A 71,677-nucleotide genomic window follows, 5' to 3' on the forward strand; every position below is an offset into this window, starting at 1 on the left:
TTTTTATAGTTAATTGGTTGTTTTGGATTTGACAAGGTGTATATGATTTTGTTTGGATATGAAAGTTTCTAAAACAAAATAAATTTTGCCAAATTTTTGTCCCGAACGACGTGGCCACATCACGGAATGAACTCCCCAACGATCTGATGGGATCGTTCGAGAGCCAAAATTCCAGGAGTAGCATGTTTGTGGTCTCAAACGATCTCACCGCATTGATGCTCTTTAGTTCCAAACGATGTGACCGTATCGATTCTCTTTAGTTCCAAACGATGTGACCACATCGATAAGCTTTAGTTCCAAACAATGTGACTACGTCGATGGGCTTTAGTTCCGAACGATGTGACCACATCGATGGGATTTAGATGGGTTTTAGTTTGAAATTTTGTTACTTTTTGAACAAATGAACTGATATTTGTGCCCATGACAATCCCGTCTATGATGATAACTTTTGGAAAAGTCTGAGCCAACTTAACACCCTCTGGATGTGGCCATAGCAACCCCGTTATCTCATCTGTATTCGTATCCTCTCTCACCTCCTCAAAATAATGGTTTTTTGCTAACATCTCATGCAATCTCTGCATTTGCGTGCGACCGTTCATATTCAACGTCCTCACCTTGTGCCTCACATTATAAACTTGATATATGCTGGATAGGTTTTCATGATACCTATTTCTGATGGACTTCAAAACTTCTTTAGGCTTAACTGAATTTTGAGTCATCTCTGACAAGTACTCGAATTGTGAAACGGTCAGCCGAGTAGCAAATGCATGTCCTTCAAGGGTCTTCGCCAGTGGATGGTTGTGAATACCATTAACAACAACAATTTTCCAACTATCCACAGTGCTGCGTTAGAAACAACATCTTAACTTAAATGGATATCCACATTTTACTGTTCCCGTATTTCTCTTATTAGCCTTATCTTGACCTACCTTTTTGTGTGAACGATATATACCCGAACTCTCACAAGTTAAATCCAGCCTTGGTACTCGGTTCCCGTTAGCATACTGTGACTTCCCAATTACCACAACCATATTACATTGTTTTCCCCGAGTAGTTGCCCAACCAATTATCTCATTATGTGTATGAAATACCTAAAGATATGAAAAAAACAACAATCAATACACTAATATAATTTCATTTAGAAAATTGATAAGCACCAAAACTGCATTATAAAAACCTGTAGAGACATAATATTTCAGTCAATTTTGTGCTTAATAATCATGAAATAATTGCATTTTCGTCTTTTTTGCAAGTTGGAGCAACTAATGTAAAAATTATGATAAAGCCAGCATTTAAGCACGGAATAGGGAGTATACACATGCCTTCCGATCAAGCCCATGTGAAGCCTAACAAATCCGGACTAAAGCCCAAAGACTCAAATAGTACATAATCGGTCGAAATGGGATTATGTGTAAAAGCGTCAAACTTCGAAGCTCATATATCTTGAACCGGGGACTCGAATGCGACGAGTGAGTCGCTCCGACGATTAGTCTAATTTAACTCTACGATAGCGTGGGAAGTTGTAAAAATGCCAAAAGACTAGGGATCCTTTGGATTACTACACGTGGACCCACTAGGCGGGCCCATAAGATTTGATGAGTCATCATGCAAGTAAAGACAAAGGTGCAAATAATTTGTGCAAATTTGACACCTTGCATGAAGTTAATGAGTTGGTTGGATTTAGGTGATGTTTATCTAAAAAAATGAAAGGTGTCAAATGGGGGTTAGTTGTGGATAAGTGAAAAATAAATGAGAGGAGAGTGTTTCACGTGGGAGAAGAAAAAAAGGCTCTCTTATGTAAAGGGGGGTTGATTTTGGGAGTGGGCTAGCTTTTACTTCCTTGACTTTTACTTTTCATTTACTTCCATGTCTTTACTTTTAGTTTTTAGTTTTAAGAAAAAAAGCTTGTAACTTGCTACACCTTCTAGTTCTTGAATAAAAACTTCTGTCTTCCTTAGGTAATTAGTTGGCTTTGTATTCATTTCTTCTTTCTATCTCTTTTTACTTATCTTACTTGTAGTTTTAATCAAATCCTATGATCATGAGCTAAAACTCTCCGAAGGGGAGGGTTAATGATGCTCATGTAAGGATCATGCTACAAATTTAGGATTCCAAATCACTACTTAAAAGACTTAGATTCTATTTTTCATCATGTCCCAAAATGACAGAGATTGACAAATATCTTATCAAATGTTGTAAAGTAGAACTAGGAGATGAAATATCATTTCAATTCCACATGCTAGGATGATATGTTTAGAGATAGGTATATTATATTAGGGATTTGAGATGGTAGTGACCTGTTTCTAAAAGACTTGTAGCTAGGCCTTACATGAGTAGGATTAATCCTTCCTTATCTTTCTCTCTCTTTCATTTAACTACAAAACAAACTTACAAATTTTAGATAACTTGTGTTAAAAAAAAAATCTATCTATCAAATCCTTCTCACTTAGTTCTCCAAGGTGTAGATTTCAGTTGTGATCATTTAGATTCTTGTCTTAGAAGTTGGAACGAAATCTCTACTCGAACTAGATTGGCATTCTAAAAGAAAAAACAGTGAGTAAGAAATTATTGAGTTTTAGCACGTAGTAAGTAAATTTATAAAAACACTTAAAAGTGCTAAGATCAAAAATAAAAACAAATAAAATCAATGCCTAATCTGTACCTCATCTGTAGTAAATATTTATATTGTATCAATTGAAAGCGGTTGAACATCATCCACGTCATTCAAGTTTTAAGGTTCTCGGAATCCCGCAAAGGATTCTGCATGAAGAATAATTGTTAAGTGATGTATTATACAAATGGTTTTTTATACAATTTTATTAGAATTGTAATTACGTACGATATCGATTTGGTGAAATTTCATTTCATTATGATAATTTTTTTGTCATTCGATGTGACTAGGTCGTTTGGGACTCACCCAATTCGATGTAGTCATATCGTTTAGACTGAAGTTAATCGATGTAGTTGGGTTGTTTGGGACTCATAGTTATCAATATGACCGGGTCGTTCGAGATGCCCAATTTTGATGTGGTGGGGTCATTGGGGATTCGGGTTACATGAAAAATCTAAAAATTTAGCTAGGTTTACTTTATGTCCCTCAGGATTTCTTCCCATCTTCGTATAATCTTCGGCTTCACTTCCCCATTGCAACTTCTTCACTTTGAATATTTTTCCTTATTTGGCCATTTTCCATTCCTCTCGTTTCTTCATTTTCTCTCATGTGTTCATTAAATGGTTCATCTTCGTGTTTTAAAAAGCTCGGGTATTCCATTTTATTGCTTTCAAAGTTCCTCCACTTAGAGTATAGTTTAGGAATTAAGAATGAGGGAGAAGAAAAAGAAATCCAGGTTACGATTTTTTTTGTGAATGACAAATTTGTAAAATAATAATAATTTGTTTTTGGGTCGGCCCATAGGCCACAGCGAGTACCTTTCAATTTCATCCATCTTCGTCTTCTATGGCATTTCCTTTCTCTTCATTTTGCTTGTGTATCTCGAAAATCATTTACAGCCCTATAGCAGAATCCTACTTAAACTAGAACTCGAAATGTTGGCATATGCCGACACAAGAAAGTCAAAACAGTGACCCAATCAAATTTCTTTCTACATTTGATTTTTAAATCCATGGATTCAATAATAACAGCAGCAGTAACAGAAATCTGTTCAAGAAACAAAAACGGACTAGTCCTCAAAGAGTTATGGGCAAGACTAGAACCCAAGATTACTACATCCGGTCTTAATCTTTGCCCTGGTGTTAAAACATCTATTTGGAATGCTCTACTTAACATTCCTAATCTTCAATTTACTTCCAAAAAGTCAACTTTTAGTCCTCAGGATTCTGCAATTAAGTTAGTTGAAGATTCTGAGAAGCTGGGCTTGAAAATTGTGGCTGGGGAAAGTCTTAGAGATTGTTTTCTTGGTATTTATGATACTACTTCTGGTGATTCCGGCATTTCTCCTCCTCAACGTGCCGTGCTTGAGCGTCTCGGGGGTTGTAGGTATGCCATTTTTGTTTTGTAATTGAATTTTATTAGACCCCATTGTTAATTGATATATTTAATTGTACAGAACAAATGGAATAACACAGAAACAACTTACGGACGAGTCAGGAATGAAAGCGAACAATATCTTTTATGTTTTAAGAAACCTTGAAGTTCGCGGGTTGATTGTTAGGCAGTCTACAATTGTAAGGACTAAAGAAAATGTTCATGAATTGGAAACTACTTCTATTGTGAATACAAATTTAATCCATTTGCATCGGTATGCAAAGCCTTTAAGTTCTCAACAAAGACTTGAGATTACCAAATCTGATACGTTAGAGACTTTGGGTGATACAACGATGATGAAAGATGACGTTCTTTTAAAGGATTATGTACCAGCAATGAAAGCTATTTGTGATAAACTTGAGGAAGCTGATGGCAAGGTGTGTGGTAATTGAATGTCTACCGGAAGCAGATAATATTGTGTGAAATATTCTCTGATACATTGTTTTGTTCTATCTTAAGGTCCTTGTTGTCTCAGATATTAAGCAGGATCTTGGTTATCGGGATCGTCAAGGGCATAGAGCGTGGAGACATGTGAGTAAACACTAGACGATTGCACTTCTCATTACAGATAATGTGCTTCTTTTGACTGCCACTCTGTGTTGTATTCTACCAGATCTGTAAAAGGTTGAAGGACGCTCATCTTGTTGAAGAGTTCCAAGCAAAAGTGAACAAGAAGGTCAGCTATTCATCTTTATTTCAGTCTAATGATATCTTCAAACATTTTTTTTTCTTGTGTACAAGTTCTCTTTTTGTTCTTACTGCCTAAAGAATAAGAACTTTTTAAGTTATGTCCAATATTTATAACTACACATTGTTATCATTTTTTATTTGTTTCTGTCAACTTGGTTGTGGTAAATGCTTTTTCATCTATAACAATCTGTATTCGACACATTGTAACATACATACTAATGACGAAGCACAGGAGCGACCGTGACTTCCAAATGGTTAGTTACATCAGTTTAAAAGTCAATGAGCTCAAATTTATATCTTGGATACGAGTTGGCCCTTTGGATTATCCTTGGCTAACTATGATCTTCCTTGTCAATAAATTTTGCGGCTTAAATCCTGGATTTTAAGGCTTCTAAACACTATGAAAGTATGAAGTAAGCTTGTGGTGGATTTTATGGGTACCCCTGATTCTTACTGGGTTTGAGTGTTTGATTAGAAGAGGGTAAAAAAGGATCTGAAAGCCATTTCTTTAGTATTTTGTCTTGAATGAGGAGAATTACTTTTTCAAGTGACATTACATGTTTATGAGAAAGATTCCCCTACGTATTTTTTTCCTTTCATTTAATTTCTCTTCATCTTTAGTTCTCCACTGGCCTTTGTACTTGTATTTTTTCACTCAACTCATTAATGTTTTCTTTTCACCAAAAGGTCGGTTGGGTCCTGCATAATGCAAATAGTTTTAAGCTTATTTTAAGGTTTACGTATAAAAAAAAATCAGCTTATGTTGTTTCTACAATTCTGCTCTACTTTTTTCGCCTTTTTGTGGTGTATTCAGGAAGCTGGTTCTTTTCCACTATTTAGCCACAAATGAGCTGAATTTATCTCTGTTCTTTTTTTCCCCGAATGGTACACAATTCCATTGTTCATAGGGTGGTATACAGTTCCATAACATGTTTCTTTTACCCTCGTTTTGTTACTGAAAATGTTTGAATATAGTTGGAATTAGCTATGTTTTTTTCTGTTTTCTAATGATTCCTTTTCTTTCCCTTAGAAAGAAGAGACTTCTGTTGGTTTGCCACGCTTAATTTCCTGACATATTTGCTCCTTTGGCAGGTTGTCAGCTGCTTGCGTTTACTTAAACATATTGGACTTGCTTCTGATGATTTTGACACAGATCAATCTGTAAAATGTGGAAAACGAGGCCAAATGATGAACCAGTATCTAGAGCTTCCCATTGAACATCAAATATATGATTTGGTTGATTCCAAAGGACCAAAGGGACTAACTGTCACTGAGGTCTGTTCATACCTTGATACTCTTGATTAAATTTCTTGACTGGTCAGGTTGCTATTATCATGGTTCAAAATCTGTAAGATATCAACTTGATACGGGAGCATTAATTGTTACGAGTCGTTCATGTTAATTAGAATTAGTTACTCTTTAGTTTTTTTTAGATATATCTATGTGTTTATTAGATTTATGAATGCTACATCAATTAGGATTATGAGTCTTTATTTTAATATATAAGTAGATATATCTAATCCCATTATATTTAGATTTGAATGACTCAGGAATTGAGTTTGTTAGGAAAATTTGTGGAATTTTCCTCTGCAATTGCTAGTAAATAAATTGGTATCATAACCAATTCACGATGCGTTTATCCCTTTACGTTCTTGGCTTGATCTGTCCTCGTCATATAGAAAAAAAAAAAAAAAAAAAAAAAAAAAAAAACTACGTTCCAAATACCCCGTTTACTTCACAATCTCGTCCTGTTATTGAATGAAGCCACTAAATTATCAAATCCTAAGAGCCTTGGCCCCTTGTAACTCAAATAAGAGGGTTGTTGTTAATTTTTTTGAGTTGTAAAAATATAGAATTGAAGTCCTTAATCTTATTTAAAAGATTCTCCAATTTTCTTACATTACAATTTACAATAGCTCTTGAAAGTGATCCACTACCCATTTTACCCTTGATTGAAGAAAATGAATAATAATAGCCCTACCAGGAGCCTCCTTAGTAGTGTTCGTCGGAGCCCAAGGCTTGCGTACTAACCAATAGATATTGGTGTAGGATATGACCTGCCTCCTCAATTCTGTCGTTACAAAGTGAGCATACATTGTGTGTATCCAGTGGCCTACTGACTAAGACTCGGGAGGTTGGGTCCAAGGTCTTAGGTTTGATACTTTGATCCCATCTTCAGGGGGGGAAGGGAATTAGGGAATTAAAGTTCTAACTACATATATATATTAAAAATAATAATAATAAAAAAAAAAGACATACACTACTAATATCCAAGCATTCTGAATCGAGCATATTTACTGACAGATGATCAAGGATTTCTCCTGTTTTGGAAAGTTTGGAAAGGGGTTTTGGGATGATCATTTAATCGTGAACTATCGTAGCAAACACCCCGACTTCTCAATTTCCAGCTGCGGTCAAAACAAAATCCAATTTCTTACCCCATCAGTGATTTACCTGAGATATCATGTCATCTAAAAGACTTGGCTCATGGGTCAGAACTTTATATACTGCTAAATATCAGTAAAAGAAAAGCCTGATTTTCATAATGAATCCGAGTTATTTACAACTGGCCAAAACTGTGATAAATTGTTAGTAGATTAGCGACTTATACAAGTTTGGAGGGTTCATTACTATTTCTAAACTTAAAAGGAAAAGCAGCTGAAACTGCCTCATGTGCACTGAGATCCAATAAGCTATTGAAATTGTTTACTGAGAGACTGGTATATTGGCTCTTAGCATTTTGAACATTGTATCGAACCGCATCTGATGTTCTATTAGTTTAAGTTAGAATTGACGGTCTGGAACAGGTACTATCTTACATATATAAGATCTTCTTTTGTAATTGTCAGATTAAATTGAATCCTAGCTAGAGAACTCCCACCAATTTTTTTTATGTTAATACATTGAAGGGTTTCAGTGAAACAAGTGTAGTTGGTGCATATCCCTCTGGTCTTGCATTTTCTGAATTTATTTGCCAATAAGTTGTGTCTCTATTGCTTCTGTGCTCTCTGACTTCTGATGTGTTGTGAATAATTCAATTTTTATCCATTGATGTGTGGTTACTTTAATTAGGTTTTCAAGCACCTTGGACTTAATAATAAGAGAAATTATAGTCGGCTTCTTGGTATGTGCTCAAGATTTGGAATGCACCTAGAGGCAGAAAGCCATAACAGGTCAAAGCAATATAGAATTTGGACATCGGGAAATTTCACTGACAACTCTGCTAATGTTCTTCCTGGTAAATCTGGAGATATGCTTTCTATGAGAAGTGTGAATGATATAGGTGAAAGAGAAGATCAAACAATCCACCTCTTAGAATCTCCAGCTTCCAAAGACGAATTTAGATCATCTGAAGAAACAGAATATGGACAAAGGGGATTAGAACTTAGCTACATTTCTCCTGGAGATGGTGCGAGCTGCCAATTATTAATTTGTGGAAGCAACCCACATGGTTTAGGTTGTGATGCTACAGATGGCAGTGAAGAGCATGATTTAGTGAATATGGTTACTGAATCAATTAGTGTTCCATCAGAAACACCAACCACCACTCCATCAAATCAATTAAAGCGTCAATCCTATCCAAGGCACCCGTGCCTCAGCTTGGCTACTGAGAGTTCTCAAAGGGAAAAGATGATACTTAAACGGCTTCAGGTCGTTTACCATTTACTCAAGTGGATGTCCTTAATTGTAGCTTGTATGTTATATCTTTATGCTGTGTTAATCTAATCATTTGGAACCTGTTTTTTTTTGTCTCTCTTTTGCTTTTCATGCAGGATGAAAAGTTCGTTCTAACAGTTGAACTTTATAAGTGGCTTGAAAGCCTTGAGAAGGAAAAGCACACAACCATGGCTAAAAAGACATTGACTCGTACTTTATCTAAGCTTCAACAAGAAGGACAATGTAGATGTATTCATGTTAGCGTTCCTCTTGTTACTAACTGTGGTCGTAGCCGAACGACTGAGGTGGTATTGCACAAGTCTCTTCAGAGTAGTTTACCACCAGAACTGTTGGGTCAAATTCACGAAAGGTTGAGATTTTTCGAGATGCAAAGCCGTGGGCAAGGCATAACTCGAGTGAAGAATGATACAAAAGTTCCTGTGCTGTCCAATATTGATAGAACCCTGAAGCATGGAGGTTCTGATTCCCAAGCTGTTAAAGCAGAAGCTATGCGTGCTAATGGATATGTTCCTGCAAAAATGGTTCGTGCAAAGCTTCTTCATAACTTCTTATGGGGATACCTACGCAATTCCCCTGATTGGGATGATGCTCAATACTCTAGGAGACCTGGGTATGATCTAAATAATCCTCACAGCAGTTGCAAATTATTCACACTGATTAGGGCTATAAAGGCAATGCCACTCGAGCTATTTTTACAAGTTGTGGGTTCCACAGAGAAGTTTGAGGATTTAGTTGAGAATTGCAAGCGTGGCTTGTCTCTTGTTGACCTTCCTCCTCAGGAATATACGTCTCTGATGGATAAGCAGGCAACTCAGCGGCTCTCATCAATTGTTCATTCATTATGCCGATTGAAGGTATTATTGTAAAAATCGCATTTTAGGCCTTTCTAGTGATAGGCAACTCAGATTAGGTAAGTTGCTTTTAGAGAACAAAGCACTGAACTATTAGGTTGAGAACCTGACATACTTCTGGTGAACATAACTTTTTCTCCTATTCTGAAGCAGTTCTTTTGATTTGTTTTATTTTTAACTAGAGCTTCTATTTCTGTCTTCCATATTCTTAGCCCAGAAGATAAATATAACTAAACATAAATAACTGAAATGGTTTCTGGCGTTTACTTTGTACCCGCTATGAAAATTTCCTGAAATCTGGCGACCTCATATCAATATTTACTTCTACCTAGGACTAGATGCTTTCTTTATTCTGCAACAATGGAAGTGTCACATTTCTTTATTTTCCACTTTTTTGGTGAATGAAGTTCTGCAAGTTCTAGACGAGAAATCCCTTCTTAATATGTATAACGACGTCTGGTATCATAGTCTGACAATGTTCTGAAAGGCGCTAGGCATAGGCGGCAAGAGATCATTTAGCGCCCAGGGTGTCTAGGCGCTGCCTAGTTGGGCTAAGCGATATTAAGATTTAATACATCACTGCATGAATGAAGAAAATAAACTTTACTTCTTTAAATTATGTAAGAGTTCTCCAATCCCAAAGCTTTCTTGTAATTCAAAGTTTCACAAATAAAATCACTTCTTCGAAAGGCACAAGACATCTGCAATCAAAATTTTCCCATAATTCAAAGTTCAAACTAGCTAGTCTACTTGTTATCTAACTCTTCTTCCCCATATATCTACAAGACTCTCTTTACATCAAACGCATACTCATACTGATCAAGAGCTGTCGGATGTGTTGTTTGATCAAGAATAGAGAGACAAAGGATGATGAAGTTACGAGCCGAGCGCTGTTGGTGCCCACTGAACCCACCTCGAGAGGAAGGGAGAAAAACTGCTGAAGTCATTGTTGCTTTTAGCTTTCAAGCCTTTGTGGACATTTAGTTTTAAATTTTTAAGCCCTTTTTGAGTTCTCTGTCTTTTTCGTTTTGAGATTACATCGTTTTTTGAGAAGAAATTTGTTGATTCAGCCTTGCCCAGCTTGTCGGCCTGCCCGATTTATTCACCAAGTAGAGGCCTAGGCCAGTCATCTGGGTATTGCCTAGGCCGATGTCTAGAACAGTGTAGTCCATTTATGTGCTTTTGTTTCCATGGAAGGTGTTCTTGTTCTCTATAGTCATTGATTTTTGTGTTCAATTTTTCTGCAAGTTTAATGAGAAATGTAGTGTTAGTGCGTCTGCATATAGCTTTTGAAACAAAAATTGCTCCAGTTAGTCCTTGGAAGTTTCCATGTTTGTCTCTGATACAAGTAACACATTCTGAGTGGTGGAGGTCCACTTTTAATGGCTACATAGAAGCTCGACTGCGATGATCAACTTCGTCTGATGATCATATCATCCATACATCTAGTTTATTATTTAATACAATGTGATATTGAGACTGGTCTCAGTAGGAAAGGTTAGGTACTAGAGGTTGTGTCCAGTTAATTGGTGTTCCACTCAGGCATCCTTTCTTTTGGCCCATATTAAGATTCATAGTCTCCTCAGGACCTGTGCTGTTTGTGTGGCCAAGGAACGGAGAGTAGCTGCTTACCACCTGCAAAGTCGTAGTTGTGGTCGCTTCTCCTCTATGTTACAACGACACTGACATTTGGTATTGGTATCCAACATAGATTGAAGTGTCCGACACACTGGTCTACATAAACCTGATACACAACTCCGATTATATGTGTTCTAGATTTGTGTATGGCACATTATCCAAATTGAAAGGTTTCTAGAAATTGGAGCGTCCTTACTATAATAAGTCACGATTAACACTTTGCCTACAGTACTACTCGATGACTTTATATCATTTATGTATTTTGGATATGTAACATATAATATTTAGCTAACTACTCAGTCTTTGACTTGCAGTTGATTCGACTGGTTACAGATGGGCATTTAGAAGATAGTGAAAGATATCCGCTTGCGATTCTTACGTATGGGATGGAGCTTAAACCCTACATTGAGGAACCTTTGTCTAGAGTTTCACTGTCATTTGGTGTCAGTTCTCCTGATCTACGTCCAAGGATTAGGCATGACTTTGTACTATCTAACAGGGAAGCTGTTGATATTTACTGGAAGAATTTGGAGTATTGCTATGCGACAGCTGATCCAAAGGCTGCCGTACATGCTTTTCCTGGATCTGCTGTTCAGGAGGTATGCAATGAATTTATTTGGTGATGTGCATTATAGGCTGTTCCTGTTATTTTGTCAATAAGCTGTACAATGAGTGTATTTACATATGGGCTTTTTTGTATGCGGTCGACAGATCAGACTATGCCGTTGGATATATGGTCATAACGTTTTTGTGTGTTTGATTGTCATGGAGTAACTCTGAAGGTATGGTGCAGGTTTTTCTTTACCGATCGTGGACCTCAGTTCGGGTTATGACTGCAGACCAGCGTGCTGAACTTCTCAAGTGTATAGTAAGGGATGACCTTGACAAAAAGATTTCTTTTGCAGACTCTGTGAAAATTGCTAGGGAGCTAAATCTTACCTTAGAGCAGGTCTGTGCCCTTATCACAAGGTTATGTTTTAGACTTCCATGCACTAAACATTTTTTTTTTTTTTTTTTTTTTTTGGTGCTTTGCAATACTCAGTAGCATCTGATGAGATATTTTTGTTGAGATTTATAATCCCATATCGGGTGTCTAAAGCCTTGCGTTCAAATATATAAATCCTAGGTGCCTCCACTTATCACCAATTGGTTATAACTTATAAGTTGGATGCCCATCTTCTACATGGTACCAGAGCAGGCTATTTCTTTGTCCCAAAGGACCCATTTACTCCGTGTCACCCATTTCAGAAATAATCCACGTGTTTGGCTAAAAAATACTCCACACGTGTGTGTGTGTGTGTGTGTGTGTGGGGTTGTTGAGATTTATAATGCCATATTGGGTGTCTAAAGCCATGCGTTCAAATATATAAATCCACAATGGGTTTTTCGTTGGAAGCTCATCTTCTACAGTACTCTATGTAAAGTACCTCTAATTGTCCACTTCGCCTCCCTGTAACAAATTACTAACATGTAAATTTAAATGTACAGGTGCTTCGTGTATCTAATGATAAGCGTCAGGCGCGTCTCAATAGATTTCAAAATTATTCGAATGCCAATAAGAACTCTCAACCTAGAAGAAGAAAGTTGATATCAGCTTCTCAGAAGAGAAAGAAATCTTTGAAAGCAGAGCCATCAAAGCGTTTAAGATCTGGTACTGAACATCTCTCTCTCTCTCTGGTGGACAGAGAATACCTATTATATGTAATAATGATTTCACATGTGCAGAAGAACGGAGTCTTTGCATGACTGATCTGGAAGATGATGACATACCTTTTCAAGCTTGTGATGAAGGCTTACAGGCAAGAACTGCAGAAGATTCGGGGCCAGATGAAGAACAAGAAGAAGATGAGGAGAATTATGATTTTATTAGTCGATGTGCATTATCAAGGCTAAAACCATCACGGCGCCCAAAATTTTCATGGACGGAAACATCTGAAAAGTAAGTGTTCTAAGCATACATGTTAACTTCTTATGTGATGTTCTCCAGTGGCCTACTGGTCAAGCTTTGGGAGGTTGGGCCCAAGGTCTTGGGATCAAATCCTACCATCACTGGGAAAACTGGAAAAGAAGGGGGTGGGGGGGAGAGATTTACGAGTTAGGGGAATAAAGTTGTAACTATATGAAGGGGGGAAAGAATAATATTCATTATGTTGCTTACAAAGGTCTGTTTACATATTCGCACCACATGTGTTCACATGCAAATTTGGTGGATGAACAGCAGATGATTTTGAATATTTTGTTGCTACCTTGTCCTAATCACCATAAAGGGGAGCTACACTTCCTTTATTAAGTAAAAGCTCCATTAATGAATTCATGAAGGTATACAACATACATGTTAGGAGGTAACTAGGCATATGCATGAAGCTAAGACTTCCCAAGTAGCTTACAGTGTTGTGCTTCTTTGCCTACTCATCCATTGCAATCCCTGCCCACCCCTCTTACAAAGAGATGTCTGCTTAGCAAGGGACTGTGCAGAGAACAAGGCGCCTATGTAATCCTAAAGGACAAGTTTTCCCTTTTACCAACTGATTACAGAAAGTAGATAGAAAAACCTTAATACTAAAGAGAAACAGTTCACATCTTATCAAAGTCAAATTTCTGTTGTCTGAGTTTGCATTGTGATATGCCTAAGCTATTTAAGGATATCCATCAAAGTTCAAGTAAATAACTTTTTGGTGAAGAGAAATTCAATTAACTGTTCTGTAAAGGTCCTTTAAATTGTTCGAGTATATTTAGTTTCTGCGTCTCACTGATAGATTTGTTCCTTACAGGCAGCTGGTGATACAGTATGTAAGACATCGTGCTGCTCTTGGAGCCAGATTTCATCGCACTGATTGGGTGTCACTTCCTGACCTTCCAGCCCTTCCAGATGCCTGCAGAAGAAGAATGCAATTGCTTAATCATAATCCAACTGTTAGAAGTGCAGTATTGAGGCTCTGTAACTTGCTTGGTGAACGATATACCCGTCACCTAGCCAAAACCCAACAAAAGCAACTACTGAGTCGTGATATATCTAGGCAAATTATTCTAGAATCTTCATCAGCAGTACCAATCAACAAAACTTTTTCCCATATTGCTGGGAGAATTCTAGAGTCGGATTTGAAGGAACATCAGTGGGATGATTTCGAGGATCCAAATATAAAAGTTGCTCTTAATGAGGTGCTTAGGTGCAAGCAGGTGGCCAAAGTGGAAGTCAGTAGGAGAAGTGGGCCTGCACCTCAAAAGGAATGGTCAGATAAATATATGGCTGCTCAAGCATGTGTAAGTATTCAATTATCTCTAACTTTTCCAGATAGATCAAGTTCACTTGAATTAGTAGTCAGTACCTAATACACCTATGAAAAGTAATCTCCAACTTTTCCAGATGGTTCAAGTTCACTCGGATTAGTAGTCAGTACCTAATACACCTATGAAAAGTAACGGCACTGACTTTGAATCAGTTTTCGCAATTGAACACCCTTTCTTTCTATATTTTCCCTGTTCGAGAAGAGAAACTTACATGTGAGTGCAACTGTGTCTTTTTTCTCAACTTTAAACAAATTTAGGTTGCTTGGGATTCTTCTTCATGTATATATAGCTTCTTGCATTTCGTCAATTTTCAGTATTGTAGCACCTGTTACATGGCGAAAGAAGATGTTTCTTTTTCCTTTATACAATGTCCATTGAGAAGAATGGCTTTGCATGCTTATAGGGAAGAAGGGTGATGTCAAATCAAATGTCCATTTCCATTTTAAGACTGTTGCAAGTGGCTGTATTATGTAGCTCTTAAGTTATTTTGTTCTTCCAGGATTCCCAGGAAGAAACTGAATCGACTACATTAATGGCTACTGGCGAGGAAGCTGAAGGCCATGATGGAAGTCGGCAACGTAGAGCACGTTGCCATCGCCTTCCTGGAAAATTTTTAAAGCTTCTTAATGAAGGTATCAGTGTCAGTAGACGAGCTTTTGAATCTTTGGCAGTTTCCAGTGCTGTAGAGCTCCTTAAGTTAGTATTTTTGAGCACCTCATCAGCACCGGAAGTGCCCAGTTTGTTGGCAGAGACTCTACGGCGTTATTCTGAGCATGATCTCTTTGCAGCCTTCAACTATCTCAGAGAAAAAAAATTCATGGTAAACAGTTCGACAATCGACACTTATGGCTTACTTTGTTTAAAAAAGTTTCAGATCACTTCCGTTACTTGTATTTGACTAAGGTCATGGGAAATGGAGATATAGCCAAGTAACATGGACACTTCATTTTCTTAAAATGATCCGTGTCGGACACACAGACCTTGTGTCTGACACACGGACACTTTGTTCATACCATCTCAAACTAAAGTTTCTTCTATACCCTAAAAGAATAAGAAAATAATCTATTAACATAGTTACAACTCTTATGCTACTTTCATATTTATTTATTTGTAAGGAGCCACTTTGTAAGGTCTTGAGCCCAATAATTAAGGGTGGAATTTGAGCTGAGTGGCTCGGGCTCGGGGCTCGGCTCGGAGCTCGGTTCGTTTAGCTCGGCTCGAACTCGTTCATTTAATAAATGAGCCAAGCTTGAGCCTATATTATAGCTCGTGTAACAAACGAGCTTGATGAAGCTCGGCTCGATAAGCAAACTACTCGGGCTCGTTCATATATTATATGAGTCAAACTTGAGCTTTTTTCAAAGCTCGCTTAATAAACGAGCCAAGCTTGAGAATAGTGAAGCTCGGCTTGATTAGTTCGAATTCCACCCTTACCAAGAATTAGTTGTGTAATTGAAGAATAGTAATAGTTTTATTTTTTATGTTGCCGTGTCCCCGTCTCCTACTTTACATAGGTCCTGTGTCAGTGTCGGACACCGACACGCGTATCCGTATCGATGTGACGTAGAAATATAGTAGTCTCTTTTCCAAAATATTTTTATATAGGATACCTTGTTGTGCCACACGCTATACGGTTCTTTTGTGCTTTACCATATAAATCTTTTGACTTTCCTGCAAGTATTTTGCTCAAACCATTTTCACTTCAATTTTACGTATGACATGAACTAAAGTCATGCAAAATTGTTTCTGGACATCTGGACTAAATGAGTCATAATAAACATATTAACCCAAAAGAGTGCCACGTAATTCACTTTTATTAGCTGTAGCGTAGGTTGACTACAGTTTGTGCCTTTGTTAAAGTAGTTACAAACTTTGCAAGAAACGCCTTACTCGATATTGTCATACTTTATTGTTTTGAGATAATATAGATCGCTATTGGAAAACTATGTAACATGGACACTTCATATTCTTAATCCGACACATGGACACTTGTGTTGTCCACGTTATGTGTAATAATTAGGGCTTCTTTTTTCTTAAAATACTAAAAACATATTTTTTTAACATAGTTACAACTCCATGATATGCCACTTTGATAGTAATTTGTCTGTAAGCAGACGCTTTTCATGGTCTTGAGCTCTTGTGTAACTAATGAATAGTTGTAGGTTTCTTTTTAATTGGCTGCACCCCATGTCCCACATCATATAGGTGGCCATTTCGGACACTCCGTGTTGGATACCGACATACGTACCTATGTCAATGTGACTTAGCCAGAAAACAGATTCTTAGTGAGGATAACTATGGAAGGTTAAAGATAAATCACATAAACAACATCTTAGCATGAGGTACTTCAGAAAGTAACAAATTGCGGATATGGTTTATAGATTCATCAAGAAACTTGTAATCAAGTCAGCTCAGAGCAAATCATAACCTGTATAGTTGAAACTTGAAAGATAATCTTCTAGCTGAACTTGTGACTAATTGCATATTTAAATTGTATTATCTTTTATTTGTTTTAATGTCTCAATATTTCGTCACCTCGACAGGTTGGTGGGAATGGAAGTCAGCCTTTTGTGCTTTCCCAACAATTCTTGCACAGTGTTTCATCTTCTCCTTTCCCAATCAACACTGGAAAGAGGGCTGCTAAGTTTGTTAGTTGGCTGAGAGAAAGAGAACAAGAATTAATGGAAGGCACAATAGATCTTAATGAGGAGTTACAATGTGGTGAAATTTTCCATTTGCTTGCTTTAGTTTCTTCAGGTGAATTAGTTATTACACCATCCTTGCCAGATGAAGGTATTGGAGAGGCTGATGAGAGTAGGAATGTAAAGCGTAAAGATCATAATGATGAAGTCTGCAGCATTAACAACGTCAAGAAGCTCAAGTCTTTAGTGGCAGATGATGGGGAGGTTGTATCTCGACGAGCAAAGGGTTTTCCTGGTATCAAGGTATCTGTTAACCGGATAACAATTTCAAAAGCTCATGCTGTTGATCTCATCCCAAATGCTGTCGATCTCATCCCAAATGGAAGTGCTCTAGGAAGTTCATGTATGGTTGCTGCAGATGATAGGATTAGCTCTCTAGATCTGGAGACAACTAGTAGCCTATCCCCTTCCAAAAACTTTGGTCGTAGTCTACCGCTTGAAATGAATGCTAATGGATCACCATGGGAAGCCATGAGTAGATATGGAGATAAGTTGTTGTCAAACTTTTCTGATAAGGAACTGCTGAGCCCATTGTATCCCGAGCTCTTCAAAACTGCTTACTCCATGATATATAAAGCTGGTGACCAAGGGCTGAGCTTGGAACAAATTTCCCAAGTTCTGGCCTTGCAGGGTATGTATGATATATACATGTCCTTTCAAAACTGGTTTTCCTATTTTTATCTTTATTTTCTTTTACCTTTTGGATTAGTGATAAGTAACACGTCTCAATAATTCTATCAAACGGATTCTCAAGCTTAGATTCTTATAAACTAATACAATTTTTGGATGCTCTTTTCAGGAGAGAAGTTGGTTGAACTTGTGGTTGATGTGCTTCACGTATTTGGCGTTGCTGTTAAGGTAAAGGTTTAGTTATTACGTTCAGATTTTTTAAAACAGATTTGTTTCTTATTTCTAATATGGTAACAAGCATCAGTTAATTACACATAACGAGCGGAATGCTCCTTGGGTTGCACCGTATTAGCTTATAGCCTTATACCAAACTGAAACTTTAACTCTGGTTTAAGGCATCTCCAGTGGGTTGGGGGAGAATTTACACCTCCAGATAGGCTCCACATGAGGTGCCATTAGGATTTTACGTTATTGATCGATGGCCAAAAATATACTCTACACTTCTGAAGCTTGGAAGAGATTTGGGTTTTATTTTATTGAACTTTCAAAACTATCCTGCAGTGGGTTTTGTTTAACTTGAGTTTGCTGGAATTAAAATTGCTTCCAGTGGTGGGTTGTGTTTTTTCAGCCATTTTTCAGCCATTTCTTTCACTCAATTCTTCTCTCCCACTTTTCCTCTCTATAGCTCATGGACAGACATAAGACACCTATCTTTCTCTCCGTTTCATTTTACTTCAAATTTTTATTGATATGTGCTCATCCAACAGCTGATAAAACACATGTAAAAGAACAAACAGAATAACTGACAGTTGTTAAGGCGTAATTAGTGAAAGTGGATTGAAACACCGGGCATGCGATAAAAAACACTGGAAATTTGTGGTCCCCAAATGTGATACTGAAATATGTAGCACGTCTCTGACAGCACAACAACCTGCTTGAGGGTCTCTTCAGATTAAGTGCCCTGTAATGCAGGCATAATGGAAGTTGAGTTCTTCCATCAATATGCATGTATAATATGCAGTCACCTCACCATCATGTATTTGGAATTTCATAGTTACTTTCCGTATATACTATTGATCTTCTTGTGCCTCCAGGCACTATCAATGATTGAAAAGTGGAATGTCCTTAGGATTTACATATTTCTCCTTGTCCAGATCACATCTCTTTGTAACTGATTTAAATATTTAAACTATGGTTTCTAACTATTTAACCCCAACTTGATTGTTATACTTTCAGAGATTCTAAGAATTATATTCAATTGATATTTTTAGGTCATTTTTTATACTTTTTTTAGGATTTCTTTAGCTTTCTACTTCAGTTAGAATTGAGTTTCTAAATGGTAGCCTTTTAAGCTTCTAAATACACTGACAAAGTTATAGGACTCTGGCCATGGTAGAGTTGATGACTAATCGGATTGTCTTTGTTTGAGACAAAAGCTCCCTCTGATTCTTGTGTGAAAAGTTGTGTTGTTCGTAATAAGCAAGGCTGTCGAACCTCTAGATTTTAGAATTAGGTTCAAAAGCCATATTTTTTATAGAGTGGTCATTTACTTGTTTTCTTGCTTATCTCTGCCTCCATCATCCGCCTTGCCGCTGCCCCAATTTGCCATCATGTCCACCATATCCCAATTGGCTATCATCAGAACTTAGTTCCTTCGAGTCCATTTATCCACAACAACCACTTTACACCAGTCCCACTCCAATTCAGTTTGTGCAGGTTACACTGGAAAGTCCAGAGTCGATCTGTGTCGACACGGATGTGGTGCTGCCTGTAGTCTGTGTTTTCCGGAAAAGGATGGTGACCTGGGGTTAGGACTATGAAGGAATATAATGTCACGGTCCTGGGTAGTCCGGTGGAAAAAGTGGTGAAATCTAGGTTCAGGGGAGTTTTGGGGTGGTCCGGTGAGCCTTCTGCACACGGTTCTGGAATTTGAAGAGTTATTCAGGGGGATTTTGAGGGGTTTAAGGATAGGGATTTTGTATAGCTTGGGGAGCGGCAAGAGGATCAGTTTTTGTGAGGATAGGTAGGTGGATGATAGATGTAGATTTTACGAGGTTGTACGCCATCTGTCTAGTAAAATCGCCCTGTTTGTGATACCATGTGGATCGACAATGGTAACATTGGTTGGGACTGGGGCAACCATGATGCTTTGGTTGATAAAGATAGTAGAAGCATGGCTGCTCTTATTGGTAAGTGGATGACATTGTTACAGTGAAACCCATTGGTTGGTGATAGTCCGATTTGGAATGTTGAAGTATGGAAAATGTTCTTTTAAGTCCTTATACTATGCCATCCGGTCCCATTTCTCATCTCCCCTTGACCCGAAACGACCTCTACCCATACCCCGTCCAGTTGCATCTGGAAGTCGAAGGTCCCTTCCAAGTCATATTTTCACTTGGTGTGCTGCACAAAGTAAAAATATGATAATATGATAAGATGAAGAAATTGATTGTGAACTATTTCCTTTTGTGTATGTCAGATGGGGAATCTGTCCGCCATACTCTCATCCACTGTGTTTGTTCTCTTGGCCCATTTGGTATTATTTTGTTTTCCATTCGGTTTTGCTTAGGTAGTCCTTGGTTCTGTGAAAGAGCTTTGACCATCTTGGTTCCATAGACAACATTCTCTAGATGACAATAGATTGTGAGCATTATGCCTTTTCCAATCATGTGGGGTCACTGGCGTGACAAGAGTAGAAGACATTTTGAGGGATGGTACGTTGTCATTGAAGGAGACGATTATCTTAATCAAGGAATTTGACTGGTCGAAGATCTAGGAGGAGTGAAGAGATTTTTAATGGACAAGGCTTTGTTGTGCATCCTCTGGGTTTCTTTTGTATTTTCTGTCTTCGCTATCTTCTTGTTTCATGTACTTTGCCCCATCTTTGTTTGTAGTGTTGGATATTTCATCCTACTTTCCCATCTTTTTTTTTCTTTCCAATATGTACAAAATCTACGCTTTTCACCAATTTTGAAAAAACATGGTGTCCAATTTGGGTCCTTCAACTGTGAGGTTTCTGGTTTCATCATTGAAATCAAGTGTGGGAAATTAAAATATCAAAGTATCTGGTTTGATAAGCTACTCATTTGGAAATAATTGTGAGATTTGAAACTGAATACTCGATACTTAATGTTTGTAATTAAAATGTAAACGAGGAGTTGCATAACTAACCTAAAATATTTGTACTACATCTTCAAAATCTCTAGAAGTTTTAACAGAATAGTAGTTAGTATGGAGATCAAATTAATAGGTTTGAAGCCCAAGGGCTGTAGCTCAAGGTAGATCTCAATAAGGTGAAGTTAAAACCTTTCAGCTAAACTGGTGAGTAATATTATCAAGTAGTTACACTCTATATGAGGCATTTTGGATGTACAGCTAACTGATTTTTTTCCCCCTATTGTAATCATTATGTAATACAGGTCAATGCTTATATTGGTGCCCGTATTGTTGACTCTTCTTTTCATTCCAAATATTTCTTAACAACGGTTGAAGGTCGTTATCAAGATCTTAGACCGGCCCCACATGTTGGTATTCCAAGAAGTGATCGGAATTGCTTTACCCTGCCAGAAGAGTATCACACGTCTGCTGAAACTAGTATGAGACTTGATGATGTGCATAAAGTAACCCTCCTCAATTTGCCTGAGGCTGTTCCACAGCTCTCGAATCAAGTAGAGATCTCCAGTGAAGGTGTCAGACACAGAGTTTGTGCAGGTTGAAGGTACTGTAGCCGAAGGTTTTCGTGAGAGCAAAACTGCTGAATGCATGACTTCTGTTGTTTCCCATTCATTTAGGCCAATATTGCCATGGATAAATGGAGATGGGACTAAGAACCCAATTGTTTACAAAGGACTTGTTCGTCGTGTTCTTGGGATAGTAATGCAAAATCCTGGTATACTCGAGGTAATTATTCACATTAATGCAGTTTCTCTTAGAAGCAGGTCGAAGGTATCATGATACATTTGAGAATAGTGTCGATATATATTGGAACTTGGGAATCCAATAACGAAACTTTATAGGTATCCACCGACCTTTTTCCAAATTTTGCATTGACCATGAAATTAGCGGTCGATATTGGCAACACATAATAATGGGAGGCTCCAATACATCGGACGATATGGATGTGTTGGACCTTTGCGAAAAATGTGGAAATTCTGATATATGGAGTGAGTGGTAGTATTGTAGATGATTGGCTCTAACCATCTATATTACCCTTTAACCATCTGAATATTGCTCGAAACAGTAGCGATCTTCTCCATTTCGTCGTTTTTCGATAATTTCTGTGAAGCATATGTTTTGTCATAATTACATTTATTTTTAAGAAATAATGGCTGTGATGATTGTTTATCCTAAGTTTGTTTTACAAATGAAATGCAATCACAACTGTAAAGCTTCATTAAGTTCATATGTTAGATTCAGTTGATACTTACTTTCAACATTCCTTCACCTCAACTTCACCTGAACACTGGGTTATCCCACCTCAATAATTAGATAAACCTATTTTTGCCACTCCAGTGGAGTTTTCTAGTCTAGGTTAGTAGCTGGGCGAACTTCGTATGAATTGACCCCAAACGGACAACTTTTTTTTTTGGGTTAACTAGTATTACCCCCCCACTAGATGAGCCAATTAGGATTCCCCCCCCCACACCCCCCCACTAGATGGGAAATTAGGGTCTCCCCCCTAAACACACGGTCAACTTGGTTTGACCGTTAACTTGTAAGTCAAACAATTGAAAATTACACAAATGCCCTCATTGTTTTCAAAAAGAAAATATTCAATTTTAATTAGGTGGGGGCATTTATGTCATTTTCAGTTGTTTGACTTGAAAGTTAACGGTCAAACCAAGTTGACCATGTGTTTAGGGGAGACCCTAATTTCCCATCTAGTGGGGGGAAATCCTAATTGGCTCATCTAGTGGGGGGGTAACACTAGTTCACCCTTTTTTTTTTGACAAGTACAAAATATGCAACTAGCCTTGGAAAGATTGCCTTAGTCAGCCAGGAAAAGGCAAGTCGTGGGGCTACTAGTCAAATGATATATTCGACATTCTGATGGGTTAGTGTTAACAGTAAAATGATATATTTATTTGAGTTTCTGACATGATTCTTTGTTATGGCAGGCTGATATTACCTACCGGATGGACGTATTGAATCCTCAGGCATGTTATCATCTTCTTATTACATCATCTTTTTTCGTATCTATCTAACTTTCTAACATAAATGAATTCTAATACATGAATTTTAACTTCATTACCAGAGCTGTAGAGAATTGCTTGAGTTAATGATTCTAGATAACCAACTTATTCCGAGGAAGATGCATCAAACTATTTGCAGCAGACCCCCTACCATATTGGGATTCCTCGGTCATAGCGGCTTCAGTAAATCAGTTTCTGAATATAGAGAGCATTTTTTTGCCAATCCCATGAGTACAAGTTTATTGTAGACATAAACCTGTTCATTGGCCGATGATATTACGAGTTCTCCTACTGCAATATACATAGATATTTCATTAACCTCCACAAATGTCAGTTCTCAAGTCTGCGGGTCATATATCCGTGTCAGTAGGACCTTTATCCCATTCCCATGCCCAGGCTTCCAAGTTAAGGGTCAACCCGTTGATGGACTTGAAAGCATATATACTCTAGATCACAAAAATTTACCAAGTCTACAAATGTAAAAAACAGACCTGCAAGGCTGATGACAAGACTGCACAATATTATTAGAACTATTCCGTAAATTTGGACAATATCCTTTGAATAATATGTCAAATGGTTTTGTTTGTTGGTCAAGAAGGAGCAAAATTACTGTTGCTTGGAGCTGGGCTTCCTCCAGGTTTGCATTTCGCCATTTGGTGGCTGATTATGTGGCAAACTGGCTATGGCCTACGGCAGCTGCCCTTGCAGCTTCTCTGTTTTGCACAGAAGTAGAATAAGAATAACTGTGTTTTCTTCCAGCCTAGAGGTGCTTGAATCTGTTGATGTCTTGGATAAAAGCTGGTTCGATAATCAATCCCTTCACTGTTGGTCTTGGCCCTTGGTGAGGTTTTTTTCGTCGTGAAGTTTGCAGAGAAGCTTTATTTCATAGTGTTCCCAATCTTCTAGATTACTTTGAATAGGTGAGATGCATAAGTGGTCGGAGTTGTCTGTTGTCTGTTTTTCTTGAAAACATGTACATGATTGTATGCCACTGTCACTTGTTTTATTGAAAAAGACCCAGTTTAAAACCCGAGACTATTATGAGCAGTTTTATGTTTAAAACCTGGGATTTCATATAAAACCTGTCTTTTAAATGTTATACGCATATATCACGTATCTTACAATTTTTGAAGATATCATCTTTAAAACTTTTAGTCATTTTATTTTAAATTTGTTGTAATCTATATTCTAAAATTTCTCTATTCTTATTCTCTACCTTCCTGTGAAGTTGTGAACCCTAATTTTTGTTTCTATTGATACTTGTGGATTTGAAGCTACACTATTAAATATCCTATATTTTTTTCGCAGTTTTTAAAACTTTAATGTTTTTAAGGTTTTATCTAATTCCCACTATATTGTGTTGTTTCTTTCAATCTTAGATAAATACAATTTTCATTTAAATCATTACTTTTACCATTGGCGTCTTGCATGTTTTAAACTCGTTTTCTTACTCCAATGTTTCGGTAAACCTTTTATTTCTGTCTTTTGGCCGAAGTGTTACTTCTAAACTTGAAATAAGTTTTTTTCCCTGATGTTGTTTACCGTTTGAAATCCGTACAGTACTTGGTGACAATGTTGAAGGCCAGACGCCGCAGGCAATCATAATGGGATGTGCCTAGCTGCATTTGAGTTTTCTTCTACAAAACAAAATGAAGATGGAAACAGATGCAACAGATTGCCGTAGTATTCAGGTCAATATGTAATGGAACTCAATTGGGTCTGACCAGTCGAGTTGAATTGTGAATGGCTAATCAAAAGTATCAGAGGCGCCGAACCAGTGGATTAAAACTTGGTGTGCATTACCTACTTTCTTCGAGTCAGGTTACTTGTTGCTTGCTGAATCATTGAGGCAGTCTAAATATCTGATCCAATAGAGCTATCAACCTGTTCCTCGGCTGCTGGTCACTTACCGACACACAAAAGGAGGAAATTGCAAACACCAGTATGTCGAAGGAACCATTAGGACACAGGAGAATCGAGAAGTAACACGTTCAAAGATTCCAACTTTCCAAGGTCTGAGCTTTAGGGATTTTGCAGTGATTAAGACGTAGTAGAAACAATTGTACTAACAGACAGAAACACATCTGAGGCAAAGGAATTCCAACAATCTTAAAAGAGCACATCAAAAGAAACCCCAATACTGGCTTCTTCTTTTTTTTTTTTTTTTTTTTTTGCCTACCAAAACTTTACGTTGCCATGAAGAAAAGAATGCAGTCCATCTTACACTCAAAAATTTCTTAAGCCAGCTTCCCACATCCTATCTCAATCTCAGGGAACGTACGCAGTCTTTGACTAATCGTTTCTTGTTTGTGCAAGTGATCTAAGGCCTTCTTCTATATCTTCCAAGGTAATAATGAGTAGGTCATCTGCCTCAGAAGTGTCAAAATCAAGTCGAAGATCCAAATTCTCTCTGGCATTGAGAAGCATCGGATCCACTAGACCCCATTCATTAATTTTCTTTGTTTTTCTGTTGTTTCTCTTTCTATGAGCTTTGTTAAGGCATCCACAGTACAAGATTCATGCAACTTGAACCCATACAAAGGGTTGTCCGCACTCCGCAGTTTGCTTGTTCATTTTGACATGGACAATCTGGGCTAGTTCTTCATTACTTAGGTCATCAAAGACAAAGGACTTGGTAACTCTGCGACTAAATCCCTCGTTTGAGGAGATCACACGTTTCATTGGCTCACTATAACCAGCAAATATGACCACAATATTTCCTCTATCCATCACAGACATGATTTCTTCCAATGCTTCCAATCCAAAATCATTGTTAGTTGCCTTTGGCACTGGTAACATCAACCTATAAGCTTCATCCACAAAAAGAATCCCTCCCTCTGCTTCGGATATCTGCAATTGATACTTTGTGGCTCAAAGAACAACTCTTATATGTTACCAAGGAATAATGGACGCAAGCAACAACGTTACCTTCTTCCTAGTCTTTGGTCCAGTTTGGCCAATATATTCAGCTACAAGATCTGTCCTTTGAACTTCCGTCACTTTGTCTGTTGGTAAAACGCCAACAACATGGAGTAGTCTTCCTAGGGTTCGAGCTGAGTCCATTTTTGCTGCAATATTGTAATACTTAGTTTGCTTCTGGCCAAATAACAAATTGCCACGTGGTCATTAACAACCGAGACAAGAGCTGATCCGTTTCTCATAATAGTACAAATTTAACACAGTTATCAGAGTTTAACTTTTCAAAAAAAAAAAGTCACCAGCCCACCGTACATCAAAACGTTTTTATTCTAGAAAGGTGTACACTTGTGCACCTTTGCAACGCCAAATTTTGTGAATTGCCCCAAAGTATGACTAAAATGTTTTTTTTTTATATAATTTCTTTTGATAAAAACATAAAGCTATGCATAACCAAAATACTAATAATAAAAATTATAATAAAATTTTTTAAAAATACAAGTCTAAAATGCAAGTACCTTACTCCTACTAGTTCATTAATTTTTATTATATATTTATTAAAAGACATAATAATGTCCACCGATATACTAGTCACATTAATATATAATAATTATAATAATAATAATAATAATAAATGTAAATTATTATAACTAAGGGTGCAATTTGAGTCGAGTGGCTCGGGCTCAGCTCGAACTCGTTCATTTAATAAATGAGCCAAACTTAAGCTTATATTATAGCTCATGTAACAAACGAGTTTGATGAAGCTCGGCTTAATAAACTCAAATAGTAACACCGTAGTGTAAAATAATCGAGCTACTCGGGCTCGGCTTAGGCTCGTTTATATATTATATGAGCCAAGCTTGAGTTTTTTTCAAAGCTCGCTTAAATAACGAGGCGAGCTTGAGCATAGTAAAGCTAGACTTGATTAGTTGGCTTTTCCACGATTTACTACATACATTGAATTTAAAACCATTACAGGGCAGGGTCTAGTGGCAAATAATATATATTTCCAACGATGACCCACATTCGTTCGGGTACACAAATGTATTCTTGTTTGTGCATCATATCCACAGTTCAAGATTTCAATTTTTGAAATTGAACAACTTTAAAACCGAAATTATGGTTGTTATTGATATTTTTTAATTTTGCAAGAACTAAAATGTTTAGTGGAATTCGATATTCCGTTTGAATTGAGCTATCATCATATCTCCTCTTCTTCAATTCATGTTATTTTGAAAAAATTTACCATTTTTTCATTTGAGTTTGATATGAACAATTGTATATCTATTAATGGTCATCGAGTTACCCGAGTAGATTATTGTCATGTTCAAGCTAGACTTACTAAGTTGTACTAGCTAATAGTTCAAGCTCGATTTCGAGCACAAACTCAAGCTCAGTTACGCTCGTTTGAACTCAAATTCGAATTTAAACTCAAAAAAAAGAAAATGTCAACAACCAAGACTACAACTTCAAATTGAAGAGCATGCATATTGTCTACTATATATGCGAAAAAGAAGTAAATAAACTTGCATAAACTATTGCATTACAATTCTATGTAAGCTCAGAGTGCCAAACTAGTATAATAATATAATATGAAAAAAAAAAAAATACACTAATTTTAGCGTTTGCCTTCTAATTAAGATATCAAGAATGCATAGGGTTGTTAAAAAAATCGGAAAACCGAAAAAAACCAAACTGAACGAGGTGAACCGGGTGAAATTAACGGTTTTTACTTTCTCGGTTCAGTTGCGGTTTTCAAAAGGCAAAACTTACTAGTTAGGTCCGGTTAACCGATATAAATGAACCAAATCGGGGCGAGATATATATAGAAACTTGAGAGTTTTTTATTATTTTTTGGCTAAATGGTTAATGTTCTGAGCACTTGAATACTTGCTTTCGTGATTGGTGTTATAACTTGTCAACATGTCTAAATTGACACCAATACTACTCAATATATTTATTGAAATTTACTTGGTCGGGTGATCAAGAGGGCTTATATATAGGTTTCGATTTGAAGCTTGATAGAAGACCAAACCAAAACCGAATTGAACATTCGGTTCAGGGTTTCACTTTAGTTTTTATTCAAATTTGGTTCGGTTCGGTTTCGATTTAGACGCATTTTTAGATAATAGAGTATATTGAGTTGGTTCCACGGTTTCTATAGGAACCGATAGAAACCGAACCAAGAACAATAGCCCTAGGAATGCAAGCAAGACTCCATCACTTTCACAAAAAACCTGCAACAATACACAAGACTCTATCACTTGAACTGTCAAACACAAAAGTTCCCTGATCAACCTTGTTCAATTTTTGATCGACTTTCGTTACCCTTGGTCATAGTCAAAGATTCACATGTCTCAATTTTCGTGACTTTGTTATTTTTTCCCCTTGTAGTATCACTTATGGTGGATGATTTTTCGTAATATTTGTTGCGAGAAATAAAATGAAACAAATGGTGGCGAATATGAGTATATTGTGTGGATTTTTATAAGAACGACAACTCTATGTGGCGAAACAATTGTTATCAAACACACATCTTATATTTAAAATTTTATCAGTTAACCTGCCATGTCGAAGATACAAATCCAAATTCAATAGTCTTAAAAAAATATATTACTAAAATTACCAAAAAAAAAGAGAGAGAATGTATTACTAAATTTTTAACATTTTGGAAAACCTTTATTATTTTACTCTCTATTTATTTACTCATTATTATATATTAATGTGACTAGTATATCGGTGGACATTATTATGCCTTTTAATAAATATATAATAAAAATTAATGAACTAGTAGGAGTAAGGTACTTGCATTTTAGACTTGTATTTTTAAATTTTTTATTATAATTTCTATTATTAGTATTTTGGTTATGCATAGCTTTATGTTTTTATCAAAAGAAATTATATAAAAAAAAGCATTTTAGTCATACTTTGGGGCAATTCACAAAATTTGGCGCTGCAAAGGTGCACAAGTGTACACCTTTCTAGTATAAAAACGTTTTGATGTACGGTGGGCTGGTGACTTTTTCTTTTTGAAAAGTTGAGAAACGGATCAACTCTTGTCTCCGTTATTAATGACCACGTGGCAATTTGTCATTTGGCCAGAAACAAACTACGCATAGAGAAAATTGCAGCAAAAATGAACCCGGTTCGAGCTACCATCGTTTTTCCTGCCAAATATGATTATCATCCTCAGCGTGCAATTTTGCTAATAACAACAAACAGGAAATGAGGAATCTATGACCTGAATGGTACTTTTCATTTATTCAAACTGTATTTTGATTTTGTGGACGTAAGTCAGATTTTGTTCTTAATATGTTTAAAGCAAAATGTATTTGCTAAACTCCTAGATGTGCACACATGGTTTTCTTTAGGGTACCCTCTCTGAATCATAACCCTAAAAAGAACACATAATGATCTGTTGCCACACATCAAATCTACTTGTGTTTGTAACTTATGCTGTTTTCATGAAGTACTTTACATGGGATTTGCGGAAAACGAAACGACATCCTTCTAATACTCTCTCGAGTGCAGTAAGTTTTAGATTTAGAGCTAGAAGATTGTAAAACCATGCAAAAGCATTCCATTTTTCAGTGCTCCAGACACGTTAAATTTACGATTCCAGCACGCTTAAATCCATGTTTTATTGTAGAATACATTGAAATTACTGCGCGCAAGAGATCTTAAGTAACCACTTTTGCAGTGTGAGATTATCTGAGATGCGGAAGAATTAAAAGTGTAGTGTACTGAAAGGAAACTACTTAATTTTGAGCATTACAAAAGAAACACTAGCGAAAACAAAATAAAAATGAAACTGAAAAAAAAAAAAAAAAAAAAAAAAAAAATATATATATATATATATATATATATATATATATATATATATATATATATATACTCATTGTGTCAGTGAACTAGCTACCGTACCTGTTCCAGGATTACCAAGAAAGGTCATATGAGGGTGTCTTCTTGCAGCAATATCGAACCCGAGGTCCCTGCGCTTCTCGTTCAATAGCATTCCCTTTGCCCATTTTCTGAGAGCTGTAGTTTGAGATTATTCAATCCTACAATACTTGATAGTGCATCTTCAAACTCAGCCATCTGGGCTTTCTTTTCAACTGGAAATTCCACTGACATCTGGTTATTCTTTTTCATTATCTGGTTATTCTTTTTCATTTTCTGTGTGTGAGAGAGAGAGAGTAAAAGCCAGAGTGACTGGCCCTACAAGCAAAGTATTTTTTTTATGATACGACATGCATACTCTTTCAGCCTTCCTTGTATATAAACAAAAACATTAGTATGAACTATGAAATACCAAAGAAGAAGGGCTTGATTCATGGAATGCTCCCCTCTCCTTGTGGAAAATGTAACTTTACAACTTCCAAGACATATTCTAGAAATTGTTAGGGTATGAATGGTCTATGATGTGTAGCTATCAAGCATGCATGTAGTTTCCAAAGAGACATGGTCTCTTCAAGTTGTATTTAATTAGCCCCTCGAGCTTACTATAAGCAAGTTCTTGTTTTAGTTTCCAAAGAGTCATGGTACGGTTTCTTCAAGTTGTAATTAAGTAGCCTCTTGAACTTTCCTATGGTAGTGTATAAATAGGTGTCTAGTTTTTAACAAGATTTTCCTTAGTAGAAGTGTAGAACTGCAAGTCTGCAACTCTTTAATCTTAGCCTATACTTCAGCTTTAAAGAGAAGTCCTACACCCCCACGTATTTGTGTAGATCAAGCCTCTGGAAGATCCCTGATCTATTAATGTATTTGTCAATGGCTCAACGCCCTTGCAGGACACCCCTCCCTTTCCTGGAGTATGGTTCTCAGTTGCTAAGAAAAATAAAATTTAACAGAAAGTCTTAGGCTTTTGCAAAAGCTCGTACAGTTCATGTTCAATTTCCAGCTGCTCTTGAAATATGGCTGATGGCTGTTCCTATAATTTCAAAGGAGGATACAGGATAAATGCCAAGAATTATCCAATGAAACACATTCAAAGACAATACAGGGCAGAAACAAACATGAAGATTCAGTTTATTATTCATATATCTGGGAAAATTTTATACGAAAAAATGGGGCAGAATAAGAGATAAAATACCCCATCTAGTGCAAAGGTGAGGAAGTACAACAATCTTAGAGATCAAATCAATACACACATACAAATATTTGGAAACAACAGCTATATATATTTGATGCCTCACGATAAGAACTGTGAAGAAAAAAATGGAGTCAGCCAACCCTTCCTGAGATAGCTTTCCCATATTCTTTGTCGCAAGCATTTCCAGGGAAGAGACATGGAAGTAATGACCTAATTCTGATTCATCGATCTTATGAAATCTACACAGACTAACCCTCACAAGTCTTGATGCATCCTAGTCACTCTAAGACTAATTTTTTCCTATTGTGTAAGTGATCTTACGCCGCCTTCTAGATCTGCAATGGTAATGGTGAGTAGATCATCTGTATCTGCAGTTTCAAAATCAAGTCGAAGATCCAAATTCTCTCTGGCATTCACAAGCATTGGATTTACCAAACCCCCATTCATTTCTTTTCTTTGTTTTTCTGTTGTTTCTCTTTCTAAGAGATTTGTGATTGCATCCACAGTACAGGATGAGTGCAACTTGAACCCATACAAAGGACTGTCCTCTGCTTGACTCTTCATCTTGAGATGGACAATCTGGGCCAGTTCTTCAGTGCTCAAGTCACCAAAGACAAAGAACTTGGTAACTCTTCTGCAAAATCCCTCATTCGAGGAGATGACACGTTTCATCGGCTCGTGATAACCAGCGAATATGACCACAACTTTTCCACTGTCCATTACAGACATGATCTCCTCCAATGCCTCCAGGCCATAGTCCTTGTCATCTGCCTTCTGCATGGGTATCAACCTATAAGCTTCATCCACGAAAAGAATTCCTCCCTCTGCTTCTTTTATCTGCCATTGGTACTTCGTCACTTACAGAATTACTCTTGTATACCAACAAAACAGACAACTAATATCCGAGAGATAAATGACATACCTTTTTCCTCGTCTTTGGTCCTGTGTGCCCAACAAATTCCCCTACAAGATCAGTTCGTTGCACTTCTGTTACTTTGTCTGTAGGTAAAATTCCAACCATGTGTAGTAGTCTTCCAAGGACTCGAGCAACCATTGTTTTCCCTGTTTCATGCAAGTATCTTCCTGAGTTAGCTAGTAACAAAATATAAACTGAAGTTCTCTAATATTTAAAATCGTTCTTTGATCCTATTACTTGGTAGTGTTTTATTATTTGCATAAACGATAAAAAAAACATACAGTATACTAACTTAACATGCCAAATCTGATTAAGTTTTGCAATGTAGTTGCGCTGTTTTAAGGAGTATAAATTTCACAAAACATGTGCCGTTGTGCACCATTGAACAAGTGTATACCTTCATTCTAGTTATGCTCTACAAAAGTAGAGCTCTTTAACTAAACACAAAATTATAAACCATGCAGCACCATCCCTTTTTGGATGCTTTTTGCATTTTCTGAATAACTTGTCAGCTGTAATCCTAGCATATGCTGGAAGAAAATTTTACTACAGGAACAAAATTCAACTGCAAGAAATCTTTCAACACCAAGTTTGCACAACATAAGCCATTTTTGCCACCAAATACTTGCATAGAGTAGTGTGATTTAAAGTATCAATAACGAAAATGAAAAAAATAGATAGATAATAAGTCAGTTTGGTACCTGTTCCTGGATTACCAAGAAAGGCCATATGAGGGGGCCTTCTTGCAGCAACCTTGAGCCCCAGAGCCCTACGCTTCTCATCCAATATCATCCCCTTGGCCCATTTTCTTAGTTGTAGTTTGAGATCATTCAATCCTATAATACTTGATATTGCATCTTCGAGTTGAGTCATCTTGGCTTTCGTTTCACCACATACTGCAATGGCTATACGCTTCCTCTGCTGCTCAAGATGCCACTGGAGGAGTTCACGCAACTTCTCACTATTAGGGCCATGTGAGAGATGATTTATAGGAGCCAAGCCATCCTGTAGCTCAAGCGTAATAGATCTTATAAGACAGTCTAGACAAACATGAGTACGAGTACAAATGAATACTGTTTATCTTAAAGCTTACATTGTCCTTAACACTGCAATCGGCATTATACTCGAGCAGCGTCCTCACAGTTAAGCAATCTTCTGCACTATGTGAGTACCAAACTGCAAGGTGCAACGGGGTCATTCCATTCTGCAAGCGAGATGCATATGGTTAAGTTTAAAACAGACTTGAACAACCCTAGAGAAAAAAAGAACACCAACATTAGCCTTGGCCTCCACATAAGCACCGTGATCAAGAAGCAGTCGTGTAGCTCCACCACACCCATTCTTTGCTGCCATGTGTAATGGAGTTTCTCCATACTGCAAGCATACATCCGTCAAGTCAATTCAATTGAAACCAATGAGTGCGGCGATGCAAAAGAAATGCACTGACCATGTTGGTAGCTTCCAAGTGAACCTTATCTGGTCCACTGAAGTTGAACAAATATTTAAGTATCTCAACATTGTTGTAACCCGCAGCAACATGAAGAGGTGTTTGGGCCATCTTGAATACATACAGATCCATGAAACACAAAAAGATTGAGAATTTAACAAGAAGCCAATCCAGAAAGAATCAAAATTGTAGAGAGAGAGAAAATAAAGCTTACTACATCATTTTTTTGGTTGAGAAGAGAAGGGTTTTCTTCAAGTTTGTTCTGAAGAGCAATGAGATCTCCAGATTGAGCATAACCATGAACAGTTGTAGAAGAAGATCTTGCCCCTGGCATTGAAAATGAGATTTGGAATTTTAGAACTCCCAAATTGTCCTTAATTTATAAATGCGTGGGGGGTGGAAGCTAACTAAAATAGAATTACCAAATTTCAATAAAATTGACATTCAATGATTATTCAGTGATGCTTGTTTCCCATATTTTTTCGGTGAGGGGCTTAAATACACATTTTTCAATATTGACTGGGTATATCTAGTTCACATCTATGCAATTTCATTTTCAAATTCAAAATTTGATTATAAAAAAGGTCCATTCATCGTTTTGAATCTTTATTCCAATGCTGGTCGGATCACCACCATTAGGGATTCATTCGTACAATGTCAACGTGACGAGGGGCTTAAAATGGACGCAATTGACACATTTTTTAGAGATATTATTGAATGAAGCGTATATCTAGTAGACAGTTTAGAAAGAACTAGATCTGAAACCGTTGGATGTGTGATTCAACAGCCCGAAAATTAAAAATCATTTTTACAGATATTCTCGTGGTAGCCCAGGAACAAATCTATCTACCAAATGACAGTACCTTCAAATGTTAATTTGAGGAATCTAAATCATTTTTGGGGCATGGTTCTCATGTTTCTAAAACTCTGATATTTTTTGAAGTGGCAAAATTGGTTTGTTGCATACTCAATTACTCATTCTTAGAGTTTCCGTAATCTCAACGCAAAAAGTATCTAGGCTGATTAGGACAAAAATTGTGGAGATGAGGTTTTGCTTTAACGTGTGGTCATCACATACCACTTTCGTCTTCCAGTTAACTTGTCCCCTAGATTCTTCCCTCTTAAATCCACTACACCCGTCACAACTCTTTAATAAATCAACACCCAATCGCCTCACAATTACACCTAAAGCTGTCCACGTGTAACTTAACCAACTCGTAGCTGTTTAAATAAAGCTGTATTCACGTGTACAGTATCATGAAAATCTCTCTTCTAGTATAAAATTTGCACTAGCTAGAAGTTCTAGAACAAAGTTTCGCCATGGCAACTTTGACAGAGCTTCATTTCTCATTAAAAAGCTTGGATTCTTCTTCTAGAACTAACAAAAAGCATAGATTACGAAACTTTTCTCTTGGAAACTATGAAATATTGGTTTTTAGACAACAGAATTGTGGTCGTGGCTTGTCGTTAAGGGCTTGTAGATCATTTAAATGTGAAGATGGAAGTGAGTTAGAACAAAAAGAGAAGAAAGAAGGATTGGTTTTGAAGAAAAAGAGTAAAGGGGCTCTTTATTCTTTGAAAACATTTCTTTTAAAAGTTTCTGGTACTACTCCTCCTGGTAAAGAAGAGTATAAGAACGCAGTTGCCAAGGCCGAAGAGCTTTTCTTCTCGGTAAGATTTGTGGATAATATGCTTGTTATGTTACTTTGGTTATAAACTTGTTGTTGGTTTGAATTGTAGTGTGCTACTCAAGTTGGAAGATATCTTGTGACTATGATGAGTACTGGAGTGATACTTGCAACTGGATTTCAGTTGTCAGGTTTGAATTTTTCATAATTTGGTGGGACTTTTTACAATAATTTGGAATTTTTGGATTGAGAAAGTTTTGTGTGACTTTTGTTTCAAGGTGGGGACAGTCAATTGGATACTTTGATATGGTACAGTTGGCTTGGGGGAATTATAATCGGAACGATGATTGGTTCCAATATGGTTTTGGAAGATCATTATAAGGCTGGTCCAAGAAATATTGTCATTACTGGAAGGTAACATTTCTTAGATTAGTTTGAAATTTTAATTACTTTCAATTTAAGTGATATGTTCATTTTAGTGTGATTCTTCTTCTTCTTCTTCTTGTTTTTCTTGTTCGCTTCTCAGTCTGTTTTATGTTTAATATAATCCAAAAGAAGGGAATAAGGAGTATGTTCTTGGTAATTTGTTACACTGTTGAAGTCGTACTTGTCTAGTATTATGCTTGAAGATAAATGTCATGGTCTTTTTCGGTTTGTCAACCAGATTCAATTTAAAACATAAAAGTACTTGCTTATTGGAGATCGGTGCCAAGATCTTGATACCGGATGATGGTCTTGTGAGGTTATGTTGGTGTTGAATTCTTATGGTAGTTAGTTATTCTTTATAATGATTTGGGGGGAATCGTTGAATAACCAAGTAACCTGGCTATCTGGCTCTACTTTCTCGGGATTGTGCCTATATTTCATTGTTTTGTGACTTGAATACTAATTCTGTTTGATTTGATGCTATACCCGATTTGAAACTGCGTTCTTATAATTATATCCTTGTGAATTATTCCTTTGGTTATGCAATTACATTCGGATATCATAGCTCAAAGATTGCTTTGAAAACTTTTGTTTTCTCTTATTCATCTTTTTCTTTCTGTTACAGCACAAGGGGACTAGGCAAAGCACTTGCGCGAGAATTTCTTCTTTCTGGGGATCGTGTTATTGTTGCTTCTCGCAGGTGGCATTCACATTTTATTGTCGTTAATGTCATTTTGGTGCATTATGTTTACCTAGCTTCCCTTCCTAACTTAGATCTTGTTAAGGCAGTTCTGAGTCTGTCCAATCAACTGTTGGAGAGCTTGAAGAGAATCTGAAAGAAGGGATACGCAGTGCAAGTCCTACATCTGGGGCAAATATGGCACATGCAAAGGTCTTTGGTATAGCATGTGATGTTTGCAAACCTGAAGATGTCGAAAGACTAGCTAACTTTGCTGTCAAAGAACTTGGTTCAATAGATATTTGGGTGAGTGAATAGCTGCTATCTTATTTGTTACAATGCCGCAGATATGGCAGTTTCAATCTGTCTATCAATTGCAATGTATTTATCATCTCTTCCTATTTTTCTTCTAACTCATTAGCTTTGCTGCTTTCCAACAGATAAACAATGCTGGCACCAATAAAGGTTTTAGACCCTTACTGCAGTTCGCAGATGAAGATATTGAGCAGGTGTTTCTTTTTCTCTGAATTCATTCATCTGAGTACTGCTTGTTCCAGAAATGTGGTTTTCTATCACCTTCCGCAAAGGAGGTGGTAATAGTAAAGGTCCAATGCCATGAAACAATTAGTGACCATATGTTTAATGAGCTAAGAAAATTGGTGACATAAATCTAAACAGTAACCATTGCTTTCCATGATATGAAGGATTTTGGCTTTTTTCTCAACTGAGACGGATGGTCTACTTTAGTTACTGAGTGTACTTATTTTTCCGAAAGGGGCCGGTGGTGCTTAACTAACATAGTTTTATACATCATGATTGTATGAATAGATTGTCTCAACAAATTTGGTTGGGTCTTTGCTTTGCACACGAGAAGCCATGCGGGTGATGAGATCCCAGGAAAAAGGAGGTCACATATTTAACATGGATGGTGCGGGATCTGGAGGTTCTAGTACCCCTTTGACAGCTGTGTAAGCCCTCTTCTTGTTCATTCTTAATCTAATTTTATTCATTTTGAAGTAAACAGCAGTGTTTGTGCTTAACATCTAAGAGTATGGCGGCAATTTGTACTGGAAAAAAAAGTTGCAAGTTGTTGTTGAAGGCGTAGCCAAGGCGGCTCAGATCCCAGATGCTACTTGGGAACCTAGCACCTTGCCTCGTGCTTGACAACATAGATCTAAGATTGTTTATTATTTGTTAATGCTTTTCACTCAGTTGTGACTACTTTGACTTGTAGATATGGTTCGACCAAGTGCGGTCTAAGGCAGCTTCAAGCATCACTTTTGACAGAGTGCAAGCGGTCGAAGGTAGGAGTACATACAGCATCTCCAGGCATGGTGCTTACAGATTTACTTCTGAGGTACGTTGTTCATGATAAGTTAAACTTCTGTTAATAGTAAACCGAAAAAGGTATAGCAGGTTCCTAAAGATACACTATCAGGCACCAAAACCCCAAGCAATCACATGCCAGTTGATCCGCCACCGACCAGACACAATAACAGGGCATATAGTTATTACAGCATGGAATACTAAAGGATTATGCGTTATAAACATTGTATTGTTATCACTCTACAGTGGCTCAACTCTGAAAAACAAACAGATGTTTAACATCATATGTGAGCTCCCAGAAACAGTAGCAAGAACTTTAGCTCCTCGGATGCGTGTTGTCAAGGGAAGTGGAAAAGCTATTAATTACTTGACCCCACCTAGAATCTTACTTGCTCTAGTTACTGCATGGGTGCGAAGAGGTCGATGGTTTGATGACCAGGTAATGCTAATTTTTATGTAATTAGACTGCATTCAGGTTTTCCTTTCCTTTTTTTTCCCACATGGTGAGACAGCTTCAAGCATCAAAACTGCAAGTTAATTTGTTTAATAGTGAAGCTAGTGGGTCCGGGCTCCGTGCTCCTCTGTACTCCTAGAGATTCTGCGACAAATTAATCGATTTTTTTTACGTAAAGATCTGGTGAATCAGTAATAGTCCGCTTCTTTTAAATCTGCTAACTTGCCATAATTTGCCTGGACATGGAAGGCAAATAGCTAGAATTCAATTTCTTATTCTCATTGCGTGAGAAAATCCTCAGAATAGTCAATATTTATGAAGAAAGTAAATGACAGTTTCATTCTGTTTTAAAAATAGTTCAGAGGCACATCAGGTATCCTTGGTAATGGGAAACCTAGAAGTTTTGTTTCTATTATTATTCAGTACAACTAAGATTGGATGTGCTTGTTTTTCACTTCAATCTAATTTAAAAAATTAGTGACCATTATAAAGGAAAAAAGAAAATAATATCAAGGTTGAGATTCTACCACGCCAGACCCCCTATGAAATGGTCCATATTCGAATCACGTTTTTAGGTTTATTGTTTGAATAGTTCTACAGAAGACTGAATTTACAGTATTTTCCAGGGAAGAGCATTATATGCAGCGGAGGCCGACCGAATTCGTAACTGGGCTGAAAGCCGTGCACGTTTCTCCTTCACAGATGCCATGGAGATGTACACAGAAAACACATGGGTTTCCGTGTTTTCACTCTCTGTTGTTTGTGCTTTCATAATCCTTTCCAGTGCCACCGTTACATCACCAGGGACATGAGCTTCTACCTGTAATTCAAATGTAAAGCATCAGGAAAACAGCAATTAGTTCTCCTCCTAGCAAAGGATGCTGATTTTTAGTACAAATGGCAAAAAGCGTACCGCATTGACCAGGATGTATTGTTTTTCATCCAGCATCCTGTAACGTTCCACTACCATTTAGTGGAATCTTGTAGTATATATTCCTGAACTCATTTTTCAACCCAACTTGTAGTCAAGCATTCAATTAGCCCTTTGGGTTTTGTAAACAGCTACAGGTACAGAATTTATTTAATCAGCTATCATTCTCCATTGAGATGCTAGTAGCTAGTGCTTGGAATGTAATGCCTTTTGATGAGTTGTAATCAGATTCTATTGTACCCTTTCATTGGAGGACAAGCAAGCCTTTTTAACTATTAGTCCAACCTATATGTGTTGCAGTTAAATTTAAACTTTGTATTCCTGTGATAGTTATTGGTGTAATGGTCTATGCTGAGTTTTGGTGTCCATTGGCGTGTTAATATGCCATGCATATTACAAGTGCATTACCACTAACATGAGATGGAGTTGGATGTTGACAATTGAGTTAAAATACAACCAGTTATCGGCTAACGGAAAAGCTTGAAAGGATTCAGCAGTCCAAAATGTAAAACTACTACTTCCCTCCATCGCAAAACGAATTGCACCAGCCGGGAATCGAACCCGGGTCTGTACCGTGGCAGGGTACTATTCTACCACTAGACCACTGGTGCTTGTTTGTTATGGGGGTGATTCTTTACTTAATAGTCCATAAATCTTTAGGAGACTGGCATGCTGAAAACACTGAAAAGAGAGAGGAATAGTAGTGTATAGTAGAAATGTAGAAGTAACAGATGTTGTAGAGCAATAGATAAATAAATATATGATTCGCTGTAAAAAAAGGTTGTTGATACAAATGCAGTGATCAATATATACATCTCTACTAGTAGCATATCCTATAATGATTGTGGCTTCTTAAATTCATCCGGATATTTTTTTTACGCATAATACCCCCAAATGAATAATTAAATCAAACACTTAAATACTATTAAGAATGACTATTTGGTCTTTTTACACCCATGTAAATTCTTAGAATCAATATTGTCCTTCAATTAAAGTGTTGTTTAACATTGTTTAATAGGAGTAATCGGTAATTTCATGAGGTGGTTAATTAAAAAACCAAATCCACGCTATTTTGAATTGTACGCACACAATAAATACCCACTTAATATTAATTACATGTCATTAATTACCATAAATACACAAAACACTTTCACTTTCTGTCTCCCTCTCAATCTCCACTCTACTCTCTCTCAGTTTCTTTTGCCAACAGTAAAAGATAACCAAATGAAAAAAAATTATATTTTCTTCTGCTCTTGAAGTTTAATTCATACTTCTCCTCCTTTTGCTTTCTGATTTCTCTATTTTTTTCATTTGTTAGGTACAACTACAAAAGCTCAACTCTTACTTGAAGCTGCTTCCAATGGAAATCTACGTCTTCTCAAGAGTAACAATTTCACTCTTAACCTCTCTACATTTGTGTTTCTCGACTAATGGTATTATCTTATAACCAATTTTTTTTTGGAGTAGATTTGGCTGCGGAACTTGATGTTGGAAAGGGAATAGTGGCAACAGTTGTCAGTATTAAGAATTCAAAAGGCGAATCGGCTCTTCATCTTGGTGCTGCAGAGGGAAACGGTGATATTTGTAAGTACTTGATCAATGATTTGAAACTTGATGTTGATATCAAAGATAACAAAGGTCCATGATACTTAACCTTGAGTCTATGTATTTTCAGGTGAAATGAGTACTGAAAAACAACAATCGTCATGACGGTGTATTGTTGATTTGGTTTATTATTACAGGTGCAACTTTAGGAGGGCATTTGGGCATTACTAAACATCTACTGAAAAAGGGTGCTAATCCTAATTCTGTGGATGATTCTGGTTTTACTCCTTTGCATAATGCTGCAGAAATAGATACAACTCTTTCTCGCTTTTACATTTTAGCTAATCTATAAAAAAAATTAATTCAATGTGTTTTAGAGTATATTATGCAGAGTTATTCCTCAATTGTGAGCGTAGTGTGCTTTTGCTTTTCGTATGGCCTTCATGTCTATAAGGGAGTTAGTTGTTAGTTGATGCCAACTCACTTAATTGGTTGGATAGAAAGGAAACACGCAAGAAAAAGGAAGGACAGGGAGTAGAACAAATCAATGAAATGAGACGATTAATATGATATCTCGATCTGTAATTGCTTAATACAATGAGTGACCAAGTAAAAAGAGTGACCAAGTAACAACTTCAAATAAAAAGAATGAACAAGTAACCTTATCAGACTATGCAAATTCCCTGATAACTGTTTGTTATGATCTAGAAGCCCTATTGTTTCAGGTCTATAATGGCTAACAAGATGAATACTGGGGACAACAAAACTCGGAGTTCAGTTTCTATATTTATTGTAGTTGGTTTGTGTTGTTTCTTTTACATTTTGGGAGCATGGCAAAAGAGTGGGTCAGGAAAGGGGGACAGTATAGCTCTAGAGATCACCAAGCAAACAGACTGCACTATCGTCCCCAATTTAAGTTTTGAGAGCCATAAAATATTGTTGTTTAGATTTGTTATATATTTGTGCAGATATCGATTCCGTTTCAAAGTTTTATGATTTCCAAAAGTTTTTTGTCTTTTAGGCAGAGGTATTATATAAAATTTCCATTGCAGATCTTTTACCTGCTAATATATTGGTTTTCTTGATTGTATAGATCCCAAGGTATTATATTTCAAGGGCATGCTATTGCATGATGGACTCGAAACGCGGTCTTAGCATGTAGTCGTCATGGCTCACATCTTTGTTACTCATAAACCCCGTATCTTTAGGCTTTCAATTTTTTATATTTGGATATTGCTGTTGTAAAATTTATGAGTTGAACCTAATTATTACAAACACTACTAATTGATGTCGACAGTAAGCCTGATATTTGGGTGTTTGTTTTGGAAAATGAAACTGTGTTTGCTTTTCGGAATTAGGGTTTCGTTCATTAAAGGGTACAATTTTGTCACCGGATGGAGGGAGGTAATGTTTTTTTTTTTTTTTTGGTAATATTTGAAAATGATTAATTTGTATTATTGGGTTTAAGAAGTTGGAAAAAAGTTACCTTTTTTTTAAGTTTGTGAATATTTGGTTAAAAAGAAATTAGTTTTTGAATTGATTTAGTAATTAGCTAAAAATGTAGTGAGAGTATTCTGAACTAAGTAATTTTACATTTACCGTAGAGTTGGGCAAGAGAAATAGTGTGCATGTTGTTATGTCTTTATAGAGAGTTAAACTTTCACTGGTTCAAGATGCAATGTACAAATCTTTAATATGGACTTTCTAGAATTGGCAACGTAGATATTTGGAAAGTGATGTTTGAAATACCTTTTTACAGTTGAAGTCATAAAATATAATTTGTTTCCAACGTCGATGTATTTGCAATGTTGAATTTGATTGAGTATCTCTTCTTTTTCTTTTTCCCCTTAATCATTATTTCAGGGATATACCCATGGATTATGAAGACAATAATTTTCACAGTCAAACTTTCCAATTAGCTGGTGAAGAGAACATCAAGTTTTCTACAGGTTTGCACTCATATTCACTTTCCAAATTTGATTTGGATGACAGCATTCAAGCCCGCTTGAGATTTGATAGCTTAGTAGACTCAGAGGCTTTACTCGGCATTCACGGCCAAGAAGAGAACCACTGGATTGAAGATTTCTCACGTGAAAGTAGTGGGTTAGAGTTCAGCTCCAGTGCAGTTGAATCTTGCTCCATTTTAAGGCGTGACAATGTCTGGTCAGAGACAACTTCCTCAGAATCTGTTGATTTGATCTTAAAATCGGTTGGGCAGGATGATATGAAAATAATGGAGCGACCTATTATTGAAGAGTCAGATATCTGTGATGGGTTGGATTACTTAACCAATCAAATGAAACACAACATGGATTGAGAGGCATCCAAGATAGAAAATGTCACATGTGTGGACTCTACATCACCACTTGAGTCTTTAGATAGATTCACAGGATTAGATATGGGTGCCATGGATCAGGTACCTTCCAATGACTCTAACACTCTAGAAGGTGAGGGTGAAAGGTCTGTTCATGGAGGTTCAAGAGCCTTAAGTGTGATTGAAGAGGAGTGTAGGGAAAGTTTAGTTAGCAATGAAAACCTTGACGTAGCAAAACTGAAGGAAAACACGAATTTGTTTGATAAATCTCAAGGAAATATGTCAGCAGTGACTTTTCAGTGTATGGATGTTAATACCTCCACTGCTCTTGTGCAGACTTTTGTAAATACTGGAGTTGGGAAATGTTATCAAGTCCCGTAGAGGGCCGGAGATTTGGGAAAAGGCGATGATTCAATAGTGGGAGATCACCATGTTCTCAGTAGATTGGTTGACGGTCAAACTTCTGAAGGACATGTGGATCATGATCACGACAAAAATATGGGTAACTCATCCAGTTGGGTGGAGAAGGTTGAGTCTATGCCGCAGGTTCCAGAATTGAGTAGTGATTCTAATTTCACCCAGAATACGGTTGACAGTGGTAAATATGAACATATTGCTTCTTCCAAAGAAATTGACATGGTTGATAATTATATCGGAAATCCACAAGAGGCATCGTTGTTGGTGGTGGTGGGGGAGTAGATACTGCTGAAATCAGTGGCAGTGCTTCTGGAAATCTTTCCATGCAGGGGATGCCTATTTGTGTTCAGACAGCACAAGGGTGTAGTAACTCTGAATCACTTTTATATCGGAAATCCACAAGAGGCATCGTTGTTGGTGGTGGGGGGGAGTAGATACTGCTGAAATCAGTGGCAGTGCTTCTGGAAATCTTTCCATGTAGGGGATGCCTATTTTGTGTTCAGACAGCACAAGGGTGTAGTAACTCTGAATCGCTTTTGTAACAGGATGGTTTGCCAGAAAATGTTGGTCAGCAAACAGGCGCTCTAATTTCTTTAAGTAATGCTGAAAGTTTATCAGTGGAAGAACAGGTAGTGTCTCAAGGTCAAGGCAACGAAAGTAGTGATGTTCATTTAGAATATTCAGCCAGCTTAGCGAAGGAGGTGAGTTTTTCATATTATTGGCTTTGAAGAAGTTGTTTTGCGTTGCTGCCCTCCTCATTTATTCTCTTCTTCTATCTTTTTAATTTTATTATTATTTTTTGGAGAAGATTGGGGGAGGAAACTAGAAGGCTAAGAGCCTGAAAAGGCTGCATTTTACAAATTTATATGGAACTCCGTTGTTTCTTACATTAAAGGCTTGAATTTTGTGTTTGGTGATATTAATTCTAATGAATCTACTATTCTATTGCTAATATATACTAATAAAAACATCTACCAGTAAAAAAATAAAAAGGATATGCCTGTATGTGATGATATTGATCGATAACTTCCCAAATTTTTTGATCTAATTGTGTGCTCTGCTTTGCATTTATAGGAGATCTACATGAATCATTGATAAGTGTCTTCTAGCTTAGTTGGGAAAACCTTTGGGTGATGATACTAGAGGTCTGGAGTTCGAATCCCGCTACACACTATTGAGTTACTGATTTATTTAAAAACAGGCTTGCCCACACATTTTAGCAGGTGCCGACTAGCAAAGTCAGTAAAATCTTTGGGTGATGATACCAGAGGTCTGGGGCTCGAACCCCGCCAGCATCAAAGAGTTACTGATCTCATTTTAAAACAGGCTTGCCAATAAAAATAAATAAATATATATAATCTTTATACCTTTTTGATGTTGATGTCAAAACTTTCCATCTAAATCTCCTTCACCTGACGCAAGTTTTTAATTGGTAACCTCACCTAAGGCAAGTGAGCCTATTTAACAATGAAAGTATATGTGTTGTTTCTTCATAAAACGTTGTTATAATACCGAGTGCTGTGTCAAGTATCTCCCTCGGTTTATGTCTATATCTGTTAGTCTCAAAGAATTATAATTTTTTCTTTCCAGCTTGCAGAAAAGGATTTGAAAGAAAATCAATGCCATCAGACCTTCTTGAGAGAATTATAAAACGTTGTTATAATACCGAGTGTTGTATCAAGTATCTCCCTAGGTTTATGTCTATATCTGTTAGTCTAAGAATTATAATTTTTTCTTTCCAACTTGCAGAAAATGATTTGAAAGAAAATCAATGCCGTCAGACCTTCTTGAGAGAAGCTTATCTGGACTCTGGATATTGAATTATTGCACGGTAATCAACAACTTGATCCTAATTGCAATTATGTCAGTGAAATGCCGTCAGAGTTGATGACTTAATTTTTGTCCATATATTCTTCTATCATCAAGGCAAGCTCCAATTGGTAATGAACTTACTGCCTATGCTTATTGCATTCACATGTTGAATTGAAGCATTGGTTTTCCTATGTCTAAGTACATACTTGCGCGCGCATACACACACTCACACTCACACACACTGTTCTTTACGACTTAACTGTCAATGTTCCCTTTATAGTCACTTGAAGACTATTAATATTTGTTAGCGAAAAATGAGGTAAATATATTTGTTAAATTAAGAAAGATCACACATACATAGGAGGCTTTCCATAAGATCTAGCTTAGCTGCTCATGATAGGAATAATCACATGGTTAAACAAGATAGTGGCATATATAATAATCCTTGAGGCTAGGGGGTTCTTTCATAGATAATTGTCAACGCTCCACCACCCACTATAACAAAAGGGGTCTTTTGCAGCGCACCTTTTTGCAATGCCAAAAAATTGTTGTTAAAGGTCATGTATTGCAACGCCATATGGGGCTGCTAAAGGTTTGTCGTGCTATTAGCTTAACTGTACATAAATTTATTTATTGTGACACCTCTTGTGTGGCAAATAGTTATAATTTTTTTTTTTTTCAAAAACAGAAAATGCAATTTTTGTAGAGGGCGGCTTTATCATTTACCACGCCATTGTTGCTGTTAAAGTTAACTCAATCATTTGTGACGCCACTTTCGATGTAAAAACCTTTTGTAAATGTTCATGTTTTATTCGGTGTAGTATGTGTTGTAGCGAGAGGAGCGTTGCTATTGGGCTTTTTATGGGCGGGAGTTAATTTCTTCTAAAGGTTTTATAGGCGGGCCTATTTTTATTGTTGGCGCTCCAACAAAAAACCAAAAAATAAAAAAGTAAAATCCAAAACCCTAAATTGGGTTTATTTTTCTCTATCTTTTTCTCTTGCTGCCGCCCACCATACTGAAAACCTAGTTAACAAAGATAGTAAAAGAGCCTTTTGAATTTTGTTGGTGTTCATAGTACGTTGTACTCTCTATCAATAATAGGTTGTGAAGGTAGCCTCGCTATCCGTAGCGCGTCATGAGCACCAGGCAAAAGGCGGGGCGGTTGAGGATAAGGACGGAAAGAAAACCCAAAAGAAAAACCATCAGAATAAAGATTCAATTGCATATATTTCTTAGCGCCCTACACTTTCACTTCAATTGGACTAAGAGCCAAAGGAGAAGATTGAAAGCGCACTGCAATAAGAGCTTTATCACCCCGGGGAATATGAAGAAAAGAGTCGGGGCAGGGGACACCAAGCTTGTTTCAGAGCGGATGTGTCCAAACCTCTTCATCTATGTCCCCTTCGATCCTCTCACTTAAATTGCTTTTCTTTTGAATCTGGCTTTGCCGCGACTTCAAAGTACAATAACCGGAATAACGTCCGATCTTGTTTCTGGATTGAGTGGAAAAGGGTAGGTAAGAATAGATTAGGCTAGATTCTAGATTGTAGTTTAAACCCTCCTACTAGCTAGGTAGACACCATCGGTAATTCATATCTAGAAGACATAAAAACCAAAAACGCAAAGGCGAAGGCAAAACGCAACTTTTTCTTATCTTCTTCTTATAGGTTTCGATGGGAAGCAAGGCTTAGAATGTATTTAAGTATATTATGTCGATTGGATTGTTATGTCATTTAAAAGTAGCAACCTATTTCTTACTATTGAAAATTTAGTTTTTTGGTTACTCCAACCGCTACTTTTTCGAAGTTTTTGGTTGCTACTTTTTCGGGGTTAATTGGTTTTAGTTTTGGATTCTTTTTGGGTTAATTTTTCTGGTTGATTCTTTTAATTTATTTTACAGGTGTAGAATCTGAAATTACTACTAGAGAATAAAAGTCGGAAACATTCATTCTTCAGGTTGGTTCTTCTTTCTTTTAGTATTCCTTTACATTTTTGCTTAGCATTTGTAGTCATGGTTGCAGTAATTTGATTTAATTTGGAAGTAATGATCCTACATGTACTACATTGTTCGATGCATTTGTGTATGTCATTCAATTCTATGACTGTTGGCAATGAATTTATACAGGTGTTGGTTGAGAAATGCAACTAATTAGAAGAAATTGAACGTGTATGGATTTGTATCAACACATATAAGCTACCAAGTTAGGTTTGTTCCTTTGTCATAGTATCTTGACTAAGTAATATTTTATATTTTATATCAATTGTTAGTGTTTTTCTAATATAAGTTTTGCATGTATTTATAGTTGCAGGAATAAGGCGATGATTGAAGACACAATCAACTTCGTAACTCGAGTTTGTAATTAAGTGAATAATGAATCAAGTGCTGGTAATTAAGATTTTATTTTGCAGTGGTAGTGTTTCTTGTATGCATTGAGCAAATTATAATTAAGTTATGGGCCTCTGGCTTAACATAGAATGATCTACCTAGCTTCTATGGTGCAATGGTTTGTACTTTGTGCACCATGTAATGTTTTAAAATAAGAAAAACATTGATATGCGTGTGTTGAAATTTAGTACTTGTTAGCAAGAAAATTAATATGGTGATTTCTTTTTTATAATATAAGTTGGAGCTCAATCCTTTGTTAGTACAAGGCATTGAGATCGGGCCTGGTATCGATACTAGTAAGATCCAAGGTCCCCTAAGCTAGTATTGATACTAGTAAGACTAGTAGGTTTCAAATCTTAAACTGTATTAAACACTATCGTTTGGTAGGGGATCAGAATGATTATGCCAATTACTTGGCTAGGTGTGAAGTGCACAGGAGTGACTAAAGTAAACAAGTTTTGACATTTGGTTACACAGTGTTAAGATATGAGAGAGCTATATCAAGAGGTCATAGTAACATTTCTCCATTCAGAGTGCTTGCTCTTGATCTGTAATTTTGTTTCTTTTTGACGTTTTAGTGTTATGCTTTTATATCCATGGCAAATTAAAATAAGTTCATTAATTTTATCCCAATTATTTCTATATAAATTCTTTGTTTTAGGTCTTTAATTAGGACATTTTTCAAGCACTCTAGTAGTGTTTAGCAAGTGAATCATGGTATGATTAGTTGATTACTACTCCGGGGATCAATAGAGAGTTTGATGTGAAGCATTTGTTGTGGAAAACAATTTGAATTGTAATGCTAATATCCACATTTTTTTTTATTAGATGTAACAATGTTATCGTGCATTACTTACATAAATTCATTTTAGCTTTAGTAATGTATTAGACAAGTTTACTTATGTGTCTTTTTCTTAATTTGTTGTTGTACCAGATTGGCATTGATTGCCGATAGGTTATTGAAGAAAACTTGGGTGGATGTTGTTCAAATCAGCAATTGGCGGAATACGACATTTGGGAATTTCACTAAAATCTAGTTTTGAAGAACTTGCCTAATTTATTAGTTTATGACTTTCAAGATTGTCTGATTCAATGTTTTGGCAAACACCAATGGTGTGGATGATTCAAATACTTTTGTAATGATTTATGTTAGTTAATGAAATATATTTTGTTATGATTTGTCAATTGATATGAGGTTGTTATTGTTATCTTCATAAATTGCATTGGGCATGATTTTATAAATTGAAAGGATTCAAAATATATATAATATAATACGTAAAATGTAGAAGTAGAGCATTTTGAGGTACAATAAAAATAGCCTATTTGCCGCGTTCTGGGTGTTGGTAATTGTTTAAGCTTTTTGTGACGGACTATATTGCTGCTAAAGGCTTTGGTTTTTGCAACGCCACAAAGTGCAGTTACATGTGACTCTTTTGCAACGCCATTGAGTGCTGCTACAAGGAGATTTTTTGCAATGCCATGCGTGGCAAATAGTTCAAAATTAGTTTAGTTTCAAAAATAGAAATAGCAACGAGGAAAAAGTATTAACAACGACCCATGGCGTCGCAAAAGACTGGAAGCTTTTGCAACGCCATATATTGTGTCGCAATTTAGCTTTTGTGACCCACTTTTTTGCAGCGCCTTTGCAACTCCCAGCTTGGCGTAGCAATTGGTCTTTTGCAACAATTTTAAGACTTTTAGCGATGGTATATACCGCTGCAGATGAGCTTATATGTTGTAGTGACCTTTGTTAATCAGAAGCTGCACTTAATTTTAGTTGAAAAAGACATCTTATACACTTGGCTTTCCTACCAATTTTTGTTTCTAATTGTGCTGGAACTTCATTAGTGTTTAGCTGCTATCAACTATCTCATTTTAACCGTGCTACCCAGTTGCATTTAAACGAGATTTGTTCAGTTGTATAAAAACTTGTATTATTGTCAATTTAGTTGACAGGTTCTCCGTGGCTGAAATTAAATCTGAAGAGAGCTTAGTGAAAGTGCTTACGAGAGATAATTTGAGAAAACTTTCAAGCAGATGCCATACCTTCAATGAGAAGTCGTAATGAAGTATTAGCGCAAATGGTAAGCCCATCCTATTGTCAAAATGAAAAATGTTACATCGTCATAAATGCCAATTTAGAGATGGAATTATAACTTTGATGGTGGACTTGTATTTTGCTCATTGTTTTATCCATTCTGGTAGTAGACTTGTAATTTTACTCATTGTTTTCTCCATTTTCAGATTAGGAAATTGTCCTTTTGTGGAAGCGGAGGTGCAGCTAGCCATTGTCAATGGGAAGAGACTGCAATTGTGCACAAAACATCCAAGCTAAGTAGCAGAACGTTTCTCTTTACCCATCCAATAGTTTTTCTGAATAAACCTATGTTTTCTCTGTTTGGTACACTGAAACAAGACAAGGAAATAATGCAAGGTGTTTTTCCCTGACATAGTTATAGCTATGTTTTTGTTTATCAAAACTTGTGTGTTTTTGTTTGATAATATTAGGTTTCTGTTTTCAGTATTTTGTTCTACGTGTTACTTTCTAAGTTTCTAGGCCTTTGCTATTGTAAGTTTTTAGGGTGGACTTGATCCTATTAAACTTGACAAGTTATATGGAGAATAGATCTTTCATTCATTTCTTTATAAATACAGAAAGAGCATATAAAAAACTCCTGAATAAAAGAAAAGTTCAGAAGCCCAATCAAAAGAGCAAATGCGATATGTACATTCTTTTGACCAAGAAATGAAAGAAAGAAGAAAACTATACAACATTAAGAGCTCTGAAGCTTTTGCAGTCCCCAGAAAATTAGATGTCCTCCTTGAACTACAAACAATTTTGGGAATCTTGGAAGAGCATGTGTCCAGAAGCGTTGGGGAAAACTCTTTTCCTCTATTTATGTAGATATTATTGGAATTTGAAATAATGTAGTCACTGCAAACATATTATGTTCTTATATTTATGTGTTTTAATTTTGTTGGGTACTCGGTACATACTGGTTCTTTAGCGAATTACATTATATATACATATGCATTCTTTTAAGAAATGCCAATTATGAATTTCTAACTTGAGCTTCAATGTTCTGTAAATTAGTTCCAAATTGACGTTCTCTCTCTGTTTGCCTTCTCTTCTCAGGCCTTTCTGGTTGACAACTATGGCATCACCAATCCCCTCATGTAAGTTATTATTATTATTATTTTATTTCTCCTTCATTGGTTTGTTAGAATGAATTGAGAAGTTTATTTGAGAGATTGAGCTCAATGGGAACAATGTCCAAAGCACCTTCTTGATATGTAGTACCGAATGCATCCTAAAATAAGTTGTTTCCCAAATTCGAAGTTCTATCAAGAGAAGGTCTTGGATGCTCCAAATGTTAAAAGTCGGAGCTATGAAAAACATTATCATCCAGGTCCTATGTTTGGTCCCTACTCATTCATAAGTATTTCCAATGGAAGAGAAGAAGTTAATGATGTTGGTCATAGGAGGAAAAACATGGTAGAAGTAGCTGTTGTATTCACGATTGTGCGAAGTCTTTTTAAAGGTATTATATGCTCTTACTCAACCCCCCTGTTTTTTTCCTTGCAAGATATCTTGCTTTTGTATGGTTCAAAAGAAAATTTTAAATGATTCTTTTAATTACACATTATACTTACCATTTGCCCTCCTTGCTTTGCTCATTGTTGGAGTTAGGACCGAAGAAGGGTACTAAATTATTCTCCACATGTATACATGAGTTATTCACCTGTTGTTTTGATATTAATGACTTCATACTATACATTGTTGCTTTTTTTTTACAGCATCGGAAGTATCCAAGCAAAAGATTAGCATCGGTATAATATCTCCCTATGCCGCTCAAGTTGCTGCAATTCAAGAGAAATTTGGAAAGATGTACCAAAACATTGAGGACTTTAATGTAAGGGTGAAGTCTATTAACGGATTTCAAGGTGGTGAGCAAGACATCATTATAATCTCTACTGTCAGATCAAACAATGGTGGAGACACCGACTTTTTATCCAATTTCCAGCATACTAATGTTGCTTTAACAAGGGCTAAGTATGTTGATCTATGATTTTTAGTGGATCAGAAGTTGTTATATCCAATATATACCCAACCCATCAGCAATGTTTCAAAGGCAAGTTCAAAAGCTTCAGGTTCGCTGAGGAAGTCATCTGAGCATATCCCATTCATGGCTGCTTAACATGACTCTATTTACCCTCAAAACAATTGTTAGTGTATTGTGTTTTGTGTTTTGCATTACCTTAGATTTTTATTGGACTAAATCTTTAAAAATAAAATTAGTTCTCTTGATGGAAAAGGAGGTATATCTTGATAAATATGTTGTTATATTTGATTATTGTTTTATTGACCTACTGCCTTTTTCACTAATTAAGTTAGTTTGGTTGTTAGTTTGACAAATTTGACTCTTATTATTAGAACTTCATGGACGATCCCCAGTAATCAAAATATGGCTAGCATTTTGTGTGACACAGTGCATTTAGAAATACAAATTTAGCTTCATTTTCATTTACACATTTACAGATTGAATGGTATGCACTTATTATACAGATAGGTGCAACGCGCGTGCCAATTTGCTAGTAAGGGTTAACTAGTACTCTCCCCTCTCAAATTAGGATTTTTTTTGTGTGTATTGGGGGAGAAGGAGGAGGAGACTTCCTATATAGTGGGGGGAAATCCTAATTGGCTCATCTAGTGGGGTAATACTAGTTAACCCTATATATAAACTCACCCAATAATGCTAATCAACCAAAGTCTGTTCATATATATATGCGCGCCAGTTTTACTTTAAATTTTATCATATAGCCCAATAGGACTGAGAAGAGAAAGCACTCATGCTATCACGCTGGATTAACAAGTAAACGAGTAGCCAGGCCAGGCCAGGCCACAACAGATACTTTGTATTTGCTTATTAGCTTGTTCCGAAATGATGAACTTGTACAGATAGGTTCGTCTATAAATATAATGATCTAGCTTGGTCACCAAGGTACATAAAATCGAGCATGGCAGTTTGAGTTCAATTTGGGTTTAGAACTTGTAGTTCAACTCGGTTTAGGAGTACGTTCATTTTTCCAATGGTTGGGCGTCAAAGAGTCCTACAATCGAACATCTCTACCTGCTGTTGCAAGAATTGGCGTACACAAATACACAATTCCTTTACAATTTACAAACTCCTACACATAACAATTTAAGTCAAAAACCAAAAACTTGGGTCTCAAGAATGCGAAATAACGTTAACTACTGCGATTTTAAAACCAAATCCAATTCGAATTTGATTATTGATGTGTGATGACCAGGAAGCTCGGTGCATTAATCAAACAAGGAAAATATTCTCTCTGTAAATATGCAAGGAACTTATACTATTTCCCTCCAATTTATTCTAAGTTCGGGTGATGATCTACTTGGAGCAGTGAATTAATCTCAAATTCTTAAATAGAGGTAGACTGAGAAGACTGGTGTATGGGTTGTAAGTTTTAAGACGATGGCCTGTTTCTCCTTGTCTTGCTCTCTCTTTCTTTCTCAGTCCATCTCTCTTATGAGAAATATCAGCAATTGTTGGAGTTATCCCTCACATGAGGAAGAAGGAGAGAATCCGGTGATGTTTGCATGAAGAAGTTTGAGCGAGCTCGGAAATGGTGTTGCCCAAGAGAGCCTTGGAGAGAAAAAGAAGATAGTTTTTTTTTCAGCTCTTTTCCGAAAACATGTCTACTGGACTTTTCTGATGAAAAGCGAAGAGGCGCGCGCGCTTGAATTGGCCTGTCTGAGGGCACGCCCGCGCTCAAGGCTAAATTCGTAAGAATTTTTGTTTTTCTGAAACTGCGAGACAGCGAGTTGGTATAGAAACAGAAATAGGTTTTTGGGAAACCCTAAGTCAAAAAGTCTAATAGAAACCCAATTTTGGGAGAAATCAAAATTGAGAGAAAACCCTTGCAAAGAGAAAAACTTGTAAGGAGATAGAAGTGATCTAGTAAGGTGGAGAGACTTGAGAGGAGTGATTGTAATATTTCTTCCCATACTTATAAAATGATTAGCTTTTGTGGAAGTAGGCATCATTGGCCAAACTACATTACATCTTGTGTTGTGGTATGTTTTATTTTTCTTTGCATTATTATTACTTGTTTGTAATAGTTGTTGATTGCTTAGAGTTGGGCTTGCTAGATTGGTTGTAGTTAAAGGTTAGATTTTTGTCTGGAGTAGAAAATTGTCCAAGTACAAATTATCTTAGTAGTGGGGATTGATTGGTATCGTTGTCCACAACAAGTGGTATCAGAGCCAGGTTAGATTAACCTAGGTTGTTATCCAAACCTTGCCCCGGAAAGCGTTTGATAAAATTTCTAAGAGGAGGTTTGAGTTGAAATAGCTTGTAAAGATGGACCATTTTGTGAACACTCGATTGAGTAGTATGAATAGAGCTAACTACACTATTTGGAAAAGCCAAGATTGAAGACTTACTCTATTGCAAGGACTTGGCACAATTCATTGACTGAGTGAGTGATTGTTGTGACTGAGTGGACCAAACTTGACAGAAAAACAATTGGGTACATTCGACAGTGGATTGACGACAATGTCTTCCACCATATATCCCAAAAGACTACCGTTTTTGGCTTGTGGAAAAAACTCGAAGACTTCTATGAGAGGAAGTCGGCTGGAAACAAAGTATTGCTCATTAAGAAATTTGCTAACACGAAGTGCAAAGAAAGTTCTTCAATGTCTGTGCATCTTAATGAAGTATAGAATACCATAAATTGGTTGCACTTGATGAAGATTGATATGGGAGACGAAGTTGAGGCTTTGTTCCTATCAAACTCTCTACCCGACAATTGGGAGACGTTAACAGTTTCTCTAAACGGAGCCGCTAAAGATGGAGTTATTTCCATAGAGATGGCTACCGGGGTATTGTTGAATGAGGAGACAAGAAGGGGTTCACGAAGCAGCTCCTCTCACTCAGAGATCCTTGCCACAGAAAAGCGGGGAGAGGTAAGAGCAGAAAACCATCTCATTCCAGAGGTGATGACAGAAATAAATCTAGGGGTGAAACTAGAACTCTTAAGGCAAAGAGACAATATTACTATTGTGCCACCAAGGGCCACTTCAGGTATGAGTGCAGAACACTGAAGAGGGATGAGAAGAATAACTGTGTACATATATGAAGACATGGTAAAGAGGAACGGAAACATAGGCAGAGATACTACCGCACTAGTCGACGATGGTCTAGTGGGAATTATGTCAGAATATGGTGTGTGCTGTCTTAGTACCTCATGCCAGGATACAGAGTGGGTGATAGATACAGGAGCATCCTATCACGTCACACCGCACAGGAGATTCTTTACTACCTACAGCTGTGGTGAATTTGGTAAGGTAAAGATGGGTAACAGTGACATATCGAAGATTGTAGGAATTGGGGATGTTCATATAGAAACCAATGTCGGCTACACATTGACACTCAATGATGTAAGATATGTCCCTGACATTCAGCTAAACCTAATTTCTGCTGGAAAGTTAGATAATGATGGTTTTCTAAACTTGTTTGGTAACGGGGTATGGAAACTGAGTAGAGGGTCCATTGTAGCAACCTAATGTCGCCGTTGGTGTTGTAAGCCGATTTCTGTCAAATCTAGGTAAGGAGTATTAAGAAGGTGTTAAGTGGATATTGAGATATCTCAAGGGCACTTCCAAAGCATGTTTGTGTTTTGGTGGAAGTAAGACCTTGTTTGAAGGCTACACTGATGCATACATGGCAGATGATGTTGACTCTATGAAGTCCACCTCCGGTTATTTGTTTATTTTTGCAAGGGGAGCATTTTCTTAGCAATCTAAGCTGCAAAAATGTGTTTCCCTCTCCACTACAGAAGTCGAGTATATTACAGTTATAGAGTGTTGCAAAGAGATGTTATGGATGAAAATGTTTTTCGATGAACTAGGGTTAAAGCAGAAACAGTTTGTAGTTCTATGTGACAGTCAGAGCGCCATCCATTTGAGCAAGAATCCGAGTTTTCATTCTATATTCAAGCACATATATGTGTGTTATCATTGGATTAGAGAAGTTCTCGAAGACAAGCATTTGTGTATTGAAAAGATCCATACCGACAAGAACGGGTCGGATATGATGACCAAAGTCTTACCGAAAGATAAGTTTGATGTTTGTTGTGCTACCGCCGGAATGGTAGCACACTCCTCCTATTGATTTGGAAATTGTATGAAGGTATACTCCCTAACTGTTCGGGAGGGGGAGATTGTTGGAGTTATCCCTCACATGATGAAAAAAAAAAGAATCCGGTGGTGTTTGCATGAAGAAGTTTGAGCGAGCGAGAGTTTGGAAATAGTCTTGCCCAAGGGTGCCTTGGAGAGAAAAAGAAGATAGTTTTTTTTTTAGCTCTTTTCCGAAAACATGTCTAATGGACTTTTCTGATGAAAATCGAAGAGGGCGTGCACGCTTGAATTGGCCTGTCTGAGGTCGCGCCCGCGCTCAGTCTAAACTCATCAAAATTTCGGATTTTCTGAAACCGCAAGTTGGTATAAAAACAGAAATAGGTTTTTGGGAAAACCTAAGTCAAAAAGTCTTGAATAGAAACCCAATTTTGAGAGAAATCAAAATTGAGAGAAAACCCTTGTAAAGATAAAAACTTGTAAGGAGAGAGGAGTGATCTAGTAAAGTGAAGAGACTTGAGAGGAGTGATTGTAATATTCCTTCCCATATTTATAAAATGATTAGTTCTTATGGAAATAGGCATTATTGGCCGAACCATATTACATCTTGTGCTGTGATATGCTTTATTTTTCTTTGCATTATTATTATTTGTTTGTGATAGTTGTTGATTGCTTAGAGAGTTGGGCTTGTTAGATTAGTTGTAGTTAAAAGTTAGATTTTTGTTTGGAGTAGAAAATTATCCAAATACAAATTATCTAAATAGTGTGGATCGATTGGTATTGTTGTTGGGACAACAATGAAGATTACCAGGACAGGATCGGAGGAGATATAGGAAAAATATATTAACGAACTTGTTTCTCTTTTTGCTTGTTTGTTTGCATGAACTTTGATTGGTGGGTTATCTCCAAAGTCGTTTGTGTGTGTGTGTGGTCCAAGCCAAACAATCAAACATGCTTAGTTATACCCCTCTTAAGATGAATACTGACCTCAATATCACAACAAAATTATTCCTGCAATCAAGGCAATGACTGAGCATCAATTCGTATTCATTGGAGCTACTTCGGTCAAGTCGAAACTTAGAGGGCAGGGTCTCTTTTGGTCGATCTTGTTCGCAGTCCTGGTACATACACTGTTGTTGGACTTTGACAACCCGGAACGTCATGGCCTAGCTTTTTTGTCATTCTATATATTATATTTATATATGTAATAACTCGGACCTTTATATATGTTGCTATCGATTTATCTATTCTCAAACCTTTATTTGTCCCCTTAATTGTATTTAGAATGGCTCAATTAATTTAACAACATGATGTTTTTCAATACAGCCACACAGGCCCAGGGTTTATCCAAGATATAGTTAGTTACGCAAAGAAATATCAAATTAATCCCACTAAAGATACTCAATCTCACAGTAAAGATAATCAACTCTTGGAATGTCTGAATTATCAATGAATACAATGGGCTGCGAGGTCGTATGTGCCACATCCGATGATAATGATGTGAATACCATACCGTAGATTTTATCAATGTCAAATTCGTGTAAAGGAATCAATTTACCCAAAAAAAGGAAAAAAGAAAAACAATCTTCGGTAGACAACATGGTATTTCAATCTGATAAAAGCCAAAGTCTGGTAACATAGGCAGTTTACACAGTTGATATCCAGTGGCCTAGTGGTTCAATTCCCACCTTCACTAGGAGATACACAGGGTTTAGGGAATAAAAGTTTTAACTATTAAAATAATAATAATGAATAATGAAAAACAATATCCAAATGTACAAATGATCATCAGAGCTCAAACTATTCAATCTGTGAGAAAAGTGAAAAAAGAAAGTAGGCCCTTGCCTGGGCCCTGGTATAGACAAAAATGGTTATCCATGATTCCATGGTTTGTCAAATGGTCCACTTAACGTGAGTGATGGAGAGATATGTGTTAACCTAAAAATTGAAAATTCTTTGCGGTGAATTTTAAAAAATTGGATACCAATTATGAATCCTCCATTCCCGGACCTAACCTATATTCATGTTTCAGTCCCCAGTCCCAACCCCACCACCAAATGTGGCATTTGGCAAGAGACACTAAGACCAAAGTCATCATAAAACCAAATACATTTCCACATTTTAGATTAACACAGTTTAATATTGGTTATAAGTGAGAGAGCCAGAAAGAATGTCATGACTTATGACTAATGATATACCTAAGCAAGTTATTTGATTTTATAACGTACTGTATGTGCTGCCCACCACTCTTGTTTAATTATGTCCTTAGTTCTATAATTGTAGTTAAGACTTGGGTATATATATATAGTAAATTAGTAATGTATTTTGTTAGATTGACATTTTTTAATTTGTTCTTACAATTCCTCAAATTCGAAAGGTACACACGCACTGTTGCTGAACTAATGTGTGAGCAAAGAAGAAATGAAGAATTATTATCGGAAAAAAAACAGAAGAAATGAAGAATCGTACTAGTCAAAGCCATAAAATGAGACAATGAAACATAATAATGTGGAGTCTTTAGAGACTGCCGTACGTAATTACATATTTGAATGTTCTAATCCTCTTCTATAATTGTTATTTCAATTGCTAAGTAAGACAAAAAAGACTAAGTCGCTAATTAACTTTCCAAGGGCTGAGATTCCCCATCACCCTAATTTGGGATCTTCCCTCGAACCATGTATCGCCAACTTTCAAAGACTATGGTGTATGTTACTTTGCGCTAGCGCTAATACGGATTCTTTATTCTAGCTGGCCCGGTATCTGGGGAGTGGGGACTCTTGAGTCTTGAAAGCTTGACTCACATTTTTACACATGATCAGCTGGATGTTACACATGATCACCTGGATGTTACCTACAAGTTAGAACAGATGTTTTGGATAGTTTAGAATATATATGCTATTACTTCATATTGACAAATCATAAGTAAACTTTTTGGTTATCGAAAAAAAAATGATAAGCAAACTCTTGGATGTAGGAAGAATTAGTGGCGATTTGTTCCATAGTTTTCCCAATTTCTGATTTTATATGGTTATAGAGATCATTTTCACAAGAAATGACCTCATCTGAAATTTTTTGAGCAAGCACTTGTTGTCACTTGTTAACATGCTGTCTAAAATTCGAAAATGATTAAAATTATATATTTGGTGACAACATTTTATTATATACACCATCTGCGTAGATTATATCTTGGAGATCATTATTCTGTCACAAAGCAATCCTTCTATCTAATTTGTGACCAACTCTGCTACTATTGAATCAAGATATTCCTCATTTATTTATCAGCAATTTCTTCATGGAGTTTGGATCCCAAATTTTGTGCTTATTTTGTTTTTCCCTTCTATAACAAGTATGAGCTTTGCTGCCTCGCAATGACACAGCGAGAAAAAGGACAATGTCAAGGAGATAACAATTTTAATCGTAAAGTACATATTGGGCTTACAAGCCACTATATCCAACCAACAACATAATTGATCACGAACTTTAACCAAGAGATAATGATAATGGATCGATAGAGTCCATTTCAGATGGGTGATTTCTAATATGATCCATTTTTTATTTTTTAATTTATTTTTCTTTGGCAAAGTAACTAGTAATATGATCATTATCACATAGTTGTATTATCCTCTTGTTGATATAGTAATTCAAGAGGAACACCAAATTTGTTCATATTTTAGTTGTATATACTAATTACTAACACAGACACTGATGAAGATATCTTCTTAGATTTCGAAGTTAATATTTTTTTTACTAATATAATGTTACTATATCGCTGTCAAATTAGCTGTTATGTTTGTATCCAACTGCTGCGTGCTGAGGCCTTTACTTTCAGAAACAGCTACAATGGGATCAAAAGAAAAGGAAATGTTTGTACCTAATCATTATCTAAATCACAAGTCATTATCCCACGTAAAAGCGCAACAAATCAATGATAAACGATTCAGGTTAGAATATATTTTAATACTCAAACACGGATTCACACTTGCCAGCCAAGAGTGCAGATCATATTTAAAGGTCAGAGTACATGTTTTTCTTTGCGAGATTTAGATTGGACCATCTAGATATTAATCATGTTATTGCGATTAGTTTTGGGCCTACAAGTTACATACAGGTAAAAGTATTGATTTCAATGGTAAGCCAACGCATTTTTCTTTTGTTTACTATGCCAAGTGAGTTCAGTTTGTGTTGCTGATGCAAACAATTGAGTGCACTCTGAATCTGAAATAAGTTTTGTAGTGGGCAAATATCTTACCTAAAGATATTATAATTGATATTTCAAAACTTAAAACATTGACATAAAGATCAATATTTCGGTATATTTCAGGGTTATGTTTAAACATCTACAGGTATTGAGTGGGAAAGAGGAGAAAGAGAACAAGGGATACGTGTCAGAGATTGGATGGGTCAAAGCTAAATCAGGATACTATATAAAGACTGGAAGAGCAAGAGAAGATTCATTAGTTGATGATCAGAAAAATCATTAAAAACAGGAGAGAGGATGAGATTGTAACACTTTGTTCGAGAATCAATAAAATTTTGTTTCAATTCATCTTCTTCATTCTTCATTCATTTATGTTCATTGATAAGATTGTGTGATCTTAGGACATTTGAGAAATTGTGTTCTTAGACATCACATTGGCGCCGTCTGTGAATCGAGAACAAAAAAACTTTAAAGGTTTTTCTTCTTCTTCGATTTAAAATCCATAGTTGTTATTTTGCAATTGAGTGATATAGGAGTGAAAGAAGTTGAGTAATACAGTGAGCCTTCAATCATAATAGCTCCAAGGAAGAAAACGAACAACAAACGATTGGATAATGAAAATCAATCGCAATCAAGAAATACAAGAGCTTCTGTAAGTCGGCGATACCAGGAGGAGAACATGGAAGGTAACAATTCAATTCAAGAGATTTTGAAAAGGCTGAGGGAAGTGGAACGGCAAAATGCGATATTACAAAAGGAGAACCAAGAGACGAAGAAGGGAAGTCCGAGTGTGGTGGTCAAGGATATCCAGGGAGACGAGGAAGAGGAGTGTAGTTCAACAGGTAGTCATTTTGCGGAAAAAGTATCGGAAAGACATGAAAGAACTACAAAAGCTTCGACGATAGTTGAAATGTCGATACCACAACCCATCACCAAAGAGATGATACAGGAAATAATGCAGAACCAGCTTCTTGAAAAGACTTCTGCTTTGATAAAGAAACTGGCAGACGATGTTAGTAGAAATCCGATACATCATAGTGTTGAGATGATGCTCATTCCACCAAAGGTCAAACTGCCGAAGTATACCCAATATGATGGGACGTCATATCCGATGGACCACCTATTCAGATATCAACATCAGTTTTCAATATACAAAGGTACAGCTTATCTGGATTCATTATTATGTATATCTTTCTCTTCAAGCCTGAAGGGGAAGGAGTTGAAGTGGTTCTGTTCTCTACTGGAAGGGTCGATATCATGTTATCGGGAGATTGAAGAGAAGTTTTTGTCCAATTATGGTCATCAACAAGTAAAACCAAAACAGGTGTCAGTCTTGTTCTAGCTCAAGCGAGGGAAGAAGGAATCTTTAAAAATTTTCTTATCGCGGTTCAAGGCAAAGGCACAGCTAGTGGAGCATTTGGATCAATTGGAAATGACAGCAGTAATGGCTTTTTCAGACAGGACTTATCCCAAGTTCTGACATGTACAAATATATGCTTCGGAAGGAGATCAAGACTCTAAGAGAATTATAGGATAAAACAAAAAAAGATGTGCAAGTTGAGGAGGGAATTATGGCAGCATCGAATTAGTCGGTATTACAGGTATCGGAATCAAATAACTCCGCTAAAGAGGATAATTACAATAAGTCTGATAAAAGGAAGACGGTAGATTCTTATGCAAACGTGGAAAACCAACCGTTGCATAAAAAGAGGTTTGAAAGATCGCTGAAAGAGGAGTTAGATCCCAACAATTATATCGCCATTAATATTACAGTGGAGGATATCTTAAGGAGGGTGGGGAAAGAACCTTATTTCCAGCATCCGATTCATAAACTCAGAGAAATAGCAGATAAACCTTTTTGCAATTTCCATAAGGTGAAGAATCATGAAACAAATAAGTGTTTACAATTGCTCAAAGAAGTGGATAGATTAATGTGAGATGGGAAGCTTCGCGAATTTAGAGCGGATGCTCGGCCAGAGGTAACAGCTATGGTGAATGATAAGTCTTTAGGAGTGATCAATATGATTTACAAAGGAGTTATCCCACAGAAAAAGATTATAAGGGATAAAATCCGAAAGATATCAATAGTGAGGGAGGTGCTAGAGGTGAACATAGAGCCGATACCAGTGAACCCCTCATTAGTAGCGGCGAGCATATATACCTGGAGCTATTATGTTTGTTCCTGATGATTTGTCAAAGGTGATGTTACCTCACGATAATGCATTGTTAATTACATTAAGGATATCTGGCTATGATGTGCAGAAAGTATTGGTGGATTGTGGAAGTTCGGTCAATAATTTGTTTTGGAAAGCATATACAGGTATCAGATTTGATGAGTCACATCTAAAAGAACCACAATTTAATTTGTTTGGCTTCAATGGAACTTCAACCAGACCAGCTGGAGAAATAAAATTGCCAGTAAGGACAGGTCCACATACAATAATGACGAAGTTTATAGTCATCAAGCATCACTCGGATCATAATGCTATTTTGGGAAGAAAATGGATACATGCTATGAGGGTGGTCCCCAGTACCTTTTATCAGGTTATTAGATTTCCGACTGCTTTTAGACCACATGAGATATGAGGTGATCAGTCAGAATCTGAGAAGTGTAATTTTATTACTGTGAAAGGTATGATGAAAGAGAAAAAGAAAAGATACTGGGGGCGTCTTAGAAGATACCAATTAGCAATTAACAGATGATTTATCTCTAAAATCCGATACTGCCAAGCATCAGCAGAATTTTAGATTTATGTCAGAGCTGAAGACAGAGATGGAAGTAGTTCCAAGCAAAACAATGGAGGAGGTACAAAAAGTCAATATCGGTCAGAATAATGAAAGTTGTTTCACTTTTATTAGAACAGAGCTGAGTGCGAGGGTCAGAGAAGATTTGGTAGATTTTTTAAAGGTAAAATAAAAATGTATTCGCCTAGTCGATGGCGGATCTTTCAGTTATTATTGACCCTCTTATATGTTCTCATAAGTTGAATATGCGAGAAGGAGCAGTTCCTGTGCATCAGAAGCATAGGAAGGTTCGGCCAACATATGCAGATGCGGTGCAAAATGAGATAAAAAAAGATGTTGGAATGTGGAATTATTAAGAAAATCGATAACTCAGAATGGGTGGCAAATATTGTTGTTGTCCCAAAAAAGAATGGAAAGGTTAGGATCTGTGTGGATTTCACCGATGTTAACAAAGAGTGTCCGAAAGATTATTATATGATGCCCAGGATTGATGAATTGGCCGATCGAACAGCGGGTTTTGAGTTGTTGAGTTTTTGCGATGGGCATTCAGGGTATTTTCAAGTTGTCATGACAGTTGTAGATCAGTTAAAAACAACGTTCATTATGGAAGGAGGTCTTTACTGTTTTGTTCGAATGCCATTTGGTCTAAAAAATACTGGAGCAACGTATCAGTAGTTGGTTGAGAAGATGTTTAAGCATTTGATTAAACAAATTGTGGAAGTCTATATCGATGATATGGTAATCAAATCGAAAAAAGCATAAGATCATGTTAAAGACCTCAATATAGTGTTTCAGATATTTAGACAATTTAATATGAAGCTCAACCCAGAGAAATGTACTTTTGGGGTCAGTTTAGGAAAAGTTCTGGGGTATATAGTCACAAAAAAAGGTATAGATGTGAATCCAGACCAAATTCGAGCTATTCAGCAGATGCCTTCTCCGAGTACTAGGAAACAAATACAAAAGTTAACAGGAAGAATTGCGGCTTTAAATAGGTTCATATCAAGAACTTCTGACTGATGCAAACCTTTATTCAAGTTGCTGAAGAAGAATACAAAGTTCATATGGGAGGAAGAATGTGAGGAGGCTTTCTCAGATTTAAAGAAGTATCTCCAAGAAGTGCCAACTTTGATAAAGCTAGAGAAAGGTGATACTTTATTTTTATATTTAGCAGTATCGGATTTTGCTATTAGCTCGATATTAGTAAAAGTGGAAAATGGGGCTGAGCGACCTGTTTATTTTCAATCCAAAATAATGTTGGACGCTGAAACTCGATATTCGATGTTAGAAAAATATGCATTAGCCCTTCTTTATTCTACTCAAAGGTTGAAACCTTATTTTCAAACCCATTCAGTCATTCTTATGACAAATCTTCCGTTAAAGCATACTTTAGCCAAAACAACAAAATCAGGAAGAATGGCGAAGTGGTCAATGCTTATTGATGAATTTGGAGTTGAGTATCGGAATAGGGTTTCAGAAAAGAGCCAAGTATTAACAGATTTTTTTAGTAGATTTCCCTGCTAAGGATGAAAATTGGGATATTGAAGAAGATAGTAGTTTACAGCTGAAAAAACCTGATGATGTGATGGATGAGGATGATCCATGGGTTGGTACAAATGGATGGAGACTTTTTGTCAATGGGTCATCAAGTCAAAAGGGATGTGGTATCAGAGCAGTTCTGATAACACCAGACAATTAGAGATTGGAAACAACAGTTACCTTAATAACAAAGCAGAGTATGAGGCGTTGATTATAGGATTGGAAATGACTACATCGTTAAATATCAAGGAATTATCTGTATTCAGTGATTCTCAGCTAGTGGTAAGCCAAATTAATGGAGGATATTCAGCTAAATGCGACAACATGATTGATTATTTGAACTTTGTTAGAAAGAAGATCCAAAATTTCAGTAGAATCAAATTTCAGCACCTCGATCGAGGAGAAAACCGACATGCAGATGCTTTAGCATATGTCGCTGCTATGCTGGAAAATACAGAGGGACGTATGTTGCAAGTGGGTGTTCAGCAGAATCCAAGTATCGATATAAAGCATCTTGAGATTATGGAGATAGATACGCTAGGGGCGTCATGGTTAAGCAGTTATATTTTATTTTTGTCCAAAGGTGAGTTACCTAAGGATAAAAATGAGGCTAAAAGAGTAAAATTTGGAGCTGAAAGATATCTGCTAATAGAGGATGACTTATATCGGAAAAATCCTGGGGGACCGCATTTGAAGTGTATATCGGCGGCCGATGCTAATCAAATCATTGCAAAGATGCATGAATGGGAGTGCGAAAATCATTCAGCAGGGAGATATTTGGCTAGCAAGATAACAAGGCAAGGATATTTCTCGCCACAAATGCGAAGCGATTGTCTTCGATATGCAAAGAAGTGCATTCAATGTCAGTAACATGGTCACGCAATTCATGTTCTAGTAGAGAAATTGCATTGTGTATCGAACCCATGGCCGTTTGCTTTATGGGGGATGGACATTGTTGGACCTCTAATACCTGGGAGAGGCAAGAAAATGTTCATATTTGCTGTGACTGATTACTTTACTAAATGGGTAGAGGCTATCACTTTGAAACATATCAAGGATCAGGATATTATCGGTTTTTTGTTTGGAAGAGTGGTATGTCGATATGGTTTATCATATGCCATTATATCAGATAATGGTCCTCAATTCATTGGAAGCAAGGTGAGAGATTTCCTCGAATCTTATAAGATCAAACACTTCACATTGACACCTTATTATGCTCAGGGGAATGGGCAAGATGAAGCGACAAATAAGACTATTATGAATAATATCAAAAAGAAGTTAGAAGATAAGAAAGGTTTATGGGTTGATGAGCTAAATATTATGTTATGGGCATACAGAACAACTCCGAGAGTTGCTACAGGAGAGTCGCCATTTACTTTGGCCTATGGGATGGAAGCAGTAACTCCAGCTGAGATGGTAGTATCTACATCCAGAACATTACTTATGGAAAAAGGGTTAAATGAACAAGGTATGCATGCAGAGATTTTAAACTTAGAAGAAAAATGAGAGCAAACAAGAATTCAGCTTGATTGTTACCACAGACAGCTAAGGAAAGCATTCAATAAAAAAAGTCAGAGGAAGAAGTTTTCAAGAAGGAGACTTAGTATTGAAAGAAGTCACTCAAGCGACAAAAGAGAAGGGAGTTGGAAAGTTATCAGCAAACTGGGAAGGGCCTTATATTGTACATAATGTTGGAATAAACAGAGCATATTATTTGAAGAATGTTGATGGCAATTTATTACCAAAACCTCAGAATATCAATAATCTGAAGGTATTTTATCAATAAATGTAATTTTTTTCAATTTCATCGAAATAATGAGCTATGTAACAAGAGTATTCATCTTAATGAAAATCTTTTATTCATAATGTAATGAGGCTATAATATTATGTATGGAAGTCCTGGTATCAGAAACAATGGCAGATACCAGGCACATAAAGTCCTGGTATCGACAGAAATGTTGGCATCAGGCATATTGTAAAAAGTCCTGGTATTAAAAACAGTGGCAGATACCAGGCACATAAAGTCCTGGTATCGACAGAAATGTTGGCATCAGGCATATTGTCAAAAGTCCTGGTATCAGAAACAATGGCAGATACCAAGCACATAAAGTCCTGGTATCGACAGAAATGTTGGCATCAGGTATATTGTCAAAAGTCTTGGTATCATAAACAGTGGCAGATACCAGGTACATGAAGTCCTGGTATCAGGCATATTGCCAAAAGTTCTGGTATCGATAGGCGTGTTGATATCAGGCATATCGTCAAAAGCCCTGTCACCAACAGACGTGTTGTTTTCAGGCCCATAAAGTCCTGATATCAGCATAAATGTCGGTATTAGGCATATTGTCAAAAGTCCTGGTATAAAAAACAATGGCCGATACCAAGCACATAAGTCTTGGTATCATCAGAAATGGTGGTATTAGGTATATTGTCAAAAGTTCTGGTGTCAAAAGCAATGGCCGATACCAGGCACATAAAGTCTTGATATCATCAAAAATGGTGGTATTAGGTATATTGTCAAAAGTCCTGGTATCAAAAACAATGGCAGATACCAGGCATATAAGGTCCTAGTATCAGCATCAATGGTACTATTAAGTATCGTCGATACTCTATTTTGGGTTGAGAGCAACGAAAATTTCATTTTCTGGTGATATAAGTATAAAAGATTATTTTTCTAAACTATGTTAAGTATAAATGATACTCTCTTGGGATGAGGGTATCGAAAAAATTGAATTTTTTTATTACAGCACATACGTATGGGTGGTATATTGCAAAAATGGTATATATTCAAGTTCCACAAGCATTTAAGGATATTGCAAGCAAAAGTATTACAAAAGTGCGATTGAGCAGAGGGAATTTTAGCAAGGATAAAAGAAAATAGTAGCAATATTGCAGAGTATTACATAGAGGGTACAAAAATCAAGCTGGAGGGTGTAGGATCCGTTATTTCATAATGTAAATTTCTACAAACCGTGAAAACCATGCGCAGCAGAATTAATTTTGATTGGAAAACATACATGTAGATCAGCTGTGATAACTCTGAGAATCCAGAATCAGCAACCTCTTGATCTTATGTTGTATTCCTATGTACAGAGTGGACGTTGTGTGGGCAACGATCTTCCAACCTCTTCTTTCTCACTTGGCCTCTTTCTCTCTCTCAACCTTAGAACCGAAATTTGGATATGTTTTTGCTTGAGTGATGTCTGAGAAAAAAACGGCCAGAGAAAGAGGTTTCTTTTTATAGGTTACAACAGGGACCATGAGGAGAAATTAGGGTTGGGCCTCCTGACGGGCTTGGGCTTCCCATGTTCGCCCAAAACACACAGCCCAAGTCTATCAACAAATGGCTTATTCTACTAAAGGTCATTGTTGTATTACCGCCCTAATCCCAAATTACGTGTCAGCGTTTATGGGCTCCATATTATATGCTCGTTGATCTCCCCGTGTGTAAGATATCGAATGCCCGTTGATTAAGTCAAGTTATTGACAACTACATTAATCAACGTCTTATGTCCTTGAGTAGTACCACTCAACCTCATTATCATGTCGGATCAAATCCACCTGCAGGGTTTACATGACAATCCTTATGAACTCCTCAAGGGGACATCATCAGCCCGACTTTTTGCGAGACACGAATTCCTTCTATAATCAATAGCACACCTTACATACAATGTCATTACCTAATCCATCGAGTTTGTTGATTCATAAATGAATCTCACTCATTGATGATTTAAAAGAATGTACAATGCACATAAGTGCCCGTTATTATATCCGAATTAAGAGGACAAACATCCATAATAATAGAGGTGTTTGTTCTCTTATATAGGTAGTATAAAGAGAAACAACCTCACTTGGTCCTGTTCAATACACACAAAGTGTACTAGTGTAATCCTATAGTCAAGATAGACTAATACCATAATATACTACAACCGTACTAATGGTTTGTCCAAATCCATCTAGGTTGTGAACGTTTATTTATACTTTATAAGGTACTGATGATATGATCTTCTGTATGTCACCACACACCATATCATCTACAACATAAAGTATTAGACACATGCATATAACTAATAACATATATAATATGTATAACATTTGCCCATATGATTCTCATTCAAAATATAAAGAATTAGAGTTATTACAAAAGTAATGCTTTTAGTATATAACCCTATCAGAGGGGTATTAAGTAGATCATCTATATCGCCAAACTTATTGGGAATACGAGGGGTGGTATCAGCAGCGATGCAAGAGATGGTTGTAGTTGCACCATCAGAAGTAGATGGAGTTGTAGTTGGAAGTTCCTGTATAGGAGCATCATCGACAGAGAGTCCATGTTCTTCAAGAATAGCACGAGGAACATATGGTCTGAAAGCTTCCAACCAATCAGCAAGAATGTTTAGAGACTCAACAACATTGTTATATTCAATATCTGAAGCTTCTGAGGTTTCTTTATACTTTGCTTTTGTGATAGCAAAATCTTCAGTAATTTTCTTCAGATGTTCAGCATGTTCTTTCTTCAGAATCTCCGTATGTTCTGCAAGCTTATGTTGTAGAGTCTGTTCAGCAGCTTCAACACTCACTTTCAAGTCATTTGTCAGTCGAGTGTTTTCTTTTTTCAAGCAAGTTAATTTCTGGTTCAGTTTCTCAATTTCCAGTTGTTGAGTATCAACTGTTTTTCTCAAACGACCAATGTCACGGTCTTGATGATAGTGAGAGTCAAATTGGTCCAGAGTAGCTACTTTAGCCTAAAAAAGTAACGAAAATAGATAAGCAGATAGAAATGGGAAATAAAGTAAAGGATATATGGTCAAGAAAGAAGAATGAATACCTTTTATAAAGCATCACAAAAGTTTGTTAAGCGCTGTGAAGGAGATACACCATGCATAACAATCTTATATTTTGGAAGAACACAGCTGGAAGACGGGGACATGCCTAAATCTTCAGGGGGATTATCAGCAAAAAGCAAGGCGTTTAAGGGAATATAGTTTCTATCACATAGATGGAATACATGCTTGAAAAGTTCACTGGTATCAGAAGGAATGGATTCAAGTGTTTGTCGTTCAACAAGCCCACTCTCCCCCCAAGTTATGTGTTTATTGGAACTAGATTGAGTATGGGTATCTTGCGATGAAGTACAAGATATGTCTTTAGAAGGAGCAGAATGTTTATCTTTGGAAGAAGAGGGTCGAATGTCTGAGGGTGGAGCAGGATGCTTGTCTTGTGGAGCTTTGGCCGATGTAGTGTCAGCAGCTTTCTGTTTTCCTTTATCAGGAAATTGGCGACTAACACTTGGGTTCGCTGACAATTGAGGGGCCATATATGTATACAATAAATGATGCTGGTCAAATATATTATATAAAAGCGGATATTCATAAAAATCAGGAACTTCTTTTTTAATTTGAGGAAAAAGATTTGGAGTTATGGTAAGATTGTTATCTAAGTAATCGAAGAAACTTTGGGGAAGACTAGGAGGTAGTTCATGCAAAGCGAAGGAAGACATAAGAAAAGAAGGATCGTCTAAAGGATTTGTTGAAGGAGATTGAGTGGGAATTGGCGACTGACCCATTTTGTAAAGATCCCGAATTTGAAGAACATAAAGAGGTGCTCGATAATTTTTGATGTCAGGAAGAGCAACAGTAAGGCGAGGGTTCCCTTCTTTATCAGCCCCAGTTCTAACATCGATTTCTTCATCAGTTCCTTCTAAGAGTTTAAGCACTCTATCGGAGTTCCCACGAGCTTTTTCAAAATGAGGGAGGAGTACTGAAAATATACAGAAAGGCTGGGGTCAGAGTGGGATTCTGATATATATATAAATATCAAAGTTATCGAAGTTAAATCAAAAGGAGGGTATACCTGAAGAATTGAAGACTTGATGTTTCAGAGGAGGTTTTGCTGGAGGATCGGCACTTTCCCAGTCACCCAAAACAATGATGGGATACTTGGTCCATTCCTTGTCGCTTTACGGTTTTTTCGAATAATACCCTTGATGGTTGATTTGTTGTATTTTCTAGGGTAAAAATATCTAGGAAGTTTTTCACCGAATTTATAGTGCCTAAGGATATCGGATAATTTGATTCTATCGGCTTCTTACTTTTCTGAGGGAAGGTGGCTATTGTAATAATTACAGATAAACATTACCCTCAAGAAATTCCCCATACCTTGACCACGGGAAATGTTCAGATGGTTTAGTACTTCGCGGTCGAGATTAGTCAGAGGAAATCTCAATCCAGCGGCGAGTTGGCCAACAGTGACAATGATCGCTTGTCTGGTGCCACTTTGACATTTGGTAAAAGTTCGAGTACCAGCATAGTGTTGGAGATAAAAAGAAGTGGGAATTTGATAAGCAGTCTGAACTAACGCTAGATTGGGTCTTTTGATGAAGAAAGGGATGAGTCCATGTTTCCATTGACTTGTATCTTCAACAGTTCCACACTCAGATTCTGAGGCAGTGGTTTCAAAAGAATGACAAGGAATCCCTTCTACAACATAAGACAAATCCCAAAAAGTCTGGGGTCGATAGGGCCTCGAAGAAGTAGAGGCAAGATTATGACTACGAAGTCTATCGTCAGAAGGGGTTCCTTCACTACTAATGCTATCATCAGAGAGAGTATCTTCACTGGCCATTGGGAGGACTATAAACAAAGATGCGAGGACAAATGTATTTTTAGTACGATTGATTTAAATATATATATATCATATTGTCAGTAATACAGTTATCAGGTTATCAGAAATTGCGATATAAATAGTCTTATATCGGAAATTTTGATATACAGGTATAAACAATGAATATATCTGATAGGCAAAATAGTACGATGAGGAATATCTAAGTAAATAATCTTAAAATGGTAAAGATATAAACTTTTAAACATTATCAAACATTTTATAGTGTTGTTTACAGTAGTGTAAATACGAACATAGCCAAGCTTACGTCATTCAAATTTCAACAATCTTTAAAAACCCTAGAGATAATTGTACTGGTGTGAGTTATGGCAAAATATAGTATAACAAAACTAACAAAATGCAGAAGATTACAAACATACCTGCAAAAGTGGGGTTTCTTTCTAAGAGTTTGAAGGCAAGAGTGCAGCAAAGAAAATCGTGTTCTGGAGGGGGTGTAGCGTATGGGAGAAGCTTGAAATTGTGGAAAAGATAAACGGTTTGTTTTAAAATTTCTGTCTGACAATATGGACCGGGTTGATATTTAAGCCCAAACTGATATAATCGCTTCTCGAAAAATTGAAAATTTTGAGTGAAATTTCAAATTTTAGAAGGGGCGATGTAGTAGGCAAATATCGTACCTAAAGATATTATAACTGATATTTCAAAACTTGAAACATTGACATAAGGGTCAATGTTTCAATATATATTGGGGTTATGTTTAAACATTTGCAGGTATTAAGCGGGAAAGAGGAAGAAGAGGACAAGGGACACGTGTCAGAGATTGGATGGGTCAAAGCTAAATCTGGATATTATATAAAGACTGGAAGAGCAAGAGAAGATTCATTAGTTGATGATCAGAAAAATCATTAGAAACAGGAGAGAGAAAGAGAGAAAGGGTGAGATTGTAACACTTTGTTCGAGAATCAATAAAATTGGTGATTCCATCGGGTACTCATCAAATTGGATTGGGCAACCCCTAAAAAAAAAGAAATTTTACAAGTTTGTCATATTACAAGTTTGTCATAAAATCCCAGGCCCAGCAGCCAATTCAACCGGTATCACCAAAACGAACCCTCCGGGCCGTTTCTGTTTACACTCAAACGATATGGTCACGTCGTTTAAGTGTTAATTTGAGTAACACTCAAACTACATAGCCAAGTCGTTTGAGTATACACTCAAACGATATGGTCACATCGTTTGAGTGTTAGTTTGAGTAACACTCAAACTACATGGCCAAGTCGTTTGAGTGTATACTCAAACGATATGGACAAGTCATTTAAGTGTTACTCACACTAACACTCAAACTACGTGACCACATCGTTTGAGTATACACTCAAACGACTTGGCCATATCGTTTCAGTATACAC

General features: G+C 36.7%; 4 protein-coding genes, 1 long non-coding RNA gene, 1 other non-coding gene and 1 pseudogene across 19 annotated transcripts; 4 read left to right on the plus strand and 3 right to left on the minus strand.

Moving 5' to 3' along the window:
* Window positions 1-3,366: 3,366 nt before the first annotated feature.
* On the plus strand, window positions 3,367-24,852 carry LOC147511242 (uncharacterized). Its single transcript, XM_086602966.1, is given in 20 exon segments — window positions 3,367-3,997; window positions 4,068-4,422; window positions 4,505-4,576; window positions 4,659-4,721; window positions 5,828-6,010; window positions 7,808-8,386; window positions 8,509-9,267; window positions 11,217-11,501; window positions 11,696-11,851; window positions 12,391-12,553; window positions 12,628-12,841; window positions 13,674-14,163; window positions 14,690-15,010; window positions 16,734-17,523; window positions 17,692-17,750; window positions 20,942-21,195; window positions 21,197-21,422; window positions 22,640-22,678; window positions 22,777-23,634; window positions 24,275-24,852. Coding segments are annotated over 19 exon segments (5,568 nt in total). The 5' UTR covers window positions 3,367-3,623; the 3' UTR covers window positions 22,963-23,634; window positions 24,275-24,852.
* A 7-nt stretch (window positions 24,853-24,859) lies between these two features.
* LOC147511243 (protein CfxQ homolog) lies at window positions 24,860-29,803 on the minus strand (annotated as a pseudogene). Its single transcript, XR_015219284.1, has 3 exons — window positions 29,614-29,803; window positions 25,643-25,810; window positions 24,860-25,564 (listed from the first exon to the last, which is right to left on the minus strand). The product of XR_015219284.1 is annotated as a protein CfxQ homolog (transcript).
* An 833-nt stretch (window positions 29,804-30,636) lies between these two features.
* LOC147511244 (uncharacterized) lies at window positions 30,637-33,634 on the minus strand. Its single transcript, XM_086602967.1, has 7 exons — window positions 33,300-33,634; window positions 33,086-33,196; window positions 32,914-33,012; window positions 32,732-32,842; window positions 32,340-32,643; window positions 31,645-31,784; window positions 30,637-31,559 (listed from the first exon to the last, which is right to left on the minus strand). Exons 1-7 carry the CDS (start codon window positions 33,417-33,419, stop codon window positions 31,023-31,025), a joined length of 1,422 nt encoding a protein of 473 aa, XP_086459093.1. The 5' UTR covers window positions 33,420-33,634; the 3' UTR covers window positions 30,637-31,022.
* A 325-nt stretch (window positions 33,635-33,959) lies between these two features.
* Window positions 33,960-38,813, plus strand: NYC1 (NAD(P)-binding Rossmann-fold superfamily protein). Its single transcript, XM_086602969.1, has 10 exons — window positions 33,960-34,756; window positions 34,826-34,904; window positions 34,992-35,127; window positions 35,765-35,839; window positions 35,929-36,124; window positions 36,259-36,327; window positions 36,647-36,786; window positions 37,053-37,175; window positions 37,391-37,583; window positions 38,225-38,813. Exons 1-10 carry the CDS (start codon window positions 34,406-34,408, stop codon window positions 38,408-38,410), a joined length of 1,548 nt encoding a protein of 515 aa, XP_086459095.1. The 5' UTR covers window positions 33,960-34,405; the 3' UTR covers window positions 38,411-38,813.
* A 256-nt stretch (window positions 38,814-39,069) lies between these two features.
* TRNAG-GCC (transfer RNA glycine (anticodon GCC)) lies at window positions 39,070-39,140 on the minus strand. Its single transcript has one exon. It is a non-coding gene; the product is annotated as a tRNA-Gly (tRNA).
* A 529-nt stretch (window positions 39,141-39,669) lies between these two features.
* Window positions 39,670-48,189, plus strand: LOC147511247 (uncharacterized). Of its 13 annotated transcripts, XR_015219296.1 has the most exons (11): window positions 39,670-39,913; window positions 39,997-40,113; window positions 40,205-40,322; window positions 41,938-42,023; window positions 42,102-43,506; window positions 43,880-43,950; window positions 44,555-44,636; window positions 46,519-46,574; window positions 46,744-46,824; window positions 46,922-47,004; window positions 47,939-48,189. It is a non-coding gene; the product is annotated as an uncharacterized LOC147511247 (long non-coding RNA). The 13 variants fall into 13 exon arrangements; XR_015219289.1 differs by having other exon boundaries at window positions 39,671-39,913; window positions 39,997-40,167; window positions 40,272-40,322; window positions 41,938-43,506; XR_015219288.1 differs by having other exon boundaries at window positions 39,671-39,913; window positions 41,938-43,506.
* A 15,524-nt stretch (window positions 48,190-63,713) lies between these two features.
* Window positions 63,714-64,520, plus strand: LOC147511248 (uncharacterized). The gene has a single exon (XM_086598409.1). It carries the CDS (start codon window positions 63,714-63,716, stop codon window positions 64,518-64,520), a length of 807 nt encoding a protein of 268 aa, XP_086454535.1.
* The last annotated feature ends 7,157 nt before the right edge of the window (window positions 64,521-71,677 follow it).

The sequence above is a fragment of the Coptis chinensis genome, chromosome 3 (genome assembly GCF_015680905.1).
Source record: "Coptis chinensis isolate HL-2020 chromosome 3, ASM1568090v1, whole genome shotgun sequence".
Lineage (NCBI taxonomy): Eukaryota > Viridiplantae > Streptophyta > Magnoliopsida > Ranunculales > Ranunculaceae > Coptis > Coptis chinensis.

What these genes read in the sequence shown, in the direction of transcription:
- LOC147511248 (XM_086598409.1), top strand. Translation starts at nt 63,714, where the DNA reads ATGGGTTGGTACAAATGGATGGAGACTTTTTGTCAATGGGTCATCAAG.
- LOC147511244 (XM_086602967.1), bottom strand. Translation starts at nt 33,419, where the DNA reads ATGCCAGGGGCAAGATCTTCTTCTACAACTGTTCATGGTTATGCTCAA. An exon ending in TCAACCAAAAAAATGATGTA is followed by an intron (nt 33,197 to 33,299) that starts GTAAGCTTTATT and finishes TATGTATTCAAG; the next exon opens with ATGGCCCAAACACCTCTTCA. An exon ending in TCTTGGTAATCCAGGAACAG is followed by an intron (nt 31,785 to 32,339) that starts GTACCAAACTGA and finishes TGCATGAAACAG; the next exon opens with GGAAAACAATGGTTGCTCGA.
- NYC1 (XM_086602969.1), top strand. Translation starts at nt 34,406, where the DNA reads ATGGCAACTTTGACAGAGCTTCATTTCTCATTAAAAAGCTTGGATTCT. An exon ending in AATATTGTCATTACTGGAAG is followed by an intron (nt 35,128 to 35,764) that starts GTAACATTTCTT and finishes TTTCTGTTACAG; the next exon opens with CACAAGGGGACTAGGCAAAG. An exon ending in CAGATGAAGATATTGAGCAG is followed by an intron (nt 36,328 to 36,646) that starts GTGTTTCTTTTT and finishes TTGTATGAATAG; the next exon opens with ATTGTCTCAACAAATTTGGT.